Genomic DNA, 72,089 nt, shown 5'->3' with positions numbered 1-72,089 from the left:
CACACACAGTAACACACACACAGTAACACACATACAATAACACACACAGACAGTAACACACACACACTGTAACACACAGACATACACACAGTAACACACATGCCTTCAGCTGTCTTCTCTACTCATGTGGTCAATCAACTCAGCTTGTGGATTGCTTTCTCATAAACACAACAGAAACTGAAATCTTAAGTGTAGCTTTTTCTCATCTCTATATTCACAGAAAAAACACATTTCAGAAACAAGAGAAAAGAAAGGTTTCCCCAATGTTCTTTCTAGGATTTGGTGAGAATTGCCCAGTATGATTTGTTGTCAAAGCTAGTGATTCGATTATGAATTTTAAATAAAAACAGCCTGTTTCTTTAGAGACACAGAAGTAGAATGTTCTACGAGAAGAGTTCTAGGGTCTCACCAAGTGTATTGTTATTAGGTAAAGAGCTTTTGTCCTGACACTAGGACTTCATAAAGGAAGAGAGAGAGTTGAAGGGATTTGTGGCACATTTGGAAAGCATTTATATTCTGGGAAAAAGTCAAGAAACAATTCCAGCCTTAGCCCTAGAAATACAACCACGTACCACACAGACCTCAGCCATTTCCTCTACTTGCCGGCTCACACCACATTGGGACGGCTGGCCTCTGTCTCTCAACACACAGCTCTTGAATCCCCCAGCATTTTAATCTGGCCCAAGTGACTCTAGTATGGCATGCCAGAACAACTTCTTGTTCTGTCCTTTCCTTTTCAAATAATCCGTGTGGAGCTGAGACACTGCTCAGCAGTTAAAGCACACAAGGCAGACCCAAGTTCATTTCTCAGCACTCCCATTGGACTGCTTACCGCAGTCTGGAACTCTCCATCCCTCTTGTGGCCTCCTCAGACACCTGCACTGCCCATGTGTACCTACAAGTGTGTGCATACACTTAAATTTTATTTTTTAAGTTCCTGTGAGATATCCCCCAGGTAGCAACGAGTGAGGGGAATTCATCTCTTTGCTAATCTACACAAATGAATAAAACTTTTGGATTCCAGTTACTAATTTTTAGATATCCATGCCTTGCAGGCAAGATAGTTTCTCAGCTGGCCCTAATGGGATTATGCACCCACTTCCTGTTGCAAAGGCACTGCCTACCACAGCCTGGAGAACCTACTGATTACCCTGTGTGCATGACTCACCCCTGCCTTCCTTTTACTCATTCACCTCATGTCCTTGTTGATTTCTTTCTTATGTTTCTTCTTTATGCTATTTCCTTTCTCGTTTCAAAACACTCCTTAACACTCCTCACAGATTCCCCAGTCAAACCTGCCTCCGATGAGCAATTAGAATGTGCATCTACATTACACAAGAACTGATCTAGGTTCTGTTCCTAGCACATAATGTGAGCTTGGAATACAGCTGAGAAGCTGCTTAGGATAGACCCTTCCTTTTCCCAGAAGAAAACAGGTCTACTCCAGATTTACAACTCTTGTCTCCTCTCAGTCCAGCGTCCTTTCTACACTATACGACTTGGTAGTTATCTTCCTCTGTCAGTCCAGGGTTTTTTGTTTGTTTGTTTTTCAAGACAGGGTGTCCCTGTGTAGCTTTGGAGCCTGTCTTGGAACTAACTCTTATAGACCAGGCTGGTCTCGAACTCACAGAGATCCGCCTGCTTCTGCTTCCTAAGAGCTGGGATTAAAGGTGTGTGCCACCGCCCAACTAGCCCAGGTATTTTAACATGGCCACACTAGCATAATTCAACCAGCTATGTGCTAATGTCTGTCTTCTGCCATTTAGTCATTGTTGATATGGGACAGTCACTTCATCTTTTTAAGCTTCAATTTCTCCAATTCAGGCTTTGGTGAGAGTGGTCACCTCCCGGGATCATTATGAGGGTTCACCAAGATCGTCTTTGTATCTGACATGGGGCGTGGTTATAATGCAAATGGTGGAATTGATGATGATGAGCGTGGGTGAGCACAAGATACCCGGGTATTGTATGTGTCTTCCTTGGCAGCCTCCGGCTCTTCTCTTACTTCCTAACCTTCTGATGTCCCTTCTGATGCCTTCACAAAGGGTACTTTGCATTCTGACTTCTTGCTTGAGGCCTGAAGTTCTAAAATCTACAATATTAGAGTTAGCCTCTGAGGAGAGGAAAACTTTGGCCCACCTGTTTGAGAGGGTATTATGGAACAGAAAGGGACAAGACTCTTCCTTTAGGAGATATAGACATTTTGTAGTTAAAGCTGAACTACAAGAGTAAAGTACAGTTATGTCTGTAGCTGTTAGGGACCTTGAAGTAGAGCTGGTTGGAGAAGGAAAAGCAAAGCCTGGACTCACTTAATGACCAGGGAAGATGTTTGGTGATGGACGGAGGGGGAAATCTGAGGTGGTGGAGAAGGGGATAGGATACACCTAGACAACAGTTATTTCATGAGAGTAGAATGGCTGAAAGGATAACGTCACCACTGACTTTTAGTTTGGTTTTGTTTGAGGCAGGGCTTCATTCTGTAACCCAGTTGGAAAAGGCAGTCCTGAAGTTGAATTTGGAAGATTTCTAGAACAGTAGTTCTCAACCTGTGGGTTGTGACCCCTTTAGGATACAAAGCGGTTTCATAGAGGTTGCCTAAGAGCATTCTGTGTATCAGATATTTGCATTATGATTGATAACTGCAGCAAAATTACAGTTATGAAGTAGCATCAACAATAATTCTATGGTTGGGTGTCATCACAACACGAGGAATTGTAATAAGGGTCACAGCATTAGGAAGTCTGAGAGCCACTGCTCTAGAAGTTATCCAGACTTAAGAACAGCAGATGGCTGAAGGTTCAGGCCTCCATCTTTCCTGTCTCTTCCCTAGCGTGGTACCTCCCATGCCTTCTTCACCACGATGGACTCTATCTTCTCAAACTTAAGTCCAAATAAATCCTTCCTTCCTTAAGTTACTTCTTGTCTAGTATTTGGCCAAGAAAATTCTGTAATATGCACATTAAAATATAACCTTCATAAGGAAAAGGCATTTTATGTTACCACCTACATCCCTGTGACATGGGAAATACTTGGCCTCTTATGATTCAGGAATCATTTGAGGAGTGAGAGACCGGAAGGATGGGTAAGATTAAATACATGGGGAGCTGAAAAGCTAGCTCCCTACAGATAGTGACTTCCATGAAGTTCCCAGTCCTGTCAACTTTAATTCACTCTGGCATGCCTCTTCCCTCCTTTCCTCTCAGGCAGGCCTCTCCCTTCCTTTCCAGCCCATTTAGTTTCACAATTTTATAATGACTGTGGTTCTGATTCCTGGCAAAAGCAAACCCTCTGGGAATCTAACCTATATTTTCAGAGCCCATAAACAGACATCACGGTCAATTCTTGGTTGTTTTATTTTATTTATTTATCTACTTTTTTTTTTAACAGCTGGGCAAATTGGAGTTAAGTAAACAAAAAAGTATGCCATTTGTTTGGAATCTGAGTAACTGGTCCTCAAATCTTCCACCATAGCTGGAAGAGAGGAGTGTGTCAACTCAGAATGTAAAAACGAGTTTTAAACAAGCAATTTTGGCAGATAATGTTATTTGTTTTTTTCTTATGCTTCTTTCTCTCATGTTTCAGGAAAAAAGTGAAATTGCCTTTGCAAATGTGTGTTTTTACATTGAGCCTTTGATTCCTCCCTCTGGCCGTGTCATTCAGCTTTCTGACCCACAGGGCTGATTATGATGGCTCTGTCTTCAGTTACACAGAATTCCTCTGCACACGTGTTGATCTGCCAGAAGATGAACCCACAGCATAGCAGCTAGTAGGACATCATGCCAGTGGTCAGTGAACTACTTATCATATCACTCTATTCAGAGATCTCTTCTTCTATGGAACACAATACCAGCCCATTTCCATGTTATTTTGAGAATATATATAATTTCATGCAATATGCTTTTGCCAAACTCGCTGCCTCCTGCTTCATGTTCTTCCTATTACTTATTTATAAAGAAGCATCATGCCAGACTCTTTTTTTTTTTTGAGACAGGGTTTCTCTGTAGCTTTGGAGCCTCTCCTGGCACTCACTCTGTAGACCAGGCTGGTCTTGAACTCATGGAGGTCTGCCTGCCTCTGGAATTGCCCAGCTTGGAATCTGGCTACCTGGACAGTAGATACCTCTTCCCCATGTGTGTCATTCATGTCCCTCACTGACTGAACCCTGGCCATGAACTTCAGCACAACTGAAATTGATCGTGTTGAAAAGCTGAAAAGCAGGTGCCATCTGGCTCAGCCGTCAGAGCATGCATGTTTAAAAACATTTAGAAGTGTGTGTCCTTTAAGGCAAGCCACAAATTCTCCACATCAAACTGGCGCCCTGTAGTGGCACACTCACACTGACACTCCGCTTCCCTGGTCTCACCGTGGGTCTCACCACTGGCACCTCGAGGCACGTTCCCTTTGGTAACATCCCAGATCCACCTCGCCATTCCATCCTTTGTTTTAAAAAACGAGTTCTTAAGGAGGAGCTAAGGGCCACTAGACTGATAGCTGGGAAGCCAACAGAGGTCTGACTCGGACTCCCCTGAATATGGGTCTCAGCCAGAAGGTCTGAACAGTCTAAGAGACCTCAGACAGTGGAGCCAGGATGTATCCCTGGTGCACAAAAGGACTTTGCAAACATATCCCCCATGGAGGGATAACTGCCTTATTCTAGAGATAGGAGAGAAGCCCTAGTCCCTACTTCACAGGACCTGTCAGATCTACATGACCCCAACTGGATGGCATTCCCCTACATATTGTATTGTGGTGGGGGGTTGGGAGGGGAGGGTGTTTAGAGTGCATGGGAGAGGGTAGAGAGGGCAAAAGGGAGGGAAGGAGGGAGGGAGGGTTTGGGGGGAGGGAGGGAGGGAGGGAGAGGGAACTGGGATCAACATGTAAAATAATAATAATAAAAAAAAAAAAAAAAAAAAAAAAAAAAAACGCTTTGACTCCAAAATTTAAGTTGAAGAACAAGTTACTGGGGAAAAGTATTTCTATTTTTGTTTCCACAGAAAATGAAAAGATGTGGATTCCTTCCAGACTAATGTGGTTTGATCACACCAGACCGCCTGAAACAGAGTACAAGCTGATCCTACATTCCAAACAGCTGGACAAAACAGCCCTACAGACTACAGCTAGGATATCTGAATCTTCTTCGAATCCCCCAAGACAGCGCCCCTTACCAGCAGGAAGTAGTTTGGAAAGAACGACGCCCAAATTCCCAAATATTGTGTATAAATGTTTGTTTTCATTTAATTGGACTTTGTTATATAAAATTAAATAAAAAATACTCTATATGCAAAAAAAAAAAAAAAAGAAAGAAGAAAAGAAATGGTAAAAAAAAAAAAAAAACGAGTTCTTTCTTTATTTTATGGCTATTGGCATTTTGCTTGCATGTATGTCTGTGTGAGGGTGTCAGGTCCCCTGGAAGTGGAGTTACAGCTTTGAGCTTTCGTGTGGGTGCAGAGAATTGAACCCCGGTCCTTTGCAAGAGCATCCAGTGCTGTCAACCACTGAGCCATCTCTCCAGCCCCCACCATTCCATTCTTAATCTAACCAATCCTGCACATTGTCAGTGTGTTCAGACAGCCCCTTCTGTACACGTTTTGCTGCTCTTTCCAGTTGGTCCCTACTCCTTTGTCTTTTGTTTACATGCCTACACTCTGCTCCTAACTCAGTGTACCAGACTCTTCTTGTCCTTGTGATAAACACCCTACGAACAAACACAGTTTAGGGAGGGACAGTTTCAGAGTACGCATCTCAGGGAAGGTGTGATGGAGAGGCAGCTGGTCCCACGTGCCTGTGGAAGCCAGGGGATGCTGGTGCTCAGCTGGATTCCTCCTTTTATGTTCAGGCTGGCACTCCAAGTCATGAACTGTGCTGCCTACATTCGCCATGGGACTTTCCTCATCAGTTAAACCTTCCTGGAAACATCACCACAACCCACCCAGAGATGTATTCCCATGGCGAGTCTAAATCCCATCACTCTGACACCAGGCATCCAGCCTCCTCATTCTGTTTGGCATCTTTTGCATATCACGGGCGCTCTTGGATGATCCACTTTGTGAGGTGATGTGGCTCTCTCCAAGGTGCCTGGGCTGTGTTCTCTGCTGCTGTTGACTTACGTGGTGTTGCAGATGCTGACGGTCAGTGTTCTGTCACTCACCCTCAAATTGCCAGAGCAGAAACAATGCGTGTGGTCAGTAGAATGGTGTAGAAAGGAGAGCTGGTAGGGTCAAAAGAATGTCAGACCACACCACTGTTCTCACAGGGTGATATAGGAATTGGCTAGGGCAACTGAAGAAGACATTTTTAAATTTAAAATTATTTAGTTTAGTCTTAGATTCAGTTGAGAGTTTTCCTGGGTGGCCTAGAGCCCAGGGTCTGTCTAAGACAGGAACATTTTAATATTATTAACTGAACGTTTACTATCCGTTTGCTTTCTAGTTTTGTCAGCTTTGAGCCAGTTTAAAGCCCCTGTAACTGGTTCATGTTTAGCTTTGCAATTAAGTATAAGTTTAGTGGCCTGTATCACTTCCCAGGAAGCCAGTAGTGGTTCATTTAAATCCAGGTGCAGAATCAGCTCTTGGAAGTGAGTTATAAGCAACAGTTACAGTGCCTGAACTATCTCTTTTACTCCCCATCCATCATGCTGTTTGCCTTTCAGGAAGCCGAACTGGTGTTCAGATGCCTCAACTGATACTGTGAAATAGATGGCTGCAGAGGGTGCTTTCTCTTCCGTATGCCCTGCAACCCCAGTCTACTGATGGAAGAAGGAAGGAACAGCAATACATACATCCTTTGGAGTAACCCTCAGAATAACAAGGAGTAATGCACCTATTATATGGTGATGGATGTCCAAATATAACACAAAGTTTTTAGAAAGCCAGGCACATACAATTTCATCCACATGCGTTCCCCAGAATAGACAAATTTCATAAAGACAGGAGGTAGATGGTTGATTGCCAGGGCCTATTGAGAGAAATTGTTTGAAAAGATCATTTACTTGGTCATGGGTTTTGTTTTGGAAAAATGAAGATAGTGTCTTTTTAATTTTTTTAAATTATTATTTTGGTTTTTCAAGACAAGGTCTCTCTGTAGCTTTGGAGGCTGTGTCCTGGAACGCTCTGTAGACCAGGCTGCCATGGAACTCACAGAGATCTGCCTGTCTCTGTCTCCTGAGTGCTGGGATTTAAGGCTTTTGCCACCACTGTCCAACAGATAGTGAGTGTTTTAGTTAGAGTTTCTATTGTTGTTACCATGACTATGGCAACTTTAAAAAAAAAGAACATTATTTATATATGCAATATATAAATATATATACATATATGTTGATATGCAAAATAAATAAATATATATTATATAAATGGTGTGTGTGTATGTGTGTGTGTGTGTGAAGATGTCAGATCTTGTAGTTAGAGAGAGTTGTGAGATGCCATGTAGGTGCTGGGAATTGAACCTAGGGTCTCTGGAAGATAGGTCAGTGATCTTAACCACTGAGCCATCTCTCTAGCCCAACATGGCAACTATTATAAAGGAAAAATACTTAATGGGGTGGCTTACAGTTTCAGAGATTTGGTTGTTCATCATGGTGGGACATGATGGCGTGTAGGCAGACATGGTTCTGGAGAAGGAGCTATATTCTGGTCCTGCCTGCAGCAGGAAGTAGTCTAAGACATGGCTTGAGCATATATGAGACCTTAAAGCTCTTCTCCCTAGTGACACACTTCCTCCAACAAGGCCATACCTCCTAATAGTGCTACTCCATTTGGGGTCATTTTTTTTTCAAACCACCATGGTGAGTCTCTCACTACAGATATGTAAATGTCACGCAGTTACCCCATTTAAAATTATAAAACTTACTGCATGTGAATTACATTTCAACTTTTCGAAGCAGTGTAAAAAATGGTATGGTTCTTAAGTTTGTGAAGCCAAATTTGTATGTGTTTCAATAGTGAGCTCCAAAGGGCATTAGCAACGCTCCCTTACACCAGCAAGGTGCACGCATGCCAACAATACTATGGTAGGAAGATCTCTGTCTTAATAGTTTTTTGGTTATTTCCTTATTGTTCCTTCTTCCCCTTTATTATCTGTTCTTTGTGAAAAGTTTCTCTGAGTGTGGTATTTTAAAAATTCTTAAATTTGTCTTACACTCTGGAGAAGGGTGGGTGACTTTTTTTTTTTTTTTTTAACCAATAAAGACTTGGGATTCCAATGCTGGGGTGAAAACCTGCTAGCTCAGAGAGTCCTAGAATCAACCAGCTGACCTTCCTCCTCAGCCAGCAGCTCAGAAAGAGAGCTGATTTTCTGCCGTCCCAAACCAAAAAGGCCTGCCAAACTCAATGTCCCTTCTACCTACTTCCTGTGTGTTTCTCTACCCATTGTCCTGACTCCCTCTTACTCTCTATGGCTACTTACTATCGACTGATTGCTGGCTCCATCTCCTGGCCCAAGGTTGACTTTATTTAGTTAAGCCACTCTTAGGTTCACAGTGTGATCAAATAACCCTGAAACAAACTAGGGTTCTCCGAGAGAATGACAAGTACTCCTAACCACTAAGCCATCTCTCGAAGCCCAGAAATACATTTCTTTTTTTAAAATTTCTTTTTTTTTTATTTTTACATTCCAATTCCAGTTCCCCAGCCCTCCTCTCCTCCCATTTCTCCTACTTCCCCATTACACCTCCCATATGCTCCTCAGAGAAGGAAGGCCTCTGCTAGAATGTCAACTAAGTCTGGTCAGCTAATTCTGCGGATTTCCCCATCATGGTCTTGACTCTTTTGTTCATATTAAGCAATGCATTTCTTTATGGCATTTATCTTATGATACTTTGTTATACCGACCCTATGAAACTAATCTTATTATTTATTTGTGTACAAAAATAGTACTCCTTACATCCCACCAGCCTGCCATTCTTTAGACTATTAAGGCAAAGCACGCTATAGAATGCACATTCAACCTTCTAAATCCAAACTTGGAGTGAATGGTGCTAAGTGAAGCCAACGATCACTCCAGCCTCGCTGCAGCTGGGTCCCGCCCCCACTGTGAGTGCAATCCTCCAGGTACTCTCTATGTGTGGGTTCAACGCACTTCTACACTTTCTCTGACACGGAGAATTCAGACAGTGACTTGACATGGCTTAGTTTTTCTTTGGCATAGTCAGTTCTTCTCTATTCTCAGTAACTCTTCAGCACAGCAGCCAGCATGGGCCCTGATTCATGACCTAGTTCTTGTTTATAAGGAGCGGATCCAAATGAGCTAGGATACATCTATGGTGGGTGCTTTTGAATAATTGTTAAAATACACACACACACACACACACACACACACACACACCTCTAGGGAAGCTCAGACCCCTGAGAACATAGGAAAAGCTACCCAGAATTCTCAAGCCCTGCCTGAGAATGAGGCTCCCTCCTTTGTGATGAACTCATGGAACAGAGCTGCATTCCAGCGGTACCCATTGTGCTGATTTGCTTTTCTGGGATATGGTTCATTCTTCTACTCCTGTTTTCTTTCTCAGAGAAGCTGCAAGATGCTGGGATTGCTTTTTCCAAGGCAGCTTTCTTGCTTCTCCTGGGCCACTAAAAATATGAGCTATGGAAAGGGTTTTAGTCTAGTGTTCTCATGACCTTGTGCCAAGGCGTTAAAAAAACCGAATTCCTGTTAACCAATAGTGTGAGCTGAGAACAGGCCAGGAAGAGACCAACAGGAAAGGCTGATTTGCATAAATCATTCCTGGGGGAAAAATCCAGCAATGTAAACCTAGATGGCTGTGGTCTTACTTCCCAAAACGATGGAGTAGGAACTGGAAAGCCAGAAAACCACTTCTCAGGGTCTATAATTTGGAGGAGGGTAAACTAGACACACAGTGTTTGGACACCTTTGCTCAATTATGCTATGAGCACATTTTGTTTTCAGATTTCTGGGAAAACTAGCATTCCTCCAAAATAAATTCAAGATGAATTTATACCCAAAGGTGACTGAATAATAACTGAGAACCTTCATCTAAGGTTTATCATATAAATAGATTATCACAATTGCTGAAACATTCCATCAGAGCTTGGGACAAGCAGACTTGGAACACAGTGACTTACTGTGTAGTGTCACATTTCAGGACAGGGTAACAGAAGAAATGTCTCCACACTTAGCTGCTTCCCCCAGGTAACTTTAAACAGTTTGTTTGGTTGTTCTGATTTTGTTTTTTGAGACAAGGTCTTAGTTACTCAGGCTGGCCTCAAACTCCCTATGTAGCAGAATATGACCTTGAATTAATGTTTTGCTGCCTCTGCTTTGAAACTATTGGGAGATGCTACCACATCTGGCTTATCCCAAAGCAGCCTTTAAAATGCTATAAGAAAGTATCGTCTCCCAGTTCTAATGGCAGTGTGTATATGTGTGTGCTAGAGTGTGTGTGTGGTATGATTTTGTACAAGTGTGTGCATGCTATTTGTATGTATATGTGTGCCAGAGTGTGTGCATGCTGTGTCTGTACACCTCACGAGTGCAGGTGCCTGTCCAGTCAGAAGTATGTTCGGTCCCCTGGAACTGGAGTCTCCTGATCTGGGTGCTCAGAACCAAACTCAGATCTTCTGCAGGAGCAGCCAATGCTCTTAACCCTTGAGTCATCTCTCCAGTCCCCAAAGTAACATTTGAAGTCCAGATAACCCACCCAGTACCACAGTCTCTCCTGCAAGACTAAAGAATGTGTGGTATTGGGAAAGAAAGTAAATTTGAACCCTGGAAGGCCTAAGAGGAGCTAGCTACTATATTTTCTTCACTTTTTTATGTGAGAAACTTGAAAAAACATTTTGGATTCTTGGATCCCTAAAACTATTTGAAACTGACAATATTGATCATATTTGGTACTACCATTGAAAATTGAAAATGGTAGTATCAACAACTGATCTGATGCACACATCACAGAGTTCAGGAGTAGCAGAATAGCAAGCAGCACCTTCCCTCTGTGTTCAAGGAAGGTTCCGGGGTTCTTGGAGTGTGGAGTTCTCTAGTGCAGTTCACTAGGAAAAGTGGGAGAGCAGAGCCATGGCCATCTGCCTGGTCCACTGCATATTTAGGACACTGTACTCATGGAAGTTTCGGTGCTAATACCAACTCTTAAGAAAAAAAAATCTGTGAAAATCTGGAAAGCAATATGCCCAGCTGACTGGCACAATTTTTCCTTAGCCCTGAGGTGCTCTCTACTGTCGATGAACATCCTTGGAGGATGTGAGTCACTCTGTTTTGTTCATTAGCTCCTTTTATTCGCTATCATAATGGAATGGGCTAGCCCCAAGACAGCAAGATTACATCTGTTTCTCACATTTGTAATGAGCAATGTTTTATCAATATACTACTCCCACACTCAGTCTCCTAGAAATGACCTGCCACTGACTAAGACTTCAAGCTTGGCTTTTCAGCTTGATGACCTTCCTACCTGGTGGCTGGCTGTATTCCTGTGGCTTTGTCTAGGGAGGAGACAGGCTGACCACTAATAGTAATTGGGTAACAATGGTGTAGCTTCAGTTCAGGAGTGGTTTACTTATGGCACCAGAGTTGGACCGAAATGGAATCAGGTAAGTTTAGTAACTGGGTTCTTGTGCATTTACACATCCAAAAAATCAGGGACCAGAGTGCCCAAGAGAGACTGCAACTCTTCCAGAGGCTGAGGGTTCAGCTCAGTTCCCATCCCTCCAAACAGAGGGCTCACAACCAACCCTAACCCCAGCCTCTGAGGGCTGTGCGTGCTCACATACACACACGATTAAAAATACATCTTAAAAAGAAATCATCTGGGTGTGGTTTCTCACACCTGTCACTGAGCCCACAGGACGCAGGGGAAAGAAGATCAAGGTGAGTTACCAGGCCAGCCTGGGCTCAAGAGAAAAATCCTATCCCAACCAACACAAGGCGGCAACAGCAACAGAAGAGACAAAGACACAAAAGGAAGAGACGAAAGTCTCAGCTTCACAGTGGCGGCAGTGAGGCGTGGATTTTCAGGGGGAGACTCCAGGCCGGCTTGCATCTCTGTATTTTGTACATGAGTTTTCCTGCAGAAAATGGAGTTTAGGGGACCTCTTTCAAAGTTTAACAAGCAAAGCAAATTCTCCAGACCTTCTACCAAGCAAGTGCAGACCCACTGAATTGCTCAATGTCTGTGTGGTAAAATCATTCCCTGGGGCAGATGTCAAAAGGAAAAGCCACAAAGTGGAGGGCATTTCGTCCCTCAGTAACAGTGCTATTCCAGTTGGTGGCCCCGAAGTGGCTTCCGGGAACATAAAGAAAAGTGTTATTTTAAACTACTTTTCTAATGTGACTCATACTGGCATGCTTAGGTCTTTCAATGGGATTTTGAGAGAGACTAGAGGGGGAAATGCTTGTGTCAGTGAGGCAGGGCCTTCATCATTTAAAATTTCTTCAAGAAACCCTACACTGCAAGAAGAGGCTGCATCGGGCTGAACCCTAAAACCAAAGGAGGGGCTTGCACAGAGTGCTGCTGTCTCCTCAAGACACTATTCCTTATCCCACAGTTAAACCCATCCCCACTCCCATACATACATACATACATACATACATACATACATACATACATTCTCTTTCTCTCTCTCACCACACACACACACACACACACACACATCCTCTCAGGTCTTGTTCCATAATATCTACAAATGTTAACACCTCTGCAGGCAAACAGGGACAGCTGAGCACTAATCGTTTTTCTGTAAATAAACCCACTTTATCTCATCAATTCCTGTCTCCTGTTTTTTTGTCTGTTTTGGTTTCATAAAAACACTGAGCGATGAATTTGAGACTCGGATAACATGCCTGTTCATGTGTGCCTCAGGTCTGTAAGAAAGGAACGATTTAAGGGTATTTAACCAGGCCACTAAGTAAATATTAACTGTTATCATCCTCTTAATTCTTACTAATTTCTGCATCAGTGTGTACAGAGTAGTATTGGGACCAATGAAGAAGCAGAGTAATTCCTTAGCAAGAAAGTGAAGCCCCCACCCCGCCCCAGGCAAGCTGACCCTTTAAAGCTATAGAAGCCAGTTAAAACCTGAAGCCAGGAAAGAATGAGAACACGGGAATCTGGCAAGCCAAGGGTTAAAGCATCCAGGACAGAGTGAAGAAACAGCCAGGGGCCAGGAGTACAGTGTGCAGGGACTGGCTAGCACTTTGCCCTGGGAAGGAGGAGTCAGCTTACAAAAGCCACCTAGACGGGTTACACATATTTTAACAATAATGCGGGGGCCCTGGATAGTTCTTTGTCACCTCAATAAAGGCTAGAATTACCGGGGTAGAGAAAGCTCAGTTGAGGAGTTAGGTCCATAATGATTGATGTGGGAGAGTCCAGCACACTGTGGACACTGCCATCCCTGGGCAGGAGGGCATGGTTGCTACAAGGAAGTAAATAAAGCAACCTTCCTAATGCTGCAACCTGTGGAGACCCCAACCATAAAATTATTGTCATTGCTACTTGATAACCGTGATTTTGCTGTTGTTGTGAATCATAGCGTAAACATCTGATATGCAGGATATCTGATATTCAACCCCAGTGAACGGGTCACTCAACCTCAAAGGGGCCACTACCCACAGGTTGAGAACCGCTGAGGTAGAACAAACCCTAAAGAGGTAAATGCCATTCCTCCACTCTGCATCGGTTCTATGGGTCGCGACATTTGGTCCACAGAGACCAAAGTAGGAAGTGTGGTCTTCAGGAGTCCCTTCAGATTCCCTGATGACTTGATTAATCTTCCGGGCCCCTGGCCTTACAGGTGACTGTACGTTCTCCAGAGCCTGGCTTTTCTTCCTTTCTTCTCCTACCCTCTGGCTAGCAGGTAGCTTGCCTGCGCCCCAGTATTCAGTACCGCAGTAGCTAACCACGTGCTTGATGGCATCAGCCATGCTGAAGGCTGGACTTGGCTGAAAATCCTCTAAGCCCTTTGAACTCCGAGATCAGGAACAGAGAGGCGTTGAGTCCCTTGTGTGTACTCTCTCAAAACGGCATGATTTACCAGTCTGAAAAAGCCACTAACACCAACAAACCTGTAAGCCTGTTATGGATGGCGCTTCTTCTACCCAAATACCCTTTGTCCTTTCTTCTGCCAGTCCAAGCGCCGAATTTCCAGACTCTCATCCAAATTCATCCCTGCTACTGCTGTCTCCTGGACGTCCGTATGCACCGCCCTTAGCTCCCACCATTCCCAACTGTCCCAAGATACTGCTCTGTGAAAGTGCTGTGGCATTCTGTTTTCTATTTTGTGTCTGGATTAAATCTTCAACACTTGCTGCCGCCTGAAAACTTCAGTGTTATTCTCGATGCATAATTGACGCCTAAGGGATCTTAACTAATTTTCAGTAATTGCAAATAACTGACATCAGTGATAATTATTGATTAGTATTGGCTGTGGAATGCTAGGTACCTTGCTGCGTTAATTATACTTTGCCAGTTCTTCATGCTGATGCGAACAGCGAAATATTTTCATTCCTACTTACAGCAGAGGGAATTGCCGTGCAGTTATATCGTTTGCTGTAGTTACGCAGCTTTGACTAGCAACTCAAAAGGAAGTTTCACATGCCTGGAATTACTGTTTTTGTTAGTCTACAGCTCTTAGGAGGAGGCATTATCATTCAAAATGGTATAACTTCATTTAAACTATATATATATATATATATGTATATACACACACACATATATGTATGTATGTATATACATATATATGTATATATTATGTAATTTTAGGTAAATATTAAATAATATGCTTTCCTACGGCTAGTACAAACATCCTTAGTCTTTATCCATCCTCTCTCCATCTTCTTCTGTACAGTTCTCCCTCCCCAGCTACTCCTCCATTCCTCCTTTGCACCCCCTGTAATTCCCCTCTCTAGAGCTCTTTCTACACCCCCATGGTCCCTTTTTTCTCCCTTGGTTTCTGAAGTTACTGATTTTTAAGAAAATGAAAAGTCAGGCTAGGGTCATAACTGTGTAAGGGAAGCGCTTGCTGTGTTAGCGTGATGATCTGGATCCAAGCCATAGTACACAGAGAATAAGCTAGGTATTATGTGCTTAAAATCCCAGAGTCGGTGGTAGATAAAAGGTAGATTCCTGGAGCCCACTGACTCTAGGCACCCCAGATCCCTGTGAGAGACCCTGCCTCAACAAAACAAAGTTGATGGCTCCTGAGTGACAGGACTGAAGGTCTCCACAGGCACATCACACAAATATACACAGAACAGGGAAGGCATTGCATTGTTATCTGTGGATTTGTTTTGAATTTTCTTTTTCATTGTGGGAACCCCGGTGGTGAGTCACACATACAAAATCATTCCGAATTTTTCGTAAAGGTATGCAGCATCCTCCTCCCTGCCCCAAGGACACCGTTCACAGACTGTTGTGCCTTCTCTATGTTATGCTGTCTGAATTTGAAGCCAGACAAGATGATTCACTTTCCTACAACATGACTCTTTGTGCCGTAGAAACTTACCAATTCATAAAAAATGTAAATAGCTTTTAAAAATATCTCCTTATTCTAAGGCAAATTACCAAAATAAAGGATTAAAATGACATTGAGATGATGGCTCAGCAGGTGAAGACAATTCCCACGTGGCCTGATGACTGTGTATGACCCTGCAGACCCACAGGGTGAGGAGAAACAGCCTCTGGCAAGTTGTCCTGAATTCTCCCTACGTGTGCCCCTTTACCCATATAAACAAGCAGAATTTTGGAAACTTTAACGACATTACTGTTAAGATAACATGCCAAACTAAATTAAGATGAAAATATAAAATAAATTATGAAAAATTAAAAGTAAAACAATATTGCTAAACTTTTTATTTTCAGTGCCAAGATCAAACCCAGGACTTTGCCAAGAAATGAACCATCTGTACATGTCTAGCTTTTAGAACTTTTATCCCAGACAGGGTGTTACTATGAAGCCCTGACTGGCCTAGAACTTGTTATGTAGACAAGGCTGGATTTGAACTCACAGAGGTTTGCCTTTTCTTCTTCCTGAGCACTGAGATTAAATATGTGTGCCACTATGCTTGGATAGATCATTTTAAAAGCCTCCATTAAAAAACAAATTGTTTCAGGAGCTTCTTCTCTGAGCAAAAGCACATAGGCTTCCTGGTGGAGAAGTTACTGTTCCTGCCATCCTTCATACAACAATAAAACAGCATGTGCAGAATACTGTTCAATTAACTGACTCCAGCTGAGCCTGAGCTGTTGGCTTCTCCTTGTAGTTTGTATTTAGAAGAGAGTATTTTTTACTGTTCAAACTTCATAAATTTTAGTTCATGAATAGGTATTGCAGAATGGTGGGTGAAAGGGAGCGGCGTCTGCCGCCTGGGTGAAACCCAGGTCCCGTGAAAACCCTGATCCTGCTTCTGACACCAGATACTGCGGTTAAATAAGGATCAGGATAAACAAATAGACCAAACAGATGTTTATTCAGGGAGAAATAACTTACAACCTAGACAGATAAACACCAGCAAGTTCCACCTGATGCTCTCCTCTCCATAACCTGCTAGCAAGGGAACATTCCCCGGCTCCTCCTCAGACATCCTTCCACAGGTCACTTCCGCCCCTGGCTCCACCCCAATGGGCGTGGTCAGTGCCATAGAAGGAGACAAAGTGAATATCCCACTACAAATAGGAAGATTTCCTATGGAGATCTTCCAATTTTGTTTATAATATTGTCATGTTCCTAGCCTGTACTATTGTAAAAATCCTTTGCTTTGACTTCATACATTCCAACTGTACCGGCCTGAATTGTACAAAGTCTGCCATAGGTTCAACTCCATGTTATCTTTTTAAAATTGCTATTAATAACTTCTAAGTCCAGTTAGTGCTGCTCATGGATTTGGGACCATCCACTGGGGTATTCAATTTGCCAGTGCTCATGTCTAAAAAGGAAGGTGGCTCTCCTCCCTCAGCACTCACTGGTTAGCAATTGCTCCTCTGCTAATGGTTAGGCCTTGGGGCCCCTCATCATCCATGCTGGAACTGTGTCTGGCTTGAACCTGTGCAGGATGCTGTGCACAGCCATAGCTGCTGTGGGTTGATGTGTGCAAGCAGCAGTCATGCCATCAGAAGTCATATTTCACAGCACTCCACTCCATCTACCAGCTTGCAAATTATCTCTGCCTCCTCCTGGGCCTCGGAAGTGTGGAGGTTAACATAGGTGATTTATCCATGCTAAGCACCCACACATTCTTATGATGACTGAATTCTTCCAAGCAGTTTACATTTTAATGTTTGTCATTTCAGATCCCTGGTTATCTGTTACAATGACATCACTCAGTGCTTTCTAGATCACTTCTTAATTTGGTGGAGATGTAGAACTAACTGTAAGAGGTTCCCTGTGAAGCTCAAAGATGCTCCATGAATACTCCTCATCACTTAGGGGAGCAAGGTGCAGGTTGAACATGGATGAGTTCAGCTGGACTGAGCCAGTGAGATGGGCCTTCACTTTTGACTACTGAGTTTTGAGAATATTCCTGACCTCATGCCTAAACTTTGAGGAACTTCAATGTCTTTCTTGGCACTGTGACAACCCTGTCCCTAATCAACCAACTAGATCCTCTAATAGGAAAATCAATAACCCTGAAGCTGACTGGTTCAGAGCAATTAGTTTATTTGGATGAGACATTCTGAAGGATGTCTGAGTTATTCATTATGCAATGTGCTGAAGGCTCAAGTCAGAGGACATCATGTGCAGGACTTGCCAAAACCGTGCAAAATCTTCACGCTGGAGGAAGACTGGTCTGTTTCATCAGCCCAGAAATTTGTATGAAAAAGGATGAATATGCCTAATCATTTACGCTTGCCAACATTTGGAAATTTTGGAAAGAAGTTTTGGTTTTGGAAAAAATTAACACATATGCTAAATGATGATTTACAAGGCAAATGGCTTATTTCCTACATATGGCTTTTATTATTCAGTGTAGGGTTGAACCCATGATTAAAATTAAAAGGGTCCTGGTCTCAAGGTAAGTGGAGTCACACTGGCAGGAACCAACAATGAGGCTCCTTGGGTCAAAATGTTCTCGGAAAATTCTTCCCAGTTCTGTAACCCTGAATGTCTGGGAGGGACTTGCCCAGGTTGTTGGCTACTCTCTCAAGGATAGTGGCTGATCCTCTACTCAGTTCAGAATAAATGGCACTCCCTTCTTAACTATCTGGCTTTCTCCCATCCTTTTCTATTCCCCCTTTACAGGTTTTATTCTCTTCTGCCTCTTTCTACCATCTGGGGCCCCAGGATAGAACTTTCAGGATGGCTTATCCTTCCTTCCCATCTTCCATTAGGGTACAAATCAGGACTTCTCTGCTACCTAGTCAGTCTGAGGGATTACATCCTCAGAAAACCAAAGCTTACATTCCATACTGAAGGTCAATAAGCAGGGGATAAGCCTTTGTTTTTTTTACTACTAATGCCTACTTGGCACAAATGAACATGTTTTGCCCTTCAACAGAAAATAATGGAATCAAAGTAGGGGTAAGGAGTGACTCACACATCAACACATTTACTCTGTAAGAACTTGGTGAAAGCAAGTTTGTGCTGCCTTCCTCTAGAGATGTTACTGAGAGCAGGGTCCCAGGGGGAGTTATACAGGACAGATGGGAAGCAGATATGATCAATAGATCAATAGAATGTATGACATTCTTAAAGAGTAAATACAAAATACATATTTAAAAATAAACCATGTCCCTCCAACCCCCAAACATCAAATGAAGGTCTTTAGATGCCACCGTCAATGGAGGCAAGATGTATGTGCTAATGATCTTTATGTTCTGGAACCTCATTATCACTGGCTGCTACCTATCCACTCATGAATGTCCTGAGAACAAGAAGAGTTCATGACTAATACAGAATTGCTTCTTGCAGAAGGACTAGGCCTCTTTCCTGTTATAGTCCTGTTGTAGCATATGACCACTTAGATGCCAAAACTTGAGACCCAATGGAACAGCCAAACGTGAGATCCATGGTACAGCAGAGTCTAATGATTTTCTAAGAAAATGAAAGTGATAAGTGACAACTGGACCAACAAGAAAAAAGTTGGCTGTCTTGTGTAATGTTGCCCTAGCCAGCAGGGTCAGCCAACACAGTGTCCTGGGGTGTTAAGCTGTTTTGAGTATGTACAGATTCATGGGGCACCCTGGACAGCACTCAGAATGCCAATTCCAGAGACAGCTTCATGTCTGTGTGGTTCTGGAGAAGCTTCTCTGTATCTTTGCCAATGTGGCATGAAGGGATTTAGCTACAGGATCTCTAGGTATCTTTGTTCAGTCTGCAAGTGTGTTATCCAGATCATACCCTGTACACATCCAGCCAGTCACCTTTGTTACGAGCACCCTGACAGAGTAAATCTTTAATAAAAGGATATATTTATCTATCCATATGAATATGAATAATATGTGTATATGTCCTTTAAAAATAAAATAGGCTAGAAAGTTAATGATTTATTTTTTGCACAATACTTTTCCTTGAGAATTGATTTTATTTTGTGTGTATGAGTTTTTGCCTGAACAAAAATATGTATGTGCACCACATGCCTGCATTGCCTGCGGAGGTCAGAAGAGAGTATTGAATGCTCTGGAATTGGAGCCACCCTGGTTATGAGACACCAGGGGTTGCTGGGAACAGAACTGTTAACAAAGAAGCTTCACCTCAGCCCCTGGCATCCATATACCTAGATCTGGGATGTCAGGGTGGAGGTTCCACCCAAGCCTCTCTTTCTTCCTATCTCTCTCCAAACCCTGCTGCATCTCAGAAAGCCTGCCAAATGATGACCCTCCCCCGGAGATGCTCAAGACCACTCCGACAGGGTATTTAAACTGCCTCCCAGAAAATAGACTCCTGGTTTTTCCTTCTGCCCTTTCCAGTCTCCTCTCTGGGGGGGGGACTGGGAGGCCATCCTGGAGCTGTGTATCCATTAAATGTGGGCTTTTTTCTAATTTGGTTTAATTTGATCTGATTTGGATTGTTGCATTAGGGCAGAGAGGCTTATTGGAATGCAGAGGCTTTTCAAGAAGGGCTATTAACCGCTGAGCCATCTCTCCATCCTAGAGAACTGAATTTCAAAGACAAACTAAAATCAGTGGCGTTTTAACCCTGAAAACAATTTTCCTGCACATTTAACTATTTTAGGAAGCAGCGAGGATCGAGCTCACAACATTGGCATGAGTAGACTCTCAGGTGACATTCAGAACAGTCACCTCAAGCCTGCCTTGAGTCAATCAATGAAGAGTACTTGTTCACCACTTAACACATTCAATGTGGTGCTTCACATGTGACAGTGCCTCTCAGGCTAATACACAGCTGAGAGCCATTTTTGCATCCACCCTAATGTGGGTCCCAACGATGTCTTGGCAGCGAATACACTTTAAAGCAATGGAAGCGGTTATTTTATATACTGTACACGGAATTCACTTAGCAAAGTGCTGCAGGAAAAATGCCCTCAGGGTTTTCGTGTTCATGTTTCAGTTTTTATTAGGCAAATTACATAGCTGGTATATGAACTCAGTCATTATTTTTAGCAGTGCAACTTGGAACACTGTGTTTCAGAACTCTGGGACCTCTAATCCAATCTCATAAAAAGACTATTTTTTACTGTGTTTTTATTTTTTTCCCTCTGTGTGAACATATATGCATATGTGTGTGGACACTGGTGTACCTTAGCACCCAGGAGGAGGTCAGAGAACAACTTTTGGAAGTTGGTTCTCTCCTGCCACCATGTAGGTCCCTGACTTTCAACACCAGTTGTCAGGCTACAAAGTAAACGCCTTTACCTGCTGAGTCATCTTACTAGGCCCAGGTCGAATCTTTTAGGTTGTTGTCGGTTAATATGAAGCATTGGGTGAGCATCAATGCATTAGCTATAGTAGATTGTATCTTTCTTTGAACTCCAGTGTAGCTAAAGTGGTATTCTGAAATTTTGTATTAAATTGAATTTATAACCTCATAATTTTAGCACTTTATAATTGTTTTTACAGTTTTGTTGACTATAGTGTAGTTTAGATCCTTTAGATATTATTTATTTGTGTGTGTGTGTGTGTGTGTGTGCGCACACACACACACATGCATGTGTGCACGTGTGAAGTTGGAAGACAGCTTACACTCTTGGTGCTTTCTTCCTGCCACATGGATCCCAGGGAGTGAACTCACATCTCCATGCTTGGTGGCAGCTCTTTTTACCCTCTGACACATTTTACTGGCTTCAGTTCAGATATATTTAGACTAGGAACACCTAGAAAAACACAAGAATGAAGAGTCTCTTCAAAGAAACCATAAGATGTCAGGGTATAGCTTCGATTTCTGATCCTCTGGGGAAACAATAAAAATCCAGGGGAGGGGAGGGTGGTCAGGGTGCATGTGAGGGGGCAGAGCGGGTAAGGGGGAGGGAGGGAGGGAGGGAGAGAGGGAGAGAGAGAGAGAGGGAAGGAGGGAGAGAGGGAACTGGGATCCACATGTAAAATAAAAAGTAAATAATTAAAAAAAAAAAACTCTACTTGCTGGCTTACCAGAATGCCTCTGTGGTGGAGTGTGTGGGTCAGAGCAGGGAACCTTGCCCAGATCTGCTGCCTGGCACAGACTGCCACACCACGTTAGTCAGACTCGTGATTGCTGTGACAAATACCCGAAACAAACAGTTAAAGGAGGAAACACTTGTCTAAGTGCATAATTCACGGTCCTTGCTTAGCTGGCTCCATTGTCTGACCTGTGACACCGTAGGTCACGATGGTAAAGGTGGAGTGGAGTACAAGTGCTTGAGGGGACCAGGAAGCAGCCAGCAATACAGGAAGGGGCGGGGATAAGATGTCCTTTAAAAGTCATACCATTGAGGACCAATTTCTCCATCCGTGTTCAGGTCTCACCTCTCCAATGATATTACATCACAAATTTATCAGCAGACTGAGTCAGTGATGAGGCAAAACTCTCCAATGATCCAGTTACCTTTCAAAGATTGGATCTAGTGCCTGGGGGCCAAATCTTCAATTTCTGAGCCTTCAATTTATGACAAGACAATGCACACCTTCACTGTCAATTAAGCTAGATTAACAGTCACCATTGTGTTTCTAGAAAAGTTTAACTGAGCAGGGAAAATCTACTCTGAATGCGGGTGGCACAATCTCATGGGCTGGTGTCCGAGCCAAATCAAAAGGAGAAAGCGACCTGCGCACTGGGATACTCACTCTGCTCCCTGGCTGTGGAAGTGCCCCGCTGCTCCTCCCCACTGCCATGAACTCCACCCTCACACTATGAGCCAGAGAACCTTGCTGCCTTCTGAAGTTGCCTTTGCAAGATCATTTGCCACAGTGATGAAAAAGAAGTTAATACACATTATTCAACCAGAGATCAGGCTTTCATGCAATGAGACTCAAACAACTAGTTCTCCATCGTGACTTTTGGAAGCAGAGGTGACAATGAAGAAGAGATTGTGTTGTTTTGTTATGTTTTCCCAACGACTTCCTAATTGGAATACTCATGCTTCACTGAGTAGACTTATTGAGTAGGTTATTGTATGAAAACTTTTTATCTTTTTAAAGTCATTTCTTTATTATGATAGAACAGACATTTGCTGGGTCTTTCAGATGCTTGCCTCATGCCCGTAGGTAAAAGATCACCATTTATCCTGGTGTTGGTGATGTCAGACAGATAATTCCCACTGTAACAGTAAGTTCTTAGTTAAGATTTGTATACACCATTGAGCTGGAAAATGGCCAAAGCTACAGAGGAAACTTCTTGGTCCATTTTCCTTACATACATTTAAAAGACTGGATTCCTTCCTTCTGTTTCCAAACAGTAATGAAGGGGGGGGGGGGAAATAGAACCACCCAGCATGGTTTTTGAGGTTTTAGGAGGGTAAGCTAATACCCAGGGATTTGTGTAGTGACACAAAGTAAGATTTGACCCGACCCATTCTCCTCTTTCCCCGCAGTGCTTGTAGAAGTGTGACAGTTTCCCAACTGATCGTTTACGCCACAGTGATTCACAAATAGAACATACAGTCACATACAGTGATGTTTTATTCCATCTCACAGCCTTTCTCTTTGCTGACACTTGAACCAAATAGTACACCGGAAGGCAGGCAGTCCAGTGCTAAATATCTCTTTATAATCTCTCTGATTTTTATTAGAAAAAGCATGGGTCATTATGACTGAGCTGGCATAGAAAATCCACTTCTCAAAGCATTTTGAAAAGCTTGCTGTACAATTATTCTTTAAGTTGGTAGCATGTGGAACTAGAAAGGTGTGTGTGTGCACGTGCGTGCGTGTATGTGTATGTGTGTGTATGTGTGTGTGTGTGTATGTGTGTGTGTTGCATATTGATATTTAAACGTTTGTCGAGTGCTTTCTTCCTAAGACTTTGCTGACTTAGTGATTGTAATTGGTCTGTCTATTATTCTTTTTGTCATCTTTTAATTAAGCTATACGTTTTCCCCTCTCCGCTTTCCTCCTCCCCTTCTACCCTCCCCTGTACCCTGTTTACTCGGGAGATCCTGGCATTTTCCCCTTCTTAGGTGGTTCCATGTATGTTTCTCTTAGGGTCCTCTGTTACCTAGGTTCTCTGAGGTTATGGCTTGTAGGCTGGTTATCCTTTGCTTTATCTAATATCCACTTATGAATGAGTTCATATTATATTTGTCTTTCTGGGTCTGGGTTACTGCACTCAGAATGATTCCTCTAGTTTCATCCATTTGCTTGCAAATTTCAAGATGTCATTGATTTTTACCACTGAGTAATACTCCATTGTATAAATGTACAACATTTTCATTATCCATTCTTTGGTTGAGGGGCATCTAGGTTGATTCCAGGTTCTGGCTATTATGAATAATGCTGCTATGAATACAGTTGAGCAAATGTCCATGTGGTGTGAGTGTTCATTCTTTGGTTATATGCCCAAAGGTGGAATTGCTGGGTCCTGAGGTGGATTGATTCCCAATTTTCTGAGAAACTGCCATACTGATTTCCAAAGCTGCTGTGGTCTGTCTACTATTCTTATGCAAAATTGCTAAAGGCTTTCAAATAGCTCAAAGCCTTGGAGACGATCTTCCCTAGTGCCCGTTACTGCTAGGGGCTCAGCTGTTGAGACTTGACCTTCCCATCGGGCCTGCTGCCATTCGTGAAGAACTCATTGAGTTCTTCATGTAGGATTCATGTTGGACAAAGGAGGGCTTCCATCGTAGAGTGGTGCAAGCCTCTTCCTGCCACAGTTTCCATTTGCTGTCTACATGGAAGGCTTCAGCCCACTGTCTCCAGTACAACCAAGGTATTTCCAGTTGCATTTGGAATCCTACCATTCAATACTCCATTTGCTTTGTTTTGGGAACTGAAATCCTTTTGGGTCTTAAAGATGTGTGATCCTTTTTGGTAATTACAAGCATTCTTCGGAAGATCACGGAAAGCTTTGAGGTTTCCACGAATGGGCCTCTCTAGGGAGGTTAAGACCACCGAGGGTAAAGGTTCTTAGGGTGAAGGGTGGGGGCAGTGACTGGTAGATTACTAAAGTGAGAAAGAGGAGGGGAGAGAGCTGATGGAGTAAGGAAGGAAGCAGAACGTTACTCCATGCTGAGGACCTTGGTCTGTTTCATTACAGATACTCATTTAAAAAAAAACCAAGAACAGGATGAATGAATGATTATAATTAATCGTCTTTGGAACACTTAGCATAGCTTAGTAGATGGCATCATTATTAGTAACAACCATATATGGAGTCCTAAATGGAGTTTAGCTCTCTGTGTGTTTCTGTTGTTAGAGCCTCGTTATTCTTCTAGTCTGTGGAGACATTAAGGATGTTAAACAAGCTGCTCAATCGGGGAACTGATAGATGGCAGAGCTGGGATTTAAGTCTTAGCGCTTCTGTTGCTCTGAAGAGATACCATGACTACTGCAACTCTTATAGAGAAAACATTTCATTGGGGTGGCTCACTTACAGTTTCAGAGATTCAGTCCATTATCATCATGGCAGGGAGCATGGCTGTGTGCGGGCAGACATGGTGCTGGAGAAGTACCTGAGAGTCCTATATCTGGCAGGCAACAGGAAGTTGACTGAGACACTGGCTGGTATCCTGTGTATAGGAAACCTCAAAGCCCACCCCTACAGAGACATTGTTCTTCTAACAAGGCCAAGCTCCCTCCAACAAAGCCACATCTCCTGATAGTGTCATTCCCTGTGAGATTATGGACACCAATTACATTCAAACTACCCCAAGTTGCTGTACCTAATCATAAACTTATGCTTTTAACTTTGTAATTCCACTGGTGTTTAAGGATTAAACCACCAAATAGACAAAATAAAGGGGTACCTAGCCCTCAGTTCATAGCTTTAAAGGATTTCTTGAGGATCCGGATATTAATTATTGTGCTTTTGCTTGTTGTCTTAAATGTGTTCTAGCTGCTCAGTCTTAACTTTTCTGCCAAGACTTCTTATTTCTGACATGAAGAGAACTGGGACTTTGCATGGCCATGTGCTTCATGGATGTTCAGGGGAATTCATGAGCTTGAAGTCTGAGGAGACACTCACCAGGTAGATCCCCCTGCATCTGGCCCTAACCCTAAGATGAGCATCTTCTCATGATGGGCAAGAGCTGGAGGACTGATGCCATCCTAGGACCAGGCTGGGTAGAAGTCTTCCTTGGCAGTTCATACTCACCCCAATATCTGGACTATAATTTTATGAAATTAACTAACTACAGCGTATTTACAGAAAAAGGAACTATTGAGTTTTTGTGCACCATTGTTAAGATATATATGTATGGTGAAGATTCTGAGTTCCTTCTGAACTTTCTGGGCTTGATGAGGAAAAGTAAATTATGGATCTCAACAACCCAAATCAACTGAAGAATTTTTTTTTAATAGAATTGAAAAGGTTGTGGGACAAGCATTGTGGTAAGCTTTTCTATTCTAGAAGTTACTGTCTCATGGGTTGACAAGACTGTGCAGCTGCTAAACGCCTCTGCTACCAAACCCAATTAGCTTAGTTTCATCTCTGGGCTTCACATGGGGTGAAGAGAGACCTAACTGTCATGAGTTGTCCTCTGATTTACACACATGTGCCATGGCATGTGGATACACTCATACACATGTACACTCATAATAATAATCCAGCAAATTCAATAAGTATATATGTGAATACTTAAAAAATGGAGAGGAAGAAAGGGAAGGAGGGAAAGAGAGGGGAGGGGAGGGAAGGGAAGGAGGAGGGACAGGAAGAGAAGGGAAGGAGGGAAGGAGAGGGGAGGCAGGGAGGAGAGGAGGAAAGGGAAGGGGAGGGAGGGAAGAGAAAGGGAAGGGGAGGGACAAGAAGGGAAGGGAGGAGAAGGAATGGGGAAGAGAGGGGAGGGGAGGGAAGGGAAGGAGAAGGGACAGGAAGAGAAGGGAAGGAAGGGGAGGGGAGGGGAGGGGAAGGAGGAGGGACAGGAAGAGAAGGGAAGGAAGGGGAGGGGAGGGAAGGGGAAGGAGGAGGGACAGGAAGAGAAGGGAAGGAAGGGGAAGGGAGGGAAGGGAAGGAGGAGGGACAGGAAGAGAAGGGAAGGAAGGGGAGGGGAGGGGAGGGGAAGGAGGAGGAACAGGAAGAGAAGGGAGGGAAGGGGAGGGGAAGGAGAAGGGAAGGGGAGGGGAGGGGAGGGGAAGGGAAAGGAAGAGTCAGGTTGTTGCTCAGCAGTAGAGAGCTTGTCTGGCCTGCACGGTGCCTTGGTTTAGATCTCAGCAATGTAAGACAATCAGCAAGGAGGCAAAACAAAGGAAAACTTCAGTTTTCATCTATACATATACATACATACATACATACATACATACATACATACATATATGATTTTTCCTTATATTACCTATCAATCCCAGTTCCCTCTCCCTCCTCCTCCTTCCCAGGCCCCCTGACACACCCTCCTATCCCATTCCCCCCACCCCCACCCCCTGTCCACAAGGAAGGTGATGCTGTGGAGTAGGGACTAGGCCCTCCCTCCTGCCTCTAGGCTAAGGGAGTATCCCTCCATGGGGAATGAGCTCCCAAAGTCCTCTCATGCACCAGGGTTACATCCTGGCTCCACTGTCTGAGGTCCCTTAGACTGCCCAGGCCTTCTAATAGAGACCCATGTTCAGGGGGCCTGAGTCTGTCCAATGCTGGATTCCCAGCTATCAGTCTGGGGTCCATGAGCTCCCCCTTGTTCAGGTCAGCTGTCTCTGTGGGTTTCTGTAGCCTGGTCTTGACCCGTTTGCTTATTACTCCTGCCTCTCTGCAACTGGATTCCAGGAGTTCAGCTCAGTGTTTAGATGTGGGTGTCTGCTTCTGTTTCCATCAGCTACCAGCTAAGGGCTCTAGGATGGTGGATAAGTTAGTTATCAATCTCATTATCAGGGAAGGGCATTTAAGGTAGCCTCTCCACTATTGCTCACATTGTTAGTTGGGGTCATCCTTGTAGGTCTCTGGACATTTCTCTAGAGTCAGATTTCCCTTCAAACCTATAATGGCTCCCTTTATTATGGTATCCTTTTTTTTTTTTCCTCTCATCTATTCATCCACCAACTACTGAATCTTCCTGGTCCCATATGTTCACCTCTCCTCCACTCTCTTTCTCCTAACTCCCTCTTCACTCACTGGCTCCCCACTCCCAATATGCTCAAGAGATCTTGTCACTTTCCCCTTCTGTGAGGGACCTTGTATGAATCTCTTAGGTTCCTCCTTGTATCTCTGGCAGTGAGAATTATAAGCTGGTGATCCTTTCTCTATGTATAAAATCCACATATAAGTGAGTACATACCATGTTCCTCTTTTTGTGACTGGGTTACCTCACTAAGGATGGTTTCTTCAAGTTCCATCCATTTGCCTACAAATTTCAAGATTCTATTGTTTGTTTGTTTGTTTGTTTTTTTTTTTTTTTTTTTGCTGAGTAATATTCCATTGTGTAAATGTACCACATCTTCTTTATCCATTCTTCAGTTGAGGGGCATCTAGGTTGCTTCCTGGTTCTTGCTACACAAATAGTGCTGCTATGAACATAGTTAAATAGATGTCTTTGTTGCATGGACGTGGATCATTTGGATATATACCTCAGAGTGGAATTGCCAGGTCCTGTGGTTGATTAATTCCCATTTTCTTGAAGAACTGCCATACTGATCTCCAAAATGGCTGTACAAGTTTGCACTCCCACCAGCAGTGGAGGAATGTTCCCCTTTCTCCACATCCTCTCCAGCATAAGCTGTCATTGGTGTTTCTAATTTTAGCCATTCTGACAGTAGTAAGATGGTATCTCAGAGCTGTTTTGATTTGCATTTCCCTGATAGCTAAGGATATTGAGCACTTTCTCAAGCATCTTTCAGTCATTTTAGATTCCTCTATTGAGAATTCTCTATTCAGTTCTCTACTGTACTTTTTAATATGGTTATTTGGTGTTTTGGTGACTAGTTCCTTGAGTTCTTTGTATATTTTGGAGATTAGTCTCCTGTCAGATGTGGGGTTGGTGAAGATTTTTTCCCAGTCTGTGGGCTGCCGTTTCGTCTTGTTGACTATGTCCTTTGCCTTACAGAAGCTTCTCAGTTTGAGGAGATCCCATTTATTAATTGTTGGTCTCAGTGTCTGTGCTACTGGTGTTATGTTCAGGAAGCGGTCTCCTGTACCAATTTGTTCAAGGATACCTCTCACTTTCTCTTCTAAGAGGTTCAGTGTGGGTGGATTTATGTTGAGGACTTTGATCCATTTGGACTTAAGTTTTGTGCATGGATAGACATGGAACTATCTGCAGTCTACTACACAGCCTCATCCGTTGTACCAGCACCATTTGTTGAAGATGCTTTCCTCCTTCCTTTGTATAATTTCAGCTGTTTTGTCAAAAATCAGGTGTTCGTAAGTGTGTGGGTTATATCATGATTTTTGATTCAATTCCATTGCTCTACCTATTTTTGTGCCAATACCAAGCTTTTTTCATGACTATAGCTCTATAGTAGAGCTTGAAGTGGGGGATGGTGATGCTTCCTGAAAGTTCTTTTATTGTACAGGGTTGTTTTGGCTATCCTGGGTCTTTTGGTTTTCCATATCAAGTTGAGTATTATCCTTTCAAGGTCAGTGAAGAATTGTGCTGGGATTTTGATGGGCATTGAATCTGTAGATTGCTTTGGCAAGATTGCCATTTTTACTGTGTTTATCCTACCTATCCAAGAGCATGGGAGATCTTTCCATTTTCTGATATCTTCTTTAATTTCTTTCTTTAGAGCCACAAAGTTCTTATTATATAGGTCTTTCACTTGTTTGGTTAGCGTTACCGCAAAGTATTTTATGTTGTTTGTGGCTATTGTACAGGGTGATATTTGTTGATTTACTTCTCAGTCCCTTTATCATCAGTATATAGTAGGGCTACTGATTTTTTATTTATTTATTTATTTATTTATTTATTTATTTATTTATTTATTTTTTAGTTAACCTTGTATCTTGCTAATTTGCTGAAGGTGTTTATCAGCTGTAGGAGTTCCCTGGTAGATTTTTCAAGTCAGTTATGTAAACTACCATATCATCTGCAAATAGTGAAAGATTGACTTCTTCCTTTCCAATTTGGATCCCTTTGATCTCCTTTTGTTGTCTTATAGCTTTAGCTAGAACTTCAAGTACAATATTGAAGAGATATATAGAGAGGGGACAGCCTTGTCTTGTTCCTGATTTTAGAGGAATTGCCTTCAGCTTCTCTCCATTCAGTTTGATATTGGCTGTTGGTTTACTGTATATTGCTTTTATTATGTTTAGGTATGTTCCTGTTATCTCTGATCTCTCCAAGACTAAGGGAGTTGGATTTTGTCAAAGGCTTTTTCAGCATCTAGTGAGATAATCATATGGTTTTTCTTTTTCAGTTTGTTTATATGGTGGATCACATTGATAGATTTTCATATATTGAACCATCCCTGCATCCCTGGGATGAAGCCTACTTGGTCCTGGTGGATGATTTCTCTGATGTGTTCTTGGATTGGATTTGTCAGTATTTTATTGAGTATTTTTGAATCAATGTTCACAAGGGATATTGGTTTGTAGTTTTCTTACTTATTTGTGTCTTTGTGTTGCCTGGGTACCAAGTAATTGTAGCCTCTTAAAAATGAGTTTGGTAATGAACCTTCTGCTTCTATTGTGTGGAACAATTGGAGGAATATTTTTCACCAAAGATGAAATAATGAATTTTAATGATAAATGACATGGTCTGTCATTCATCTTAGAATATTAGAATAATTTGTTCCCTTCTGAGTGTCTGTGTTTCTCAAGTATTATGCAATTCATAATAATGTATGCTTTTATACATTATACCTTGAAACATTAAAATTTGTTGTTTATCGTGTGTGTGTGTGTGTGTGTGTGTGTGTGTGTGTGTGTGAGAGAGAGAGAGAGAGAGAGAGAGAGAGAGAGAGAGATGTGTGCATGAGTGCTATGGCACATGTGTCTGAGGTTAACTTTGTTCAGTGGAGTTCCTTCATTTTTCCCTGGGTCTTAAGGATGGAACTCAGGTTACCAGGCCTGGATGGCAAATGCTACTGAGTCATCTTGCTGGCTCGTCTAACCTTTTAAATGCTTGTTTGTTTGTTTATATTTACACAACAACTCTGTTTTAGTGAGTTAAGGTTATATGGTAGGACTAGGTCATTATAAAAATATAACCTTGCTTCATTATTTAATACTAGGGGTTTTCAAATCTATTCTAAGATGGTTGTTGCTAAAGCCACTGAGACACGTTTTCATTTTTCTAGCTTATTTTATTTCCACTAGCCACTTGCAAGAGGACCTCGACTTCACCTTTTTCAGTGAAACTGAATTCGGGCAAGAGTGGCCACCCTTTCTCTGTTGCTTTCTCATGGGCTCTGGCCACGCTCAGCATTCAGGGAAAATTTTCTTTACTGAGACACAACAGAAATGAAAATGTGGTGTGAGGGGAGCCCGGGAAAGCATCCTTTTCCTTTTAGATGTTTGTCACGGTAGAAACGAAGAGTTGCCTTTGTTTTGTACAGGTTCTCTTAACATGTTCTGTAAATGAACAGTGTTAATGCAGGGCCTGTGAGGAACTCAAGGCTCTGATGTTACAGCGCATGCCCTCCTGAGTTGCTAACCTTGGAAACTGTAGCATCACTAGTCCTCCATTTTGCTAGGTCATGCATGCCATGATTGACTCTGCTCAAGGTAGAGTCTCATTCTACGGCAAGAACACGTATTTTACGTTCAAATTTAGTTCTCCTATCTTAAGAGTACATCAGCAGTGGGGATGGAGCTCACTTTGCGAGTGCTTGCCTAGTATATAGGAAGTCCTGAATTCTATCCCCACTATGGTGCCACAAGCTCTAATCCGAGCACTCAGGAGGTGGGATCAGGAAGATCAGAAGGCCAACAGCTACATAGTGAGTTTAGGGACAACCTGGACCACATGAGACCCAGTCCCAACTACAAACAAGCAATCCAAGGGACTAAACAACTGATTCTATAATCCCATTCCACAGGGTGATAGATAGGAAAAAGAAAATGAAACAAGAACAAAGGCATTTTTATAGCGTGTTCCCAAAGGGGGGGAAATCATGCATTTGTATAGCCAAATCACTTAGTTGCCTTAGAGATAAAGCGTTTATTGACATCTTAAACACAGGCAGTGCATAATTCTAAATAAGAGCCAAACCCTTCCTATCAAGAATTCTTTGACTTACAGCTGCTTTAACCCAAATGATTATTTGTACTCATTGGGAATTCTGCTCTTTACTAAAGCTGTCTAGCACTTTTATTTTATTTTGTTTTTTGCTTCTCTCTAATTTTGGACTTTGGTACTGCTCATGACATGTTTGGAAAAAGTCCCACATCACCTCTGTCTGAATCAGCAGGTGGTACTTGGTCCTAATTTTGTACACTCAGTTTTGTTTTCTCATTCTATGAGTTTTCAAATTTCCCAGTGACTTCAGCAGTCCTTGTGAGACCATTCTGAACGCCAACTCTGCTCCCTATTTCAAGTGGGTGGTTTGAACGCAGCAGTGATGAGTGAAGGCCTGGCTTTCATGTGCACAGTTAGCAGCCTGAGATAAGGACTTGTGTTGACAAGAGTTTGCTAACACATCATTGTGATGACACATCCTGTCGGCTGTGTACAATCACTTCTTCAGAACAATATCCTGTCTGTCGACTGTTGGGCATTCTCTTAAGGAATGGCTGTCTATTTCAACCTTCAGATGAGTTTTTCTTTGTTTCTCTTTAAAATCAAAGAACAGGTACTAACTTCTTTTGTGTTTATGCCTTGTACTCTTTATTGCCCTTGAATGAAAATAATAAATCAATAAAACATGAAAGCTATTTCAGAATAAGCATTACAGGTGAGAAATAGTGACATTTATCTTTGTTTTTCATTGAAGTATTTCTTCTAGAGAGAGGTTATGTTGTAATGATCAATATGATTCTTCACACCTGTAATCACATTTCTTAGGAGGCCGAGGCAAGAGGATTGTCTACAGTATGAACTGTAGGTTAAATAAAACAATCCAAGAGATTTGTGGTACAGTGGGTTGGGTTGAGTTCAGGGGCCTCCTGAAATAATGAGTTCTAAGCTTCCTAGGCTACAGTGCAAGACCCTACACATTCTCACAGTATTTACTTGGGTTATTTTAGAGGTTAAATGAGATAATGCCTTTTAAACTTGGTTGGGAGTAATCCCTCAAAACATAGCCCTAATTCTATTCATCGTTCTTAGTCCTAACCATTAGAGCAGCTGCATTCCAGCAGAGCCTGAGTACAGATGCCTAGCTATGTAGGAAACTCATACAGGTTTCCACAGCCATCAAAAGGTTATGCCAGGATACTAAAATCCCAGCTTAGGACTCAAAGTCATCTCCAGTGCCTCAGAGACTTCAAGCTTTGTTCTGGTGCATTTCTGAGACCCACAAGGGAATGCAGCAAAGAGTCTTATTGTTGTTAAAAATGTAGTTGAGAACTCACTATCCTATAAACATTTCACAAACAGGAGTTTGTCTCTCTTCATGGGGATAAATGTTTCAATTTGCTATTCTTACTACCTGAAAAACTCAGTGTAGTTGTTTTTCCTATGAAAGGAAGAAAACATTTTTGCCCAGTGAAGTGAAAAAACACTAGCCTCTGCTTTCTTCCCACTATATCTATAAATATGCTGAGGCCATTTATTTTACCAGATGGGTTTTGATATCCCCCACTGTCCTCATTTTCCACTTCCTTCAGATTCTGCCACAAACCACACATAGGGGGGTGGGGGGGATAGAAAAAAAAAGACTATGTAAGCATGTTTACCTTTGACTGACTAGGAAGTTAACACACATCCCCAAGTGATGACTCATCGCTATGAGTCTATAAAATAGAAGGTGCGTGCCCTGGGAAGGCGAGACTTCGGGCACTGCTGGTCACCATGCATTCAGCTGTCCTGGCCACTCTCTTCTTGTTGAGCTGGACTCACTGTTGGTCCCTGCCCCTTCCCAGTGGTGATGACGATGATGACTTGTCTGAGGAAGACCTGGAGTTTGCAGAGGTACAGTATTCTGCTAATCCTTCCACTAGTGCTTCCTAATCTCCTTTCTCTGGAAAAACAGCTTGTTTGGTTTCTTTTCCAGCACTATCTGAAGTCATTCTATCACCCTGTGACTCTGGCGGGCATCCTGAAAAAGTCTGCAGTGACCTCCACAGTCGATCGGCTTCGAGAGATGCAGTCTTTCTTTGGGCTGAAGGTGACTGGCAAACTTGACGACCCCACCTTAGATATCATGAAGAAACCAAGATGTGGAGTCCCCGATGTGGGTGAATACAATGTTTTCCCTCGAACTCTCAAATGGTCTCACACCAACTTAACTTACAGGTAAGCAGAGGCTACATCTTCCCAAGGCGCCTTAGTCTTTTCTTCTATGAGTCAGGAGCAGGCCTTCAGTATTTAATGGGAAGTCAAGTTCAGGATTGGCCTTAACACAAAGTTAAAAGGCACAGAAGTAAGTTCTATTTAATATTTGGTCATGTTTTCTACAAAATTAAAAGTAAGTTTGTGTTGTACTTAGTGTTTATAAAAGAGGTGTCTATAAATCAATATTAAACCTGAAGAATAAATAAATTAGTTTAATAAACCACATTATCTTAATACTAACCCAAACACTATTCTTCAGGCTGTCCCCAAATATTTCTTTTGGAAGTGAAACCACAATTCAGGAGGGGATTCTAGAAAGTTAAAAATGTCACATCAGCCACATCTGTAATGATGCTCCTACACCAGCCATCCTGTTTAGTTCCAAATTTTAGCATGAAAATAAAATTACATTTGAATATTTTAAATTTAAGATGCCAAGGACTCAGTTACTTGGTAATACTCATATGTCTACCTAGTAGAACTTTCAATGCAAAGAAAGCATATTTTAAAAACAGTTCTAACTTTTCAAAGTTTAACAGACACTTTCTATATTGAATAGAATTGTGAACTACACCCCGGACATGCCCCATTCTGAAGTGGAGAAGGCCTTCAAAAAGGCCTTCAAAGTCTGGTCTGATGTCACACCTCTGAATTTCACCAGAATCCATGATGGTACTGCTGACATCATGATATCTTTTGGAACTAAAGGTAAGGATGTGGAATCATTTGTAACATGTTAATATTTTAATTCTTTCTTGGTTTCATTTTTTCATTCCTACTCATCACTTTCAAAGCATTTGATAAAACTCCACCAAGCCTGAGCCAGGCACTCCCTCTCTCTCTCTCCCTCCCTCCCTCTCTCTCTCTCTCTCTCTCTCTCTCTCTCTCTCTCTCTCTCTGTGTGTATGTATTTGTATAAAGGGATTCTAACTCTTGCTTCTGTATATAGAACATGGTGACTTCTACCCATTTGATGGACCTTCCGGTCTTCTGGCACATGCCTTTCCTCCTGGACCAAATTATGGAGGGGATGCCCATTTTGATGATGATGAAACCTGGACAAGTAGTTCCAAAGGTAATTTTTCTTATGAAGATTTAGTCCACATGTTATTGGACACAGACATAGACACGACACACTTCTATAAAATTAGAGAGCATGCAAGCAAATTGCATTTAGCATTTGATTACATTTTCTAAAATGAAAATGTATATTTTGCCCTAATTAGTTCCTTCCATAGGCATTTTACAAATCATTAAATACAAAAAATTGAATAAAATCTATGAAGCTTGTTATTGTGGCTTCAAGGATACAGTTTGTGAAGTGGGGTCAAAGGTCTTCTCTGATAGGCATGGTTCTCATCCTTCCTCTGGGTCACAGTTTTGCCTGTTAAAGAAGTATGGTTTAATACACACACACACACACACACACACACACACACACACACACACACACAGAGAGAGAGAGAGAGAGAGAGAGAGAGAGAGAGAGAGAGAGAGTAAAATGAAAATGAGTGTTAAATTCACGGAAGAGTTAAAACTGTACTGCAGTGATTAGTATGGCTGCCACTCTTGGCCACTTCTTACCTTTAAAAGTTCGCATTAATTGGTGTGTTGACTTAGCATTAAAGTCTCAGATTATTCCAAGTAGGGTTTAATTTTGGAGCAAAAGAGATGCCTAGTTAGGGCAACAAAGAACAATCTTCACAGAAGTTGGTTTTTATTGTTTACTTAAATAAAATGGAAGCCACAGTGATGTAATGCTAGCACTCAGAGACTGAATCTGGATTGTAAATTTGAGTCCAGCTGAGCTCTACAGGGAGATTCTACCTCAAAAAATTAAGCAAGTGAGTAAGGAAATAATGAATGAATAAATGAATGAAAAGGATCCCTGCCCCTGTGAGAGGGGAAGTAAAGCTGGCCTGATAGCAATGTATGTCTCCTCTCCAATGCTTATACTGTCTCTGGAGGGGAAGGGGATGACTTATGTTCATGCCCTAGGTATCTCCTGGGGAGGGCAGCTTACTGAGAAGAACATCCAGTGCTGTTAAGGAATAATTGCAGGAAGTCTAGGATTCAGACACATGAAAATCACAGGTTCGAAATGTTTAGTTGAAATACATGAATGAAAGCATTTACAGGAAAAAATTCCAGGTTAAGTTTTCAGATGAAGATCAAAAATGGGAACCATTACTAGTCATTGCAATAATTATTGATCATGTGGCCATGTGGCCTTCCCTAATAGTCAAGTTAGTTTATTTTCTTTATATATTGGCTCTGATGTCAAAGTGAATTTAATGAACAAACAAAACTTTCCCTCTCCCATCTTTCTTTAGGCATCGTGTGTGTGTGTGTGTGTGTGTGTGTGTGTGTGTGTGTGTGTGTTGCCAGAGACTGAGCCCAGAGTCTTCCCCACTCCTATATCACACACACACACACACACACACACACACACACACACACACACACAATTAAAAATAACACTCTAAAAGATGAAGGAAAGAATTATTACAGGAAAGATGAAAATATAGTGAGTGACATGTTTGTTATCCCTCTGAATGATGTTCTAAGCCAAGGCTAGAACTATGTGTGACCTTATGTGATTTCCACATGGCTCATTCCAGGTCATTTCTGTACACCCCCTTAACCTGGCCAGAGAAAACAAAGGGAAAAAAATCAGGATTTCTGTTGTCTCCATGGCCACCTTTAGTGACTACTAACCTGAGAACAATCTATTGACAGTGCTGTAGAATTTGGTTCTTCATGCAGGGAGCTCTAGTCCCTACAGTCACAGGGATTGCTACTTTGAATCCACACATTGACTCTGAGGTTACTGAGGACTAATTTTAAAGAGTAAAATGATGAACTAGGAAAAGGTGGAGAGATTAGGATTTCCTTCATTGCCTCCTCATTGGAGGGTGTTGTTTTCTCATGGTTTCTTGGTTTTCTTACAGGTTACAACTTGTTTATTGTTGCTGCCCATGAGCTTGGCCACTCCCTAGGTCTGGACCACTCCAAGGACCCAGGAGCCCTGATGTTTCCCATCTATACCTACACTGGTAAAAGCCACTTCGTGCTTCCCGATGATGATGTTCAAGGGATCCAGTCCCTCTACGGTAAGTCTTTTTATACCAGTTATAAAACTAATTAATATAGTTACATTAGCACAATAGATGTATGTTTCTTTTTGAAACTAACAATCCATTTATTATGTCTTCAAACACGAGAAAAGATAATCCATCTTTCTGAATCAAAATAGTTGTTTGGGTTTGAGCCACAGTTCCTTTTTAAATGTTTTTCAGACCATACTTCCTTGTGTTTGTACTTATTCCCCATTTAACGTAGGAAGCCACTAAATTCTATCAAGTTTGAAAACTGCATGTATAGCACAGAGGTGATGGTGAAGATGAGGGCATAAAGAGAGAGCTCTTATAATTCCTGCCTTTGTTCAGCCATTGCAGTTTGCTGCCATAGGAATCTCTCACGGGGCCTTTGGTGGTTTTCAGCCAACATCCACAGTGAAAAATGTCCTCTCATTTCCTTCCACTTTTCCAATAATATTTACAAAACATTTAAACTTCAACCCAAACATTTATTTCTGGGTTCTGTGTCATAAAAAGAATGACAGCCATTGCTCACAGTTATCAGCACAACTGCTCTTGGAGAATTGGTTCAGAAAACTTGTCCAAGCCACCTCTGGCTTTAAAAGACTACAATAGTTTGTGTGGCTGAAGGCATGGACTTAAAGGTGGCAAAGGGATTTTCAAGTTTAGCTTGTAATTCTTGATTCTACCATGCTGTGACCTAGGGATGCTGACAGAATTTTGTGTGTGGGGACAATAAGGGTGGGGTTCCAAACGTGTGGCAAGTCACAGCAGAGCTTCTCGAAGGCCCATTTGTCACCTAGATGAGCTGTAGTGTGGCAAACTGACAAGCAGAGTCAGATCTACAGCTGCTGAAACAGACGGAATAAGAAGCCAAGCTGAGGGATCCATGCGTCCGACGCGCCAGCCAGAGAGTGCTGTGTTTCCTGACAGTGGTCAGCAGGCTGTGACTGTGCTGCAGAGATGCTCTCAGAGCTGGTTCACCTTGCATTTCTACCATCACCTTCAAGAAATGTACAACTATGGTCCGGGAGACTTAAGAGGTCCAGGCTTAGAGGAGAGGGATGGCACCCTACTAGCCTGTGGCACCCTGCAGGAAGGAAGGCAGCCTCTGGTGTTGGAGTATGAGTTCAGGAACTGCTGCCCTTCCTGGAAGGAGCCCTTTCCTCCTCTTCCCAGAAGGACCAGCCCTCACACATTTTCTTTGCCCCTGCAGGTCCAGGAGATGAAGACCCCAACCCTAAACATCCCAAAACACCAGAGAAGTGTGACCCGGCCTTATCCCTTGATGCCATAACCAGCCTCCGGGGAGAAACCATGATCTTTAAAGACAGGTACTCTTAAGTTTCCTTTGTCAAAGCTGCATGTGATGAACTCTGGTAAAGTTATGCCTGCAAATTGCCAAAGTACTCTGTCAACTTCCCAAGGGCAATACAGAAACAGTAGGCCATGGGCAGTTTCCTTACAGTGGTCATTAGCAAGAGGAAAGTATTGCACTTGGTGTGATAAACTGTCTTCCCTTTTGCATTAGGTTCTTCTGGCGCCTGCATCCTCAGCAGGTCGAGGCAGAGCTGTTTTTGACAAAATCATTTTGGCCAGAACTTCCCAACCATGTGGATGCTGCATATGAGCATCCATCCCGTGACCTTATGTTCATCTTTAGAGGTAAGGCTGCCATCGGGGAGGCTTGCCAAAGGGCCAGCATAAATGGATAATTAACTTGATATTGCCAGAGACCTAGTAACATGACAACTAGCAAAGCAATAAAAAAAAAAAATGCTGCCCTGCCTTAGCCTTAACACAGCACAACACGGGAGAACCGGAAAGAACCTGTACCTGTTCTACCACATGCCCTTAATTTGGTATGTAAAATGACCATGCTCCGCACATCTGAGCACCAGGGTTTGATCCCCAGCAATGCAAAAGGAAACGGAAAGGCAGGCACTGGCATCACATCATCCAGTCTTTGCTTCACCATGCTGTTTCCTAGTTTCTCTTAAATTCACGCTAAGGAAACCCTGCATTTTTAAATGTGAAAAAGCAGGGGTCTCCCACCTATTAGTTGTTTATTTCCTGATCTATTTTTCTAGTTCTTTGTCATATTTATACATACTTGAGGCAGGGTATGATTTTATGTTCTGTTTCCTTTATTCCTGCCCTGCGAGCCCTTAGCATCCTCCTGTTTACAAGTGTTAGAATGCTAGATGCCTGGCTTCTTACATGGGTGCTCTGAGTCTGAGCTCAGGCCCTTACGTTCCCTTTTTCACACGAGACGTCTCTCCAGCCCTACTATATAAGCATGAGGGTGGGGTGGGGTTCAAAATGCTGCCCTGCCTTAATGACCATAATTTATTTCCATAACATTCCGCTAATGTCATTTCCATAGTTTGACTCTTATACTTGATGACTACTTTCCAGAGAAAAAAGTAACTTTGTTTTTAACTGATTAAAAAAAAAAACCTGAATACTGAATCTAATTCACTGATTGTTCATTTAGAAATTTTAATAAATTTTTCATTCAGCTTCAAACTTAATGTTCAGAGGCAATACATTGACAACTTGGTTGTGATATTTGGCTGGCTGTATTAATGAACAGAAAGTTCCAACCCTGACTCCTGTTTCTGCTGTAAGGGTGCTTCCGTGACTTTGATATTACAGACACCGACTTTGCTATTTCTTAGTTTTCCTTTTCAGTACATGCTTGTATGCATAAGCCCTGACATACGCTCCTTTCACTCTTTCTAGGTAGGAAATTCTGGGCTCTCAATGGTTATGACATTCTGGAAGGTTATCCCAAAAAAATATCTGACCTGGGATTTCCAAAGGAGGTCAAGAGGATAAGCGCTGCCGTGCACTTTGAGGACCAGGGCAAGACCCTCTTCTTCTCCGGGAACCAGGTGTGGAGGTGAGGCACTTGAGCGCAAGCACACACGCATGCACGCACGCACGCACGCACCAGGGACATGGGGCAGAGTCTACACCCGTAGCTACTGCTGCTCCCAATGTTTCTCATACTTTGGTTTCAATTCCAAGGGTGCTTTGATTGAAATGTTTATATTTTTAACTTAGCATACAAAGCCCTGGGTTTTGCTCACTCCATGTGTATCACTGTATTTTGTTCATCCATTCCCTCCTGCCTACCTCCCTCTCCCACACCCTGTCACCTTTTATTTTGGATGTGTTACGGTCCAACATTGCTGTTCCATGTCAGCTCCTCCAGCCAGCTACTCTGGAACTAATGCTCACACATGCTCTCTCACACACATCTCACACACACGTGCACACCTCTATCCATAATATCCGTATTCTCCCATACAGAGAAGCCATCTCTTAGCTTCTAATTTTGTGCCTTCTAATCTTTCACCTGGATTCTCTTTCTTGCCATCCTTTCCTATATTTTGATAAATATATCTTTCTTTTTCATATTAATCAGGTATGATGATGCTAACCAGACTATGGACAGAGACTATCCACGATTCATAGAAGAAGAATTCCCCGGAATCGGTGATAAAGTAGATGCTGTCTATGAGAAAAATGGTAAGTAGTTACATTGCACTGATTTTGCAGGAGGGCTTCTGGGTCCCCAGAAATGTTTCACATATAAAGGATCTTAAAACAGAATCCAGATGAGCCTACATACGCATGACCAAACCAAACAACCTGCTTAGAATCAATGAGGAGATTACTTAATTACTGCCAAGTGTGAGGATGAAAGATGTTGAACTTATGGCCTTAAATAATATGTGGAGAAGCCAAGAGGCAGAGAGTAATGTCAAAAACAAATAGGGCTAGAGTATGGAGTACTTTATAAATATTCCTAACTATCATTTCTATTCAATTATTTTTGGTTTAATTATGACAATAAGTATTAAGCTAATTTATAACAGCTGACGAATACCAGTGTTCCTAACATCAAAACTAGAATCCGTAGCAAGACAATTAATTCTAGGGCACACTTTATATACTCTTTGAATACTTATGTATTTTAAAAATACTTTAAAGTATAATGACATCATTTTTCCTGCTACCTTTCCTACCTCCAGCTCCTCCCATCCCCGCCCTCCAATTGCTGGCCTTTCTTTGTTTCATTGTTAACGTCACATATCCTTTAAACTACAAGCAAAACATTAAACGGGTAGCTTTCTCAAAACTAATGATTGAGAAGCATAAAACTTGATGAAGAGACTGCCTAGCATATGTGAAACCCTCCCTGGTGGGTCGCCAGCCCTGCAGTGAGCAAGTAGATAAGGAGAGAAGGGCTGTCACACTCGGGGTCTTTCATCTTAGCTGTTGCAAACCCTAATATTTTTAAAAGGCTGAGATTTTCCTTTTGTCCTCTTTCTTCCTAGGCTATATCTACTTTTTCAATGGGCCCATACAGTTTGAATACAGTATCTGGAGTAATCGCATTGTGCGAGTCATGCCAACAAATTCCTTGTTGTGGTGCTAAGAATTGTTATTTAACTCCTGGAGAGCATTTGGGATACCAATTTCAGTTGTGGCGGGTGGGATGGGGTCACCAGGAAGCTCCGTTCTGGGAACAGGCTTCAGGAAGCTCTCTTCAGGCACACATTGTCTATGTGGCTGTTCGTGGCTGGAACCACATTGAAGAACTTTAAAGTAATGAAATTGAGAACCCCAAGGGATCGACTGACTCTTGTGCGCTGTGAAGAAACAAGATCGATATTTTCCACAGCAAGCATGGAGTCCATGTGCTGATGAGAGTGAACATAATTATTAAACTATTTATAAAAAAATCCTAGAAGGCATAAAATAAATATTTATATAACAAACATGGAAATTTGGGGAGTGTATGGTATAAACGTAGATAAAGGGAAATACCTGAAAAATACAGACAACTTTGCAAAGGAATGATTTGGTCTTTGCACTGTGAGATTTAAACCCATTTCATACAAATGCTAAGATCAAAGTCGCTAAAGGAAGGGGCTAACGGCCCCTATGAGGACAGTGTAGGTGGCTTTGCATTAACCTTATTTCATTTGGGTCGCTACCCAAGAACTGTGCACACTGATAAAAGGTAGAGAGAGAAACAGACTTCTCTTTTTATTAAAGTATTTCAGGTCTTTAACAGGCCATGGAGTAAAACAATTAAAATGGTTATAAAACACCTAAGCAATACCATAGCTTTTTCAAATTGCCTGATTACTTGAGAATAAAACTAGGTTTCAACTCTATTTATCTAATTGTTTTTAATTACCCAATTTTGATATATAGACCCTTTTCTAGTGACTTACATGACAGGGACTAAGGCAGTCCTAGTAAGTACAAGTAGATCTGCAGAAACCCAGACAGCCACGATATAGCTGGACAGCGACACTCCCAAGACCGCCCCTTGGTGCTCTGCCTTTGTTAATTCCTCATTGCTGATCTTCGTGTCTGACACTTGGCGCTTGCTGATTCGTGATGGTTACCAAGAGCGCAACTATTGTGCTGAGAGATGGAGTTTGTTACACTGGGAAATCAGAAAAGAAGTGTGTATTTGCACAATGTGTTAGACCATGTTGATGTTGTGGTTTCTAATAAAAAAATGTTTTCAGCAGATATTGTTGTTAGGTGTATTTGATCTTTGGCTATAATTTCAGATATTCTTAAAACAAAAGATTACCAAAATTTCTTAACAAAATGTGGTCTCTGCCCTCCTCTGCCCCCTCCCCTATTCCTTCCAGATTTAAGTACTAGAATGTTGATAGAAAGTCTTGTGGCGTTTGATGGCCGGATGCCAATGAGCCTTCTTTGGGGCTGGCTTCCCCGGATGCCTTCATCCGTGTTCCTCAGAACCTCGCCTATGGAGGGCGCTGGCTGGAAAGGAATAGGCTGCAGAAATGAATGCGCACCTGTGCTCTGCCTGAGTTTTGTGTGTGCCTTTGTGCCATTTAATCTACGTGGACCTCACTTTCTTCATCTTGAGTAAATTGGGCGGATGGAGAGGAGGCAGGGAGCAGCCAGAGAAAGGCAAAGGCACCTGGGATCGCATGGGTTATTGAAATCATCTGAGGTGTGTGTTTAGTGTGCGTGCATGTGTCGTGGTCAGGGAATTGGGGGCCAATTCTCTCCTTCCACTGTGGGCTCCAGGGACTGAACGCAGGCCATCAAGCTGTCAAAGAAAGCTCTAGCTCACCGTTCACTTTCCTAAATTTGCTTGTTCCTAAGCATTTAATAAGTGTCTGCTAAACCTGTTCACGAATGAAAGGGACGCGGTCCCTTCCTCCTGAAGCGTTTTCCCACTATGAAAACAAGACTGAGGGGTAGCCGTGGGTTAGTAGTTGGATGCTGTCTGGGAGAGCAGTGATGATGGAGTGGGTGGAAGGCGCTGTTCACCTTTTCTCCAGGAGCTCTACAACAATCTTCACTTCTCTCAGCTCAGGACACCCGATTCCTAAGGTTTGCTATTACAGTAAAGCATAGCCTCTCCACCACCCGCAAGAAGAGTGAGTTCCCCTGCCTTCCCCTCTGAGCCTCCAGGCCCCAGCTTATCACACACAGATGCTCGCCCTCAGGGAAGACCTTCCCATTCAGTTCTCTTGATATTTTTGCCAACTGTTCCAGAAGCAACCTCAAAGACATCCTCAGAAGTATGCTTTGCTGACTTTTTAGTTGACTCTCAATCCAGTCCAGTTGAATTCCAGATTAATCTTGGAGAGCTTTCATGTGAAATTAGAAATAGTATCACCGCACTGAGGCGCTCAGTGGGCAAAGCACCTACTGTACAAGTGAGCACCGAACCCTGGGTCCGGAGAGGCCATGCAAATGTCGGGTGTGGCGGGTGTGGCACTCTCCTCTAATTCTAGCTTGGAAAGTGAAGTCAGGGCATCCCTGGGCAAGCTGGCTAGCGAGCCTAACTGAAGCAATGAGCTCCACATATGATTGAGAGATGCTGCCTCAATAGCTAAAGTGCAAAGTGATAGGAAGACACTTCACATCTGTCTGGGGCCTCCACACAATTTTCCACACATGCATCCCCACTAAACAGACATGCACACTGCTCACATAAACACATGAGAAAAAAAGTTATCCTGGATCTCATTATCCTTGTTCCAGAATGAAAAACATCTAGCAAACATCAGACATTATCAAACACCGTTAATGACACACTGAAGCCCTGGTCACAGGAAAAAAACAGTGACCTTAAAGATCCAGCACAAGGCTGTTCACTCACAGCACCACTAGGTGGCACCAGCAAGGCCTTTTAAAAATACTAAACTGTTATTTTAGTAAGTCAAAACTAGTGCTTTGTTCTTTGTTTTTTGTTTTGTGAAGATGATACACTTGGCCCAACAGCTGACTCTGTTATTTCCAACTTCATGTCCTTGAGTTTCCGTGACGTTCATCAGCTCTTAGGAGTTGAAAATCAGTTTGTTCAGGGTTTCTTAGGACGGAACACATCTATGTCACGAATGTCAACAGTCAGGATGGCGTGTTATACAAAGCCACCACGGCCCGTGGCACAGAGCTGAGGTTTGTGAGTCACCACAGGCTTGTCATTGACACCCTCTGATGTGATCTTAAAACAGGAAATGCACAAGCATAAACCTAACCAAGTGCAACAAAGTGACCACAGGCTAGACCACCCCAGCAGCAAGCGGAGAGGAGAACCAAGAGGCCTGGGGTGAAGATAAACCTCGTTTTCCAAAAGGAGAACAAAAAATGAGTGACTGGGACAGGGAGAGGACGCTCAAGGTTACAAAGCTTTCTTCCCCAAGTGGCTTAGCTTGTCTGGTCTGGAGGCCCAGGTTAGTGTTCTGAATTGTAAATATCTGACCAGTAATATTTACTGCATTAGGGACCACATTTATCAGCAGTCTCTGTAAATCAGTGTCCTGAGCTTACATGTAGTCATTTTGCTAACTTTCTCATAATGTCTTCCTTGACCTGAATCACCAAATTTATTTCATTATTATTATTTTCTTATTTTACATATGGACTCCAATTCTCTCTCCCTCCCTTCCTGCTATGGCCCCCCACCCCACCTCCCATCCCATCCCCACCCACTGCCCAGGGTGTGATGCCTTCCAGGAGGGGTCATCAAAATCTGTCAAGTCATTTGGAGTAGGGTCTAGCCCTTCCCCTGGGTCTCTAGGTTAGGGGAGAATTCCTCCATGGGGAATGTGCTCCCAAAATCCTTTCCTGCACCAGGGACACATCCTGGTTCCACCGTCAGAGGTCCCTTAGACTGCCTAGGCCTTCTAACTGAGGTCCATGTTCAGGGGGTCTGAGTCAGTCCTATGCTGGTTTCCCACCTATCAGTCTGGCGTCCATGAGCTCTCCTTGTTCAGGTCAGCTGTCTCTGTGGGTTTCTCCAGCCTGATCTTGACCCCTTTGCTCATCACTTCTCCCTCTCTGCAACTGGGTTTCAGGAGTTGGGCTCAGTGTTTAGCTGTGGGTGTCTGCTTCTATTTCCATCAGCTACTAGATGATGGCATATAAGGTAGTCATTAATCTCACTATCAAGGAAGGGCATTTAAGGTAGCCTCTCCACTATTGCTCAGATTGTTAATTGTAGGTGTCTGGCCATTTCCCTAGTGACAGATTTCTCTTTAAACCTATAATGGCCCCTCTATTATGGTATCTCTTTTCTTGCTCTCCTCTGTTCCTCCCCCACCTCAATCTTCCTGGTCCCTCAGGTTCTCCTCTCCCTTCCTCTCCTCCCCTTCTCTTTCTCCTAACCCCCTCTTCACCCACCCACCCCACCATATTCTCAGGAGATCTTGTCACTTTCCCCTTCTGTGCGGACCTTGTATGTCTCTCTTAAGGTCTTCCATGTATCCTAGCTTCTCTGGCGGTGTAAATTGTAGGCTGGTGATCCTTTGCTCTAGGTCTAAAATCCATATATACGAGTGAGTACATACCATGCTCCTCTTTTTGTGACTGGGTTCTCTCACTCAAGATGGTTTCTTCTAGTTCCATCTATTTGCCTGTGAATTTCAAGATTCCATTGTTTTTTCCCACTGAGTAGTATTCCATTGTGTAAATGTACCACATTTTCTAATCCATTCTTCAATGTGGGACATCTGGGTTGTTTCCAGGTTCTTGCTATTACAAATAGTGCTGCTATGAACATAGTTGAACAGATGCCTTTGTTGCATGGATGTGGATCATTTGGGTATATGCCTAAGAAGGGGGATTGCCGGGTCCTGTGGTAAACTAATTCCCATTTTCCTGAGGAACCGCCATACTGATCTCCAAAATGGCTGTATGAGTTTGCACTCCCACCAGCAGTGGAGGAGTGTTCCCCTTTCTCCACATCCTCTCCAACATAAGTCATCACTGGTGTTTCTAATTTTAGCCATTCTGGCAGGGGTAAGATGGTATCTCAAAGTTGTTTTGATTTGCATTTCCCTGATAGCTAAGGATGTGGAGCATTTTCTTAAGTGACTTTCAGCCTTTTTGATTTCCTCCATTGAGAATTCTTTCTTCAGTTCTGTACCCCATTTTTTAAATAGGGTTATTTGGTGTTTTGTTGCCTAGTTTCTTGAGTTCTTTGTGTATTTTGGAGATCAGCCCTTTGTCGGATATAGGATTGGTCTGGTAAGATGCAGGGGGCTATTACATTTTTTTTTAATCTGTTGAGGTTTGCTATGTTGTGGTCAATTTCAGAGAAGGATTCATGTGCAGCTGAGAAGAAGGTATATTCTCCAGTGTTTGGATGGAATGTTCTGTAGATGTCTGTTAAACCCAATTGGGACATAACTTCTGTTAGTTCTTTTGTTTCTTTGTTAACTTTCTGTCTGATGGTCCTGTCTAGTGGTGAGAGTGGGGTGTTGAAGTCTCCCACTATAAGTAAGTTTTATGTGAGATTTGAGTTTTAGTAGCGTTTCTTTTACAAATGTGGGTGCCTTTGTATTTGGGGCATAAATGTTCAGAATTGAAACTTTGTGTTGATGAATTTCTCCTGTGGTGAATAAGAAATGACCTTCTTCATCTCTTTTGATTGATTTTGGTTTGAATTCTAACTAGTTAGATATTAGGGTTGCTACACCTGCTTGCTTCTTGGGTCCAATTGATTGGAAAATCTTTTTCTAATACTTTATCCTGAGGTAATGCCTGTATTTGAAGCTTAGATGTGTTTCTTGTACTTAGCAGAAGGATGGGTTGTATCTTCATATTCATTCTGTTTATCTGTGTCTTTTTATAGGCGAATTAAGACTATTAATATTGAGGGATATTAAGGACCACTGATTATTAAATTTTGTTTGTTTTAGATTTGTTGTTGTTGGTGGTATTTTGTGTAGATTTGCCCTGCTTCTTCTTTTGGATTCTGGTAAAGTGGGATTATCTATTGCCTGTGTGTTTGTGAGTGAAGTCAACTCCCTTTGGTTAGAAATTTCCTTCTAGAACTTTCTGTAGGGCTGGATATGTATTGTGAAAATCTGGTTTTGTACTGGAATATCTTGTTTTATCCATCTATAGTGATTGAAAACTTTTCTGGGTATGGTAGTCTGGGTTGGCATCCATGGTCTCTTAGTGTTTGTAGAACATCTCTCCGGGTCCTTCTGGCCTTAAGAGTTTCCATTGAGAAGTCAGGTGTAATTTTGATAGGTCTGTCTTTATATGTTACCTGGTCTTTTTCCTTTGCTGCTCTTAATATTCTTTCTTTATTCTGTATGTTAGGTGTTTTAATTATTATATGGTGAAGGAACTTTTCTTCTTTCTTTCTTTCTTTCTTTCTTTCTTTCTTTCTTTCTTTCTTTCTTTCTTTCCTTTTGGTCCTGTCTATTTGATGTTCAGCATGCTTCTTGTACTTTCATAGGCATATCTTTCTTCAGGTTGGGAAAGTTTTCTTCAATGATTTTGTTGAATATGATTTCTTCTGCACCTTTGAGCTGGGCTTCTCCACCTTCCTCTATGCCTGTTATTCCTAGGTTTGGCCTTTTCACCATGTCCCATATCTCCCGGATGTTTTGTGTTAAGGGTTTGTTGCATTTAAGATTTTCTTTGGTCAATGAATCTATTTCTTCTAGTTTATCTTCAGTGCCTGAGATTCTCTCTTCCATTTCTTGTATTCTGTTGGATATGCTTGCATCTATAATTCCTGATCATTGCCTAGTTTTTCTATTTCCAGCATTCCCTCAGTTAGTGTTTTCTTTATTGTCTCTATTTCAGTCTTGAACTGTTTGAATTGTTTACTTCATCTCTTTGATTGTTTTTTCTTGGCTTTTCTTGCTTTCTTTAAGAGATTTTTTTTTTCATTTCTTGCTTGATCTTTTACTCTTTTTCGTCCAATTTTTTTTTGGTTTGGTTTTTCTTCCATTTCCTTAAGGGATTCTGTCCTATCATCTTTGAGGACCTCTATTATTTTCAAGAAGTTATTTTTAGGTCATTCTTTTCTGCTTTATCTGAGTTGCTGTGTCCAGTTCTGGTTGATGTAGAGTCCCTAGATTCTGGTGGTGTCATGCTTGTCTTTCTACTGTTGAATGTGTTCTTGTACTGCCGTCTTCCCACCACTTCTTCCAGTGAGTGCAGTGGGGTCTCTCTCTCTCTACCCTCCTCTCCTGGTGGGTGTAAGTGGGTCAGTAACTCTGGATGATCTGAGCTCTCTTGGAGGTTTCTCAAGCAGAGCCGTAGCAGGGTCAAGTGTGTGGAGAAGGCAGGCTCTCGATGGTCACAGGCAGCAGGCAAAGGGGCCCAAGGTCAGGTGAGCGCAGGTTGCAGATGGTCCTTCGTACAGGGGCAGGTCCAGTATGCACAGAGCAGACCCAGAAAGTTCCAAGGAGAAGGTGAGGGTGTTGGACCTGAGCTCTGGCCAAACACTCACCCCAAGCAGTGGGCCCAGCAGGGGATGAGGGGAAGGCAGGCTTCAGATGGTCTGGCTTGCCAGGGAGGAACCACTCAGGCCAACAGAGTGGGGGGGGGTCAAGATTCAGAGGTGACCCAGGAAATTCCAAGGAAAGGATGTTGGGGGAGGGGGTTCAGCCTGAGCTGGTTCCAATCTCACCTCAGGCAGAAGGCAGGCAAAGGGGCCCAAGGTTCAGATGAGTACAGTCTCCAGATGGTCCCTCGTGGAGGGACAGGTCCAGTATGCACAGAGCTGACCCAGGAAGTTCCAAGGAGAGGGTGGGGGTGTTTGACTGACCTGAACTCTGGCCAAACACCCCATGTAATGAGCCCAGCAGAGCCAAGGATCCAAATTTATTTCTTAAAATTAGATTATTTTGCTCATTTGTTTGTTTTGGACATGTTCTCACTGTGTAGGCTAAGCTACTCTCTATGTAGATCAGGCTAGCTTTGAACTCAAAGAGATCACAGTGTCTCAAGTGTCTGATTAAAGTTATGTACCACTATGTCCAGCCAAAAGAGATTCTTTACGAAATGAAATTTATTTTCTACATGGGAGCCTGAAAATGTCAAATTCCATTGTGTAAGTGATATTTTGAGTATGCATACACATGTTCAAAAATAATTGTAACCCAGTCTAGATTTAATCTTTCACTAAAGTCACCACAAAGCAAGGAGTAACTACAGGGCTTTACATAGAGTTAGACCACCTAACTTTTGTTTGTGATGGAATTGTCTTCACATGACAAGACACAACTCCTTACCCACGGAGAGCGATCATGGTATTTACATAGCTTTATGCTTGACTGAAAGACATTAACAAAGCACCCTGAGCTGTGACCCTATCTCATTGCACAAACAGACTTAACCTTACAATTTTTAAAAGACTTTGGTTTATTTAATATAAGTGTGTATGTGTGATATATGGTGTGTGTGATGTGTGGTGTGTGTGTGTGGTGTGTTTGTGTGTGTGGTGTGTGTTTGTGTGTGCGTGTGTGATATGTGGAGTCACCATCCACCAGTGTTTTTTATTTATATGTGTTGGGTGTGTGGTTTGTTGGAATTGCTGGCAATGTGGGAATAGTATATGTGGTATGTGTGCGTGTGTGTGTGGTATGTAGTTTGTATGTGTGTTTTTGTGTGCGTGACGTGGTGTGTGTGATTTGTGGTGTGTATATATATATGTAGTGTGTGTGTGTGTGGTATGTAGTTTGTATGTGTGTTTTCGTGTGTGTGTGATGTGGTGTGTGTGTGTGTGGTGTGTGTGTCACTTGTGGTGTATATGTATATGTAGTGTGTGTGATGTGTGGTGTGTGTGATGTGTGGTGTGTGTGATGTATGGTGTGTGTGGTAAGTGTGTGTGGGGGGGAGTGTGTGGTGTATGTAGTATGTGTGGTGTGTGTAGGCACATGTGTCCTTGCTCACTCATCCAGAGGCTGGAGGAAGATGTTGAATGTCCTTTTAAAGATGATGCTATGACAATAGTTTTTCCCCTTTTGTAGGCAGGACACTAAATGATGGCACGGTACAGACTAGGAAGAAACTCACCCGACCCATCCAATCCCCCTGAAAAGCTTTGCTTTCTTAGTGAAAATCTTGTCTGTTTCCTACTTCCGGCAGACCCAGTGCAGTAAGTGCCATTGCTGTGGGTTGTACTTCTCAGACATTGCAGCTCAGTCAGCTCAGGGTTCTCTATGTGTGTGGGAGCCACAGTAAGACTGGATGTGGATCAGTTGCTGGCAAATTTTGGGATCATATTGACCTGAGAAAATGGCTGAGATGTAGCACTAACTACAACTATAGTCAAGCTGCTGAGATACAGCAGAAACTATAGCTAGACCTTTACAAACCCACACATCATCCTCTGCTCCTGAATAAACAGGGCCTCTCCCAAAGAGCTGCATTTCCTGCCTCAAAGGTAACAACTAACTCACTCTGTGGTGTGCGTGAAACTGAGACACAGGCTAAGGAAGGAAGCGTGGCTAGAAGGAAGCGTGATGGCGGTAAACATCTTGCTGTGGGTCTAATGGAGAACCTGGAGATGACAATCACTAGGAAATGGTATAGGTTTAACTGGTGTTGGCAAAAAAACCACAGCTCTCACCTTCCAGGGAACAAGAAATCATTTGTTCTGGAGTCCCTTTGAGTTACACTAGCCTGGATACACAGATGTAGGTTACCCCAAATTCCATGTTCCAACGTGGACGCAGTTTCATGAAGTTTTATGATTTTCAAAACAAAGAAGGTTATAAGTCAAAGACAAGTTCAAACAACATTGGTGGGGACATCCTAGGGGTGGCTGTAGACAGATGGGGAGCTTGTCTGCCACTATCAGATGCTATCTGATGTTATTCTTACTCTTGGTGTTGGTGGAACCTAGTGGTCTGTTAAATTGATGGATTTCAAAAGGGTTTTACCTATCAGTCACAGGATGTTAGTCCAGACAAAGAGGTGGTCAGCGCATGGCTATTGGGGAACTAGAGCTAGGTGGAAAGGAGGTGACTAGCCTCTGCTGCAGATTTCCAACCTCTGCACACCACTGTAGCTCTAATCCCCCAGTCTCTGCAGAGAGCTTCTTTCCAGGAATGCTGTTCACACTGCAATATGAATTCAGAATTCAGAGGTGGGTCAACAAGATGGCTCAGCAGGTAAAGAGACTTGCCCATAAGACTGAGAACCTGAGTTTAAATTCTCAGTAGTCACTTGGTAGAAGGAGAGAAGGGACATTTAAGTTCAGTGCTTTTCTTGAAATATTTCAGTGCGGTAGATTTGAAGGCTATGGGGACATGGTAGTATTGCATGTTCTCTAGTTATACAATGTTTAAAAAAAAATGAAGGTACAACTTATATTACCTTATTTAAATTACAAACACACAAATAAGAAACCAAAGACAGCTGGGCAAGGCAGTATGCGCCTACAGTTCTGACACGGAGGTGGTTGAGGCAGGAAGCCCATGCTTAAGGCCACCTTGAAAACACAGCATGTTTGAGGCTAGCCTGGGCTATACGACACTTGGTCTTAAAAAGCAAAATACCGAGGGGTGGGTATTGGGGCACATGCCTTTAGTCCCAGTACACTTGGAGAAGGGGACAGAGGTAGGTGGATCTCTGTGAGATGGAGGCCAGTGTCCTTTACATAATGAGTCCCAAGCCTGTCAGGGTTCATAGTGAGGCCATGTCTCAGCAAGGTGTGTGTGTGTGTGTGGGGGGGAACCGAGGCTAAGAGAGAGGAAGTAGCCTTCCTAAGATTATTCAATAATGATGAAAGCATTACCGTTAAAATCATTTCCCTCTTTCTATTTCCAGATTGCTTATTCCTCACAGTTTCCCACAGGACAGCTCTATACTTATATGACTATTATTTTTAGGGGGTGTGACATAATTTTAATTCTCCCATCTTATGACCCAGTGTCAAGAGAAGCTAAGTTAGTGACTCTGTGTCATTTGGGATAAAGGTCAGTCCCACTACATGCTCGGCCCTTGTCGAGCATCTTGTCCCCTCTAGACTCCCTTGATCAGACAGGCAGGATCCTCTGCCTCATGGCATGGCCAGCTCTACCCTTTCTCCCAGTCTATAGGCTGCTTTTGTCTCTTTCACTTCAGAGTCTGACCTAGATTTCCTGACCTCACTCCTTTCTTCCTGTCATGACTCTCCTGCCAGGGTGTGGCCATCTCCCCTAAACATCATCTACTGGACATCTACTCCCCAGAGTTCTGGGTAGTTGGTATTTGAGAGCTGAGCCCTCAGGAGGGCACTGTGTCTGCTCTCGGGGAAACTAACCCTTTAATGGATTAATGAGTTATACCAGGCATGCCTTTGCTGTAAGTGAATGCTCTCTGGTTCACTTGCTCTGCACGTGATGATTACCACCCTGTCATGACACAGTAAGCAAGAAGGACCTCATCAGTAGCGAAACAAACACTGGCTTGGACATCCCAGCCTTCAGAACCATGAACTGAGCACACCTCTGCTTTTGTAAACTATCTGGTCTCCGCCATTTCGCTAGAATAACAGAAATTTGACTGAATTACCAGCCTATCTGAACTTTTCTATTTGTTTTCTCAAAATGTGGAGTGTTATGGGGCCATCAGAAGGCAATTCAAAGCCTTGGGCACATGACATGTGGCCTTCTATTGCTATCTTATGTGTGAGGAAGGAAACGTAGATAGATTAAGACACTTGCCCAAGGTCATGCAATAGTGTGTTGAGGAACTGGGATTTGAACTAACTATTCTGTCTCTAAAGCTGTGTGAAACCCTAAATAACAGATGTGACACCCCTTAGTGGAACCATGGTCAGATATTCAATGTTCAGCAAATAGTAGCTGTGACTTCATAGTCCCAAGGGTGGGCAGTAGGTGGTGGATATCTGGGGTGATGGATATAACTAAATGAAAGATACAATGGTTACCATCAAAAGCAGCAGCAGAAGCCATTTCTCCAGGTCTGTAGCTACAGTGACTAACTGCTCCATCTGTCCATACAACCAAGGGCCATTCTCTGCAACTTAGTCAAGTCACTGTGTTTTTGAGTATATGGAATTTTATTTTAACAATCATAAGAAGGAACATTCTGGAATTAAGGATAAAAACATGAATCATCTGTGTCTTTGTCTTACCCCGTCTTGGTTGTGGAAAAAGAAGACAGCTCTGTGTATAGTTGTGGCATCAAAAGACCCTCTGCTCTTTGTGAAGACCATCTGACAACCATGGAGCTGTTGGTGTATACTAATAATGTTGCCACTGGTTGTGGCAGCTTATAATGCATGGAAAATGCCCATGTTTCTTCATGAGCTACAGTTGTCCATTTGTCCATGAACTACAGTTGAAGGTTGGTCTTGGGAAATAGTTTTCCTTTAGATGTCTTATTCAGAAGTATTTCCAAGAGTGCATTTCCTAATGTCTACATAGCAAAGGAGAAAAACCCACAGCTTCCAAGCTGTAGGGAAGATTAGCTAACTCTCAAGAGTATTCTCTAGGGAGGGATAGAGGCACTGTCTGGAGTAAGACCTGTCTGGGTGTAAGGCATGATCAGACTAAATTCTTGTTGCTGTTCACATGGGCATGGTGCAGAATCCATCTCTCCCTGTGCTCACACAACTTGACTGTCCATGTAATGCAGTCAGCTGAAGAAACAGAAGGTCTTCTTTCTTCCCAATTATGTGCCTAACTTTATTTTCACATCAGTCAATGAATGAATTCTGATGATGTAGTAGGTATAAATGCCAAACCCTCTGGGTCTTCACCTATTGTTGTGAAACCACAGGGAGTGGACATAGTTACTCCACAGGTGGGGTGAGGCCATAGCTACACCCTTAGGTGTATAACTGCATTACAACCATGTCTCATGGTACCCAGAAGATAGTCTAACGTCTGCCCAATTGTAAGTGATGGTGTCTACTCTCAGCTCCCAAGCCCTTACCTTAGGAAAGGAAGATGCTTCAAGATGCTACCTTTGATACCGTGATCATTGATGCTGAATACTTGGAGAAGAATTCAGACTTTGGACCTAGGGGCTAAAAACTCACACTGCGGAAGTTTAAAGCAGCTGAAATCCTGTTACTGGGTGTGAAGTCATGCTCATCGAGGCTGAGTCAAGCTTGAGAAGGCACTGAATATATGGACCTGAGACTCCCCAGAGCTGGGCGCTCTCAGAAGGCTGGAACACCACCTCTGAGAGGACTACCATCCAAGTTGCTTAGAACGAAATTTAACTCTATTGAGGGTTTCACTCACAGCTTCCTTGTAGCATAGCAGCTGTTTCCTAGGGTTGTGGCTCTGGCCTGCAGGGTGGAATCAAGATTTTGGTTTTAGTTAAGACTGGGTCAAATCACCCAAGTGAGAAATGTAAATGAAAAATACCTACTTAGTTTGTTCTAATCACATGATTGTTGCAGGTTAGGACTACAAGATGAAGGAGTCTTTGGTCTAGGTAATTTCACAAATGAGGACTGAAAGATCCATAGCAGACAAGGGAAATACAATTCCTCATTTTGAGATGCAATTGGTGGGCTCAGGATAGAATGGCTTAGAGGAAAGCAGGCTCCAGAATTGACAGGACCCCTCTTGATACTCTCAATGGTGCAATTTCAACGGACTCCTCCACCAAAGGGAAGGCAGGGCCTTACTCTGCTTGTGTGGCACTGATCCAGTAGGACAAGATGCCCTCCAAGGTGGTGACTCTGTAGGTGATAGGCCGTGTGGCCCTGGATATAGACAGAAAGCAGCTGTGACGATCGCTGACAGGTTAGGGCAAGCTGCATGACCTTAAGTAACCAGACTGTATCCTGCGGGAGATGTCTCAAGCTTTCAGTCTCACTGACTCAGACACATCTTTGCGTTTGTGACGCTACTGACGGGGCTGGAGGAGGCCTGCAAAGCAGGATCTGGGCATTACACAGGATAAATAGAAGCAAAGGGCAAGGGGGGTTGTGGGCTGGAGTAAGAGACAGAAAGCTATGCCTCTGCTACAACAGGCACTTGGAAAGCACAATGGAGGGCCCAGGCTACTCCAAATGACTTGACAGATTTTGATGATCCCTCCTGGAAGGCATCACCCTCCCTGTGGAGTGGAGTGGAGGGATGGGATAGGAGGGGGAGGGGGCCATGGGAGGGAGGGAAAGGAAATGGGATCGATATGTAAAATAAGAAAAAACAATAAGTTAAAACAAAAAAGAAAACACAACTGTTTATAACTGCAGGGTAAAGGAAACACGCTGTCTGGTGTTTGTATGTGTGTATATGTCTATACGTGTACATGTCTATGTGTGAGCCACCGTGTGTGCCCATGTGCACATCTCTGTGACTTTCTATGTGACTGCTATGCACATGCCTGCCTGTGTGTGACCCCAATACAATAATGCAGTGCATCCGACTGGCCGTGAAGCTGGGTAACTGAAAGATTTAGAGCCCAACACCTGAGGTGGTGTCTGCACACCCGAAAACACACTTGAAGTAAATTCCTCCATGGAGACAGACAGGATCTGTTTGGGTGTTTTGACCTTGGCAGTTCAACAATGGAACACAAGGATGATCTTTAGAAGCCGGAGTCTGAATCAGAGGTTCAGAACTGTGAAAACCGACCCCCCCTTCCGGGGCTCTTTGCTTCACATTTCTGTGTACTGACATGAGGAATGGTTACCTTGCTGGGTTCAAACCGCATCGTCAGGGTCTGTAAATGGTGCAGCGATACTGAGATGAATATTGTATCGTCAGGGTCTGTAAATGGTGCAGCGATACTGAGATGAATATTGTATCGTCAGGGTCTGTAAATGGTGCAGCGTTAGTGAGATGAATATTGTTCGGTGTTTGTAGCGCTCAGGGCACTCACTCTCTGCCCTTCCCCCTCCCCCTTCTTTCCTAACAGGCAGCCTACAATCACCTCACACCTCTAAGGGTTAGCCTGTGCCAAGAAGAATCTGATTCCCACCACTGAAGGTATCATCTAATAGATCATCTCCCTCTGTGTCTCTCTGTCTCCCTCTCTGTGTATGCATGTATATGTGTGTGTTATATACGTGTGCTTGTATGTGTGTATGTGTGTATGTGTGTATGTGTGTGAAGACCAGAGAGCAATGCAGAATGACTACTTTTGATCAACATTGGGTGTCTTTTTTAGTTGCTCTCCACACTTTTTTTTTTTTTTTGAGAAGGGTCTCTTGCTGAAATTGGAGTTCACAGAGGCATCTAGACTGGCTGTCCAGCTGTCCCCAGGGAACTTCCTGTCTCCATCTTTTCCTCCTGAGTGCCAGCTACAGGTGTGTATCACCACACCTGGTTTATGTGGGTCTGGAGGCTGACCCGGGTTTCATGCCTGCTGGGCAAGCACTCTATCAACGGAACCAAATCCTAATTTCTGTTTAAATTATCATACAGTGAGGACTTTAGCCTGTGTTTCATCATATTTGAACACAAGTAATTACTGTGAAGAATGGAATCCCAGCACGGACCCTGAGTGCAGCTAGAGCTAGGCTTCCCTCACTCAGGGAAGCTGTTGGGTTTTTCAGAGTGACAGAAATGTTATCCTTCTTTTAATTCTTTAAACCCCTTTGCATTAAAATCTGCTGACTTTGGACTGGGATTTTCTAGTTGTTATCCCAATAAATTTAGGAAAACGTTCTGTGTGGATTACTTCATGGAAAAGTTAGTCCCATCTTGTCAGGAAACACAACTGGAAATGAGCTGGATCTTGTATTTCCTTTCTGGTTTTTAAATGACTAGATTGTGGGAAGAGAAAAACCACCTCAATTATAAATACATTACAAAGAACTGTAAACAGAGTCATGGTTAATTAATATCCCAGATGTTATTGGTTCACTCATGGAATTTCTTGTAATATGCTGGTCTGGGTCGGTTTGGTTTCTTCAATACCCTGGAAGGGTAATAAAGTCCAGTTCCAGGAAATACAATATGATCCAGAAGAAGACTGTGCTCATGTTTTGTTTATGATCTAACAAATAAAGTATGCCTGAAGACCAGAGTGCAAAACTAGCCACACTTTTAATCCCAGCACTGGGGAGACAGAGGCAGATGGATCTCTGTTAGCTCGAGCCATCCAGAGCTACAAGAAATGGATGTAGTCTAAAAGAGAAGCAGAGCTCACACGAAGATTGTCTCTGCACTTTTGAGATCCCACACCTTTAATCCAGCACTAGAAAGGAACATAAGGCGGGAGGAGTCAGGAGCTCAGCATAGCACAGTCTGAGGTTTGGTGGGGACAGACACAGTCTGTCTGACGCTGGAGTGTGAGGACAGGCTCACCCCTTTGGTCTGGGCATTGTCAGAGGTGAGAACTCTCTAGTGGCTGGTTGTTTTGCTTCTCTGATCTTTAGCTTTAACCCCAATATTATTTGGGCTACAGAAGATGGTAAGGGATGTATACCCCAAGGCTTGCGCCCCTCATATTCCATTGAATAAAATCTCAAACATGATTGAATGAAGAATGGGGGTGGTCATTCCTTTACTTTGTTACTGATTATGAAGCTGCATTCCACCATGTTTGTATTTTTAAGGACTTTTATTTCACTCTATCCAGGAAAGCAGGCAGGCTAACTACAGCTCTTCATTTCACCCTGTAGTGAGATATTCACCCCGCCTGCACCTGTTGCGTTGACCACGCCCATTGGGGGTGGGGACAGGTGTGGACATGACCTGGGAGAACTAGGTCTGGGGTTGGGGGCCCCAGAGGTCCTCTCTTGCTTCCTGGTTGGAGACAGAGAGCATCCTGAAGCATCCTTAGGACGGGAACCTGCTGGCAGTCATCTGTCTCTGTTGTAAGTGATTTCTCCCTGAATAAACATCCATCAGCCTATCTGTATTCGCAGAGCCTTATTTATCCACCATATCAGCCCCTCTAAATCCAGTCCCTTCATCTCACCCCCTGCTGTGCAGCAGACTTTCCCAGTCCCCGCCTCTGGTGGAACCCACAGACCTTCCCCTCTTAGTCTCCCACAAGTCCTTGCTTTATCCCAGTCCCAACTGCAGCAGGCAGTCCCCAGGAACACACAAGCCTCCCTGATCAGGGAAACAGCTAGGCCAACTGCAGATCTTTACCCCTCTTGCTCCTCCAAGTCCAACCCTCCCATTCTTATCTCCAGCTCTGTAACACAACTTCTGCCATGGCCTCTCCACATCCTCTGCCCCATCCCTAGGGGATTAAGCAGATTTTTGTAGAACAGCCTGCTTTCCACCATCCTGTGGACTCCCTCATTACCTATTTTAGGGCTTCCTAAAGTGTCAGTTCCCAAATCCTAGGAACACATTTACCTGGAAACCTCAATGGCCACACCTATCAGCATCCCAAAAGAATTTCCTGCCAGGCAACACAGAACTAGAGAGGGCAACAGAAATCAAGGAACAAAACACCCACCCAACAAAGATAAGACCAGGTATCAGCACCTAGAATTATAATCTCTGCAAACCCAGATGCCAGTTTAAAAACACAATCAACACCCCGTGTCCTACTAAGCCCGCTGCTCCACTGGTCTGGTTGAGCACTGGGCCAGAGTGCAGATCTAACAACCCCTCCACCTCCGGGGAACTTCCTGGATCTGCTCTGAGCACACTGGACCCACCTACCCACACAAGACCACCCTGAGTCCCGCCTCCTGCCTGATGTTAGATCTCCATTGCTTGGCCTCTGTGGGAGGAGAGACCTCTTAAAGAGCTTGGACCACCCAGAGTTACATACATGGAACTCCTGACCCAGCTAAGCCCACCGGGAGAGTAAGGTAGAGAGAGAGAGAGACTGCACCAGCACCCATTGGAAGAAGCTATGGGAAGACAGCAATACATGAAAACACCCAACAATAGAAAGACAAGCTAGGGACCAGAATCTAGGGGCTCTACACCAACTACACCTGAACACAACAAAGTAGATGAAGCAGAAGAAAAGAACTTAAAAAATAACTTCATAAAAATGATACAGGCCCTCAAAGACGATATGAAAAAAATCCTTAAAGAAATAGAAGAAAAAACAAACAAAAAATTTGGAAGAAATGAACAAATCTCTTAAAGAAAGTAAGGAAAGGCAAGAAAAAACAATTAAACAGGCGAAGGAAACAATTCAAACAGTTCAAGACTTGAAAACTGAAATGGAGACAATAAAGAAAACAAAAACTGAGGGAATTCTGGAAATAGAAAAGCTGGGAAAATGATCAGGAACTACAGATGCAAACATAACCAACAGAATACAAGATATGGAAGAGAGAATCTCAGGTGCAGAAGATAAACTAGAGAAAATAGATTCATCAACCAAAGAAAATCTTAAATCCAAAAAATCCTTAACACAAAACATTTGGGACACTGTGAAAAGGCCAAACCTAAGAATAATAGGTATAAGAAGGCTAAGAAGCCCAGCTTAAAGTGAAGAAATCATAGTCAACAAAATCATTGAAGAAAACTTTCCCAATCTGAAGAAGGACATGCCCATGAAAGTACAAGAAGTATACTGAACACCAAATAGACTGGACCAAAGAAAAAAGACCCCTCGACACATAATAATCAAAACACCTAACTTACAGAATAAAGAAAGAATATTAAGAGCAGTGAAGGAAAAAGGACAGGTAACATATAAAGGCAGACCTATCAAAATTACACCTAACTTCTCCATGGAAACTCTCAAGGCCAAAGGGTCCTGGATAGATGAGTCCAAGGATGCCAGCCCAGGCTACTATACCCAGCAAAACTGTCAATTACTATAGATGGAGAAAACAAGATATTTAATGACAAAGCCAGATTTTCACAATATGTATCTACAAATCTAGCCCTACAAAAGTTCTAGAAAACTCAACACAAGGAAGTTAACTACGCTCACAAAGACATAGGCAATAGATAACCCCACTTCACCGGAACCCAAGGGTAAAGCAGGGGAAATAAATTCACAATACCACCACCCACACGAAATCTAAAACAAACAAGAATTAACAATCAATGGTCCTTACTTTCCCTCAACATTAATGGTCTTACCTTGCCTATAAAAAGACACAGGCTAAAAGAATGGATACGAAAACAGAATCCATCCTTCTGCTGCATACAAGAAACACATCTAAGCTTCAAAGACAGACATTACCTCAAGGTAAAGGGTTGGGAAAAAAAATCTTCCAATCAAATGGACCCAAGAAGCAAGCAGGTGTAGCTATCCTACAAGTCTAACAAGTTAGACTTCAAACCAAAATCAATCAAAAGAGATGAAGAAGGTCATGTTTTTATTCATTACAGGAGAAATCCATCAGCACAAAGTATCACTTCTGAACATCTATGCCCCAAATACAAAGGCACCCACATTTGTAAAAGAAACACTACTAAAACTCAAAGCTCACATAAAACCTCACACATTCACAGTGTGAGACTTCAACACCACACTCTCCCCGCTAGACAGGACCACCAGACAGAAACTTAACAAAGAAACAAAAGAACTAACAGAAGTTATGTCTCAATTGGGTTTAACAGACATCTATAGAATATTCCATCTAAACACAAAGGAATATATCTTCTTCTCTGCTCCACATGGAACCTTTTCTAAAATCGACTATACAGCAAACCTCAACAGATACAAAATATTTGGAATAGCCCCCTGTGTCTTATCAGATCACCATGCTTTAAAGTTGGGATTCAGCAACAGCACAAATTGCAGAAAACCTACAAACCCATGGAAACTGAACAATGCAAAATTGCACCATACCTGGGTCAAGGAAGAAATAAAAAAGAAATGAAAGACTTCCTAGAATTCAATGAGAATGAAGACAAAACATATCTGAACTTATGGGACACCTTGAAAGCAGTTTTACAAGGAAAGTGCATTGCATTAAGTGCCCAAATGAAGAAAATGGAGGATAGTCACATTAGAGAACTAACAGCATAACTGAAAGCCTTAGAACAAAAAGAAGCAAACTCACTCCAGAGGAGTAGATGCCAGGAAATAATCAATTTGAGGGCTGAATCAATAAAGTAGAAACCATGAAAAAAATACAAAAAATCAATGCAACAAAGAGTCTGAGAAAATCAACAAGATAGAAAAACCTTTATTCAAACTAACCAAAAAAGCAGAGAGGATATAGTAGCTTAGGCTGGCATCCATGTTCTCTTAATACTTGTAGAACATCTATCCAGGACCTTCTGGCCTTGAGGGTTTCCATGGAGAAGTCAGGTGTAATTTTGATAGGTTTGCCTTTATATGTTACATATCCTTTTTCCTTCACTGCTCTTAATATTCTTCTTTATTCTGTATGCTAGGTGTTTTGATTATTATATGTCGAGGGGTCTTTTTTCTTTGGTCCAGCCTATTTGGGGTTCGGTATGCTTCTTGTACTTTCATGGGCATGTCCTTCTTTAGATTGGGAAAGTTTTCTTCAATGATTTTGTTTAATATGTTTTTGGCACCTTTGAGCTGGGCTTCCTCACCTTCTTCTATGCCTATTATTCTTAGGTTTGGCCTTTTCATGGTGTCCCACATTTCCTGGATGTTTTGTGTTAAGGATTTGTTGGATTTATGATTTTCTTTGGTCAATGAATCTATTTCTCTAGTTTATCTTCTGCACCTGAGATTCACATAAAGTCCCTCACAGAACAGGGAAGGGACAAGTCCCCCAGAGCACAGGGGAAGTGGAGGGGGCAGCGAATGGAGAGAGAAGTAGGAGAAAACGAGGGGGAGGAAAGGAAAACATGTGCAACCAGGAAGATTGAGCCTGGTTAGGAATAGAAGACGAGAGAGAGAGAGAGAGAGAGAGAGAGAGAGAGAGAGAGAGAGAGAGAGAACATAAAAGAGGGAGCCAATATTGGTTTGAAGATAAAATTGAATACAAAGAAAGGTCTAGAGAACTATAGACTGCTGCCAAGTAACAATTTGAGCTTCCGTGGAAAGGCTACCATAAATGCCCTTCCCGGAGAGTGAGATCAACAACTAACTTATCCATGCCTGTTGGAAACAGGAGCAAACACCCATACATAATACTGAGTTGAACTAGAACCCAGATGCAGATGGAGGACAAGACCAGGCTGCAGAAACACATAGAGACAGCTTACCTGAACAAGGAGGAGCTAATGGGCCCCCAGACTGATAGCTGGGAATCCAGCATGGGACTGACTCAGACCCCCCTGAACTTTGGTCTCAGTTAGAAGGCCTGGGCAGTCTAAGGGACATCAGACAGTGGAACCAGGATGTATCCCTGGTGCCCAAAAGGACTTTGGGAGCACATTCCCCATGGTGGGATACTCCCTTAACGTAGAGACAGGAGGGAGGGCCTAGTCCCTACTCCAAATGACTTGACAGATGTAGATGACCCCTCCAGGAAGGTATCACCCTACATGTGGAGTGGTTGGTAGATGGGAGGGTGGTCAGGGGTCATAGGAGGGTGGGAGAGAGGGAGGGAGGGACAGAGAGGGAACTGTGATCGATATGTAAAATAAGAACAATAAACAATTAAAATAAGAAAAGAGAAAACCCAAACTGAGGGCAAGTAGAAGTGAAAAATTTAGGAACTCAAAGAGGAAGCCTCACCAACAGAATACACAAAATGATAGAGAGAATCTTAGCCACTGAAAACATGATAAAAGAAATGAATATATTGATAAAAGAAAATGTTAAATCTAAAAATCTCCTGGCACCAAACACCCAGGAAATCTAAGACACAACAGAGACCAAATCCAAAAATAATAAGAGAATTGAGAGACTGTAAGAGAAGCACAGGTCAAAGATACAGAAAATATTTTCAACAAAATCACGGAAAATTTCCCCAACCTAAAGAAGGGCATGCCTGTCAAAGTACAAAATAACAAAATTGAAAGTCCCCACAGCACATCATAATCAAAACACTAAATGTACAGAACAAAGAAAGAATATTAAAAGCTGCAAGGGAAAAAGACAAGGTAACAAATAAAGGCAGACCTATTATAATGACCCCCGACTTCTCAGTGGAGACTCTAAAACCCAGAAGGGCCTAGATGGATGTGCTACAGACTCCAAGAGACCACAGATACGAGCCCAGACTACTATACTCAGTAAAACTTTCAATCACAATAGATGAAGAAAATAAGACACTACACGATAGTAACAAAATGTAAGCAATATCTATCTATAAATTCAGTACTATAGAAGGAACTAACAGGAAAACTTCAACCTAAAGAGCTTGACCACAACCAAGAGAACACAGGAAATAACTAATCCCACACCAGCAAATCAAAAGAGGGGAACCGCATGTGTGCGTGTGTGTGTGCGCGCGTGCACACACACACACACACACACACCTACCTCACCACCACAACAACCATTGGTCATCTCTCAATATCAGGGGTCTCAGTTCCCCACTAAGAAGACACACACTAATGGAAAGGCTATAAAAACAGGGTTCTCCTACTGCATGCAAGAAACACACCTTAACTTCAAAGGATGCATATTCCCTCAAGAAAATGGAACTAACAAGCAAGCTGGTGTAATTATTTTATTGTCGACAAAATAGACTGCAAAACAAAACTAATCAGAAAATGTAAGGAAGGACACTACATACCCATCAAAGGGAAAACCCACTAAGAGGACATTTCAATTCTTAACAGCTATGCACCAAACACAAGAACGCCCACTGTGGATGCCCATAAAGATGGCTGAGCTCCATCTGGGCACAAGGACAGAGTTCAAAGCTGTCAGCAAGTCACAAGACCTCAAGGTCAAAGGAGGATGTTTGGGCCATCTTAGTCTAAATAACAACAGACCTGAATCTGAGGTGTGACTACTCCTGACTGTCAAGACTAAGGAAGGAGAAGTTGAATCTGAGGTATCGCTACTCCTGACCTCAAGGCTAGAGAACAAGAAGTTGGAGCTAAGGTGTGGTTACTGAACCCTTAGAATAAGTGAGGAAGAAAAGTCTGTTTGTTCCATATACATGATACTGTGCTTCCCTTTTTGGTTAATGTATATAAGAGTGGTAAAAAAAATAAACAATAAACTTCGTGGCATTTCAGTATTGACTGATCTGCCCTCCTGACCCTTATTCTGTCTCTCTATCTTTCTTTATTATTTCTAGCTAGCCTTTTCTTCATCCACATGCCCCCACTCAGGTATGGACTTGGGGCTGCTCAGCTGGCTCCAATTACAGCCCCACAAAGACTGCTCCCGACAACCCAAGTTAGTAAAAGAAACACTACTACAGCTTAAATCTTATATTGACCCTCACACACTGATAGTGGAGTCTTCAATACGCCCTGTCACCACCAATAGATAGGTCATCCAGACAAAAACTAAATAGTAAATTTTTGGTATCAACTGACATTATAAAGCAAATGTCCCTAACATATACTTACAGATTATCCCATCCAAGCATAAAAAGTGTACCTTCTTCTCAGTACCCCATGGAATTTTTTCAAGTCTCAACAGGTACAAGAAAATTGAAATAACTACCTGCATCCTATCTGATACCACAGATTAAGATAGTATCAACAAAAACAGAAACAAAAGAAAGCTTACAAATGAAACGAAACTGAATAATTTTCTACTGAATAAAAAATGAGTCAAGAATTCAACGAAAATGATTACACAACACACCCAAACTTATGGGATACAATGAAAGCAGTGTTAAGAGAGAAGTTCATAGCACTGAATGCCTAGAGAGAGAGAGAGAGAGAGAGACAGAGAGAGAGAGAGAGAGGAGAAAAGAAAGAGAGAGAGAAGGAAGGAAAGAGAATGAATGAAAGAAAGAAAACAAGAAGTCTCATATTAACTTAGCACGTTGGAGAACTCTAGAAAAAAAAGAAAAGACCACACCCAGAAAGAGTTAATGGCAGACTCAGGGAAGCTTAATTCCAGGCAGGTGTGCAGACCAGGGAAGAAACCATGACTATCTGTTTCAAGCAAGTGACTCCAGATAAACAACGTGGGTTGTTGTTACAATTTCCATGGTTTGTTTGAACAGTTTTACAATCCGATTTGTTTCCTTAAGTTTCTCAAAACTGTTACAATAATTGGCCAGTTTGTTCCATGCATCTTTTCCTTTCTGTACCCCAACTTTCCAATGGTAACTACCCATTTGCTCCATAGTGCTAATGCTAAAAACATGAGCAGTGTTGCAAGCGACCCTACAGGGAGAGCAGTGTGCCCAGTTGGCAGCCTTTGTAGAGTGAGGGACAGTTTTGTCTCTGGTGGTTAATATTTACATTTGGTAGGGTCTGTGTTCTCACAATCAACTCACCTGGAAGCTGGATCAATGCATTCTACATTCGCTACTACTCCATCTCCTCTGGGGATAAACCAGGGTTTCCCCTTTATCCTGTAAGCAACAGAACTTGGAAACTTTACTCTCAATAGTTGGCATTGCTTGTTATTATCTCTTTCAACTTCTTAGGCACAACTCTGAGAAAACGGTGGGCTTCTATGATTCCACTTCTTTGCCTGCCTCTAGACTGTTCCCATTAACTCCTGATATCATCTATTTATTAGCATTCCTCCCAGACTCTTGTGGTTAAAATCATTCTCTCCAGAATAGTTCTGAAAATATGTAATGGTAAACTTCATGAACTACCGTGACTCTTTCAGGCGGGTTCCAGGGTGTGTTAGAAAGGCAACATCCTGTTCTTAAGCCTGAATCCATTGCCACACCAGAAACATCAAAGGCTGCGAGGCTGAATCAGTTCCACTGGATACATTTCTAACAACGTTCCCTCTGGCTCACTCAGGGGAGAGTCATCAGAGAGTTTTCCTTTTATAATATTTACTTTATTTGTGACTGAGAAAGTGAAACTAAAGGCAGCTAGCAATATGGCTAGCACAGTGAAAGCAAACAGAGCAGGTCGCACATATGCTCTCAGGATTATGCCCAGAATTGTAGCGCCTGTGCTATGTTCCACCAATCGGGCGAAGGCCTAGAGGTTGAAATAGAGATAAGACAGCAGGTCATTCTTTCAATGGCAATGTCGGAACGCCAAATGCCTTTTATTGAGGGGATGGAACGGGCTTAAATACTGATTTGCAACACAGTGGAAAATTACGGGAATTTTAGGCTTAGCTCCTCCCCACGAGGTGTGTGTTGTCACAAGGTGTGTGTCATCAAAACGGAAAGAGTACCAACAACAGGTTTGGGGCAAGGAGTTCTGGCCAACAGCTTGAGGCTTGCTCAAGGTGCCTCGGGGGTCCATGCAGGGTCCCACACAGAATCATGCAGTGAACTTTCCACAGGCTCTGCCAAATGGGTCAAGGTCTCTTCAGGACCTTCTCACAAGGACAGTTATCCTCAGACCTTGTCTCCTGAAAAAGTCACACGGCTCCTGCCAACAATGAATCAATGAAACAGTGTTGGTTCTTTAAGAAAAATGAGTAAGACTGACAAGTCCTTAGCTAAATTCACTAAAAGGTGCAGAGAGAATATCCATATTAACAAAATTAGAGACTAAAGGGGAATATAACAACAGACACAGAGAAAGGGCACAGAACCATAAGATTGTACTTTAAAATCCTGTACTTCAAATATACAAAAAGCTCAAGAAACTAGTCAGCAACACACCAAATAACCCTATTAAAAAATGGGGCACAGAACTGAAGAAAGAATTCTCAATAGAGGAAATCAAAAAGGCTGAAAGACACTTAAGAAAATGCTCCACATCCTTAGCTATCAGGGAAATGCAAATCAAAACAACTCTGAGATAATGATCTTATTCCTGCCAGAATGGCTAAAATTAGAAACACCAGTGATGACTTATGCTGGACAGAATGTGGAGAGAGAGGAACACTCCTCTATGCTGGTGGGAGTGCAAACTCGTACAGCCATTTTGGAGATCAGTATAGCGGTTCCTCAGGAAAACGGGAATCATTCTACCACAGGACCTGGCAATCCCCCTCTTAGGCATATACCCAAATGATCCACATCCATGCAACAAAGACATCTGTTCAACTACATTCATAGCAGCATTATTTGTAATAGCAAGAACCTGGAAGCAACCTAGATGCCCCTCAACTAAAGAATGGATAAAGGAGATGTGGTACATTTACACAATGGAATAATACTTGCCGGAAAAAAAAAAGAATCTTGAAATTCGCAGGCAAGTGGATGGAACTTGAAGAAACCATCCTGAATGAGGTAACCCAGTCACAAAAAGAACATGGTATATACTCGCTCATATATGGATTTTAGACATAGAACAAAGGATCACCAGCCTATAATTCACACCACCAGAGGAACTAGGATACAAGGTGTATTCTAAGAGATTCATGTAAGGTCCCTCACAGAAGGGGGAAGGAACAAGATCTCCTGAGCATATTGGGAGTGGGGGGGCAGTGAGTGGAGAGGGAGCTAGGAGAAAAAGAAGGGAAGGAGAGGATAGCATGTGGGACTATGAAGATTGAGTCTGGGGAGGAATAGAGAAGAGAAGAGAAGAGAAGAGAAGAGAGAGAGAGAGAGAGAGAGAGAGAGAGAGAGAGAGAGATAGATACCATAAAAGAGGGCGCCATTATAGGTTTGGAGAGAACACTGACTCTAGAGAAATGTCCAGAGACCTATAAAGGAGGACCCCAACTAACAATCTGAGCAATTATGGAAAGGCTACCATAAATGCCCTTCCCTGATAATGAGATTGATGACTAACTTATCCACCTTCATAGAGCCCTCATCTTGTAGCTGATGGAAACCGAAGCAGACACCCACAGCTAAACACTGAGCCAAACTGGAATCCAGATACAGAGAGGGAGGACAAGACCAGGCTACAAGAAGGAGCTCATGGACCACCCCCCACACCCCTCCCACACCCCAGACTGATAGCTGGGAATCCAGCATGGGACTGACTCAGACCCCCGGAACATGGGTCTCAGTTAGAAGGCCTGGGCAGTCTATGGGACCTCTGACAGTGAAACCAGGTTGTATCCCTGTTGCACAAAAGGACTTTGAGAGCACATTCCCCATGGAGGGATACTCCCTTAACCTAGAGGGAGGAGGGAGGGCCTAGTCCCTACTCTAAATGACTTGACAGATTGTGTTGATCCCTCCTGGAAGGCATCACCCTCCTTGTGGAGTGGGGGGGATAGGATGGGAAGGTGGTCGGGGACATGGGAGGGAGGGAGAGAGGAAGAGAGGGAGGGAAAGAAAGGGAACTGGGATTGATATATAAAATAAGAAAATAAATAAGTAAATAAAAATATAAAGGAATTAAAAAAAACCTGTACTTCACCAATCTGTAAAGTATAAAATTGGTGGATAATTTTCTCACTATATACACTTATCAAAGCTGAATCAAAGTCTGATAAGCAATTTAAACAAATATATAACCTGCTGTATATAATAGCAGTCATTGAAAATCTCCCAACGAACCAGGAAAATAATAAAAAATTATAATCCAAAGAACCTCAGAGGTTAGGTAAAGGATAAAAGAATAAGGGTACAGAGAGATCTCCCTGCAAGAGGGAAAGAGAATAGATACTTATGGATGGAGAAGCTAGAATGGAAGGACCAAATTGGGATGGGGAGGGAAGAGGGGAATGAAGCAGGAAATATGGGGAGACAGTGCTAAAATTATCATTTGAGACACATCTAATACAGTTGAAGATTGCTAATATATATACATATATAAAGGACTTCTAAATGAAATTGTCAAACAATGGGAGAGACAGAGCCCCAAGTGGACATCTCTTGTCACCAAATGAAGTTTCCAGTGCTGGCATTGGGTTTTATCTAATTGACTTGTTGATCAAAGGGATCCCATGTTAAGGAATCTCCAAACAACCAGGGCCATTGCCAAGACCATAGGGTTGATCTCCACAAACTGACAGCAAGACCCAATTGCTGAAGAGAACACTTACACAACTCATTGATGGAGATGTCTACCTGGTGCCTACATGGAGACTTTACCTTTATGTTCTAGAGTCTCTGGTATAGGAAGGTACTCTACATGCTACCAAAATATACGTAAACACCAAACCTGCTACAAAACATCCCAGCGGTGTCCTAGATGGAAGTAATTCTAGGGCAATAGTGGCACAGAGCTTGGGGCAGTAACCAATCAATATTTGATTTGACTTATGTCTCACTCCATCAGATGTAACCCATGCTTGACATTGTTTTGGTGACCAAGAACCTGAGAATGAATAGCACAGGAGTCTAGGAGAAAACCAAAATTACTTGTAACAGGTCCCAGACCTCAGTACAACTGACTCCAGGATGGAAGTAGAATTTAGGCTGTAAAACTCAGCATGTAGACTGCACCACCCGTCAAAAATTAAAACAAAGACCAAATCTATCAGTGTATAGTTAAGGGAAAACCTATAAATGTATTAACCTTGCCTTTTGGTTTCTGTAGTTACACTTCTCGGTAACTGTTCTTGTTAACTGAAGTATGTCAACCCAGAATGTGTGTGTGTGTGTGTGCGCGCGCGCGCGCACATGCGCGCGCCTAAGATCTTGTCCTGAGAAAGATTTACTCCTACACTGGGATCCTGAGAACCCCAGTGTAGTTGCTAACTGGCTGAATTTCTATTGGCTTAGATCCATGTCTGAGAAGTCTCCTCTGGTGTGTACCCCACAACTACACTGTCAAAACAAAACAAAAAACCCTAGAGATGAAATAACTACTAATGACATTCTGCTATTTTCATATTATAGATCAGTGCCTTATTCAGCCATCAACAGAGAAGCTTCCTCCTGCCACTGAATGAAACAAATACAGAAACCTACAGACAGACATCACTTGGAGAGAGACAGACTTTGGAGCACATAGTCCTAAAAGGGATGTTTACATCAAATCTCTTTCCCTGGAGTTCATGGTACCCTGTGAAAGAGGAGGCAGAGAGTGTAAGAGCCAGAGGGGATGGAGGACCAAGAAAGTCAACATGATCAAAGCTCATATGAACTCAGACACTGACAGGATGCACAGGGCTTGCACAGGTCTGCATGTATATATTATAACTCCCAGTTTAATGTTTTTATGGGACTCCTGAGGGTGCCTATGAGTGGGTCTCTGATTCTTGTGCCTTCCCTTGGGCTCTTGATTCTGATTTTTGTTTTTTGTTTTATCCTTCCAATTTGGAGATATTGTTTTTTGTTATATTTTATCTTATATTATGTTTTGTTGTGTATGTGGCAGGGGAGGGGATTAAAAAATGGTCAGTGAGCAGCAGAGTGCACCTCAGTGGTACAAAGGAATTCTATCTAATGTTCTAGAGCTCAGCAGGGTGGCTATGAGCAACTATCAATTGTACATTTTAAATACTCAATAAATAAAAGTTTAAATGTTTCAATCACAAAGAAATGATAGATATTCAAAAGTATGGATATGTTCATTATCTCGATCTACTGTTTACTTGCATTTAGATATTATTCTGTACCTCGTAAGTATACACAATCAGTGCCTATCAACATGTTTCTAAAATATACACTATTGAGAAATATAAGACAGCACACACGTGCTAGGGCACATGTGTGATATTCTACGTTCAGTTAGCAGAAAGCACACTGGTAAGAGAACCTAAGAAAGAACTTAGGCCCTTTAGTGTGGGAATTACCACCACAGTTGACAGACCATCAAAGCTGAATGTCTATGGGATGAGAGACTGCAAGTCTTGACAAATGAATGCCATCCCTCCAAAGACTGAATGGGACCGCACAAAAAAGGACCTGTTTTTTGTTTTTTAATTTAATACATTCAGAATGTTGAAATGTAAATAAAATTAACAAGTTTCAAACCATATTATTGTTCACATGAGAAGCACAGTAGCCTGTGCTTTTCTTGCACGTTGGAGTGTACAAAATGCTCTCCCACTCTGACCCTGCTAGTTGGGCTGGAATTTGAATGACTCTCTAGGTTATTGTCTGTCTTCTCATGGGAGGACAACATCCCCACTCCTCTCCATCCCAGAGGAATAAAACTGCCAGATTTCTCAAGTCAATGCAGGACACAACCAGTATAGAGACAAGTTTGCTTCAGAGATGTCTCCAGAAAGTAAATCACTGCTGTTCCTAGAATGCATGTTCCTAGAGGCCAAGAAGACAGCATGGACAAAATAGAACTGAAATGGAGGAGGAGTCTATACATTTCAAATATCCATATGGCCATGTGCTCACCTTTATAACAAATTATTATAGGCACACTCTTTCCTGGGTCCCACTCATGAGACCAACATGAGGAACTATGCTGGGAGAGGGTTACACACAGTAGGAAAGCTCTCACTTAGAAGTGGCTGGTTCCATGGAAGTCAATGATTTCCTCCATATCATGACTCACTGACCTAGAAAATGACTAAAGTTCCATTGCCTTTGCCTTGTTCTTTGGACATTAAGAAAATTTATTTCCTTTCTTTACCTTCTCTTTCATTGCTTTCCTTTCTTTCTTCTCATTTATATCTCTAAATAGCCCTGTCTTAGAGTCTTGAGTACCAGGATTATTTATTTACACCATCTGGAGCACTATTGAGCATATTTCTAGCTTTAGTGTGTTTCCCGAAAACGATTAAATCAATGTGCCTTGCAGGTTGAAGACAGGGACACGGTTGGTGCTGGAGACACACTGGTTCTGGCTCTCAGTTTCACAGCTGCTTTATTGTTTTATTATTTCTTCAGAGTATCTATCCTTTTATCTCCTCTATTTAGATCATAAATCTTTGAGATCAAGAAATGGATCTTTTCTATCTTCAGCCCTCCCTGAAGGTAGACCTCATATGTTTACAACATTGACCCAAAGTAGATCAAAACACTTCCTCCATTCCCACCCAGCATTTTGACTGGGAATCAATTCCTTCCAGGCAGAAACAGCTAGCCAGATAATAAACATTTAGTCTGTGGCTAATATTTACCCATTTTCAATTCCAGTAATGAGGAGGCAGAAAGAGAAAAATGGCTTTAAGTTCCAGCCATCCTGGGCTATAACAAGTTGTAAGCCAGCATGGTCTACA

The 72,089-nt window shown here is 42.5% G+C and overlaps 1 protein-coding gene across 1 annotated transcript; it reads left to right on the top strand.

The window, feature by feature from the left end:
• Positions 1-33,336: 33,336 nt before the first annotated feature.
• On the top strand, positions 33,337-42,497 carry Mmp13 (matrix metallopeptidase 13). The gene is made up of 10 exons (XM_051199255.1): positions 33,337-33,480; positions 33,563-33,804; positions 34,403-34,551; positions 34,793-34,918; positions 36,795-36,956; positions 38,161-38,278; positions 38,476-38,609; positions 39,690-39,849; positions 40,378-40,481; positions 41,294-42,497. The coding sequence occupies exons 1-10, from the start codon at positions 33,361-33,363 to the stop codon at positions 41,392-41,394; spliced, it is 1,416 nt and encodes a 471-aa protein (XP_051055212.1). The 5' UTR covers positions 33,337-33,360; the 3' UTR covers positions 41,395-42,497.
• The last annotated feature ends 29,592 nt before the right edge of the window (positions 42,498-72,089 follow it).

This window comes from Phodopus roborovskii, unplaced genomic scaffold (assembly GCF_943737965.1).
Source record: "Phodopus roborovskii unplaced genomic scaffold, PHOROB, whole genome shotgun sequence".
NCBI lineage: Eukaryota > Metazoa > Chordata > Mammalia > Rodentia > Cricetidae > Phodopus > Phodopus roborovskii.
Note: the sequence above shows the minus strand (reverse complement) of the source record. Positions and strands in the feature narration are given on the sequence as shown.

Bases quoted from the DNA above. Each gene is read 5' to 3' on its own strand.
- Mmp13 (XM_051199255.1), top strand. From the start codon at position 33,361: ATGCATTCAGCTGTCCTGGCCACTCTCTTCTTGTTGAGCTGGACTCAC. The intron at 33,805-34,402 runs GTAAGCAGAGGC...TATATTGAATAG, and splicing joins CACACCAACTTAACTTACAG to AATTGTGAACTACACCCCGG. The intron at 38,279-38,475 runs GTACTCTTAAGT...CTTTTGCATTAG, and splicing joins ACCATGATCTTTAAAGACAG to GTTCTTCTGGCGCCTGCATC.